The following is a 71,468-nucleotide window of genomic DNA, read 5'->3' on the forward strand; positions in this document are numbered from 1 at the left end:
TTCTACTATGCTCAGTCTGCTATTAAACCCATCCAATAAATTATTAGCTTCAGATTTTTTATTTTTCAGTTTAGAATGCCGAATTTATTCTTTCTTAAAGATTCCATTTGTGATAGACTGATACATTGACTATCGCCAGTGAATCATGTCTCCTAGTATCCATGCCCTTGTGTAGTTTTTTCTGCACTGACCCTGGGCCATGTGGCTTGCTTTGGCCAATGGGCTTCAGGAAGCATACATAATACAAACAAAAGGTTGATAAATGCTTGCATACTGAGGCTTGCCCTCTTGGACCAGCTGTCATGGAAGAAACCAAGGTTAACTTCCTTGAGATGGAGAAACCATGTGGAGAGAGATGAAGTCACATGAGCAACCCTAGGTGAGACTATCAGAAGAAACACTCAATAAACTAACAGAACGGTGAGAAACAATAGTTATTTTAATCCACCAAGGTTTGAGGGTGGTTTTATAATGCAGCAATGGAAACTATTTCTCTGTGTGTGAATTTAGATTCTCCAACCTTTTGTCCATTTTAGCAATTTTTTCATCTAATTTCTTTGATATAATTATAACAGTAATTTAAATATTGTCTATTAATTCCAATAACTGGGTCATCTCGTTTGACTGTTTTTAGTATTGATTATTGGTTATATTTTCCTTCTTCTGTGCATGTCCTGTAAAATTTTTTTCTATACCAGCAATTGTATTTAAAAGAACTGTATAAATATTATTTTACCTCAGAGAAAGGTTGTTAATTTTATTGTACCTCTGACTTCAAATGTTTTGAGAGTGAGATCAGTCTTATGTGTATTACAGGCCCTTCCTTCTAGCCAGGTGTTTGGGATCTGAGTACTGTGAGGCTATGAAGGATTTTTCTCTGCTTTGCAGCCCAGGCTTCTGCCCTCCATGTGTTCAGCAAACAGGTCATGTGGGAGAATTGGCACATGGGGGGAAAACTAGCTCTGCACTTGGAACTCCTAAGCGTTTTGATTTATCACGCCAGCTTATGAGATCATTAAAAGTTGCCCTGGTTTCTCTTTATCCCAGCAAAGCCCCTCTGCCTGTAGCCACCCCAATCCTCCATTCTCCTTTGCCCAGACTTGGTAAATGCTTCTCTGGGAAATAAGGGATGGGACAATTGATCTCTGCTCTCTTAGAAAGGGCTTATCCTTTCTAAAAATTAGTTCTTACAGATATTTTTGCACTTAGAGATCTTTGATGTCTTGAAAGAGATATGATTTTTAGTTCTTTTTCTTTGTCTTTCCTGGTTTTACAGTGGGAGCAAAGGGTGTGTGACCTTCTGGATCCAAAGTGGAGACAGACCTCCTTTATACAATCCACACATGAATTTTTACCTTGAGTTGTATGATTATTTGATTGATGGTTATCTCCACCATAAGACTAAGCCACATAAGGACAGGAACCTATCTATTTTTGCTTACCATGGTATCTTCAGTTCCAGGCAGGTGAGGCATTCCATTATATTTTTTGATTGAATAATGAATCTTCCTCGCTGGATAGCAAGAAACAATTACTCTATATTTTTGATGTTATTTTAACTGGTATTTAAACATTATTTTCTAGCTAAAGTTAAAAGAGCCATTAAGTCTCTAAGACCTGTTATGAAAAATAGTGTTCCCCCTTCCAGGCTTGCTTCTCACCAAAAGCACTACTTCTGTTTCTTTTAGCTGCTTGTTTTGGTATTTCCTCCATGTCTTTAAATAACATGCTTGTATTTCTTCTCCCTGAATTTTCATTTTTGGGCATTATCAATCAACTTCCTTCTGGGGAAGATGAGGATTGAATGCTCTTTCCTCACTACACCTGTATACCCTTCCCATCAATGCATCCTGGTATAGACATTCTTACACTCACAGATTTTCAACATCTTTAAAAGATATATAGCCCTTTAGATTCTTTGAAGAAGATCCTGCTGGATATATTACCCTGGCAAGGACACAGCATTGCTTATGTAGTATCCCAGCCGAAGATGTACAACCTACTGAATTTAGTCATGAGGAAACATCTGACAAATCCATACTGAAGAACATGCCAAAAATAACTGACCTGTACTCTTAAAAAATATAAATGTCATGAAAGACAAACAAAGACTAAGGAACTGTTTTAGATTAAAGGAGACTAAAGAGGCATGACAACTAAACACAGTTTGTGATTCTGGACTAAATTCTGTAATGAAAGGGGAAATGCTGTAAGGGTCTTTAATGGGACAAGTGACAAAAGTGGATTATATATTGTAGATTAGATAAAAATATTATATCAATGTGATATATTACATTATTATGTATATGGAGACATACACATATATAGGGAGAGAGAGGAAGAAAGAGAGAGAGAAAGAGAGATTGATTTAGAGAGAGATTCAATGGTGTAAGAATTAGGCCTAGAGATAAACATAGTTTCCTGCTTAACTCTTCAGCTCCTGTAATGATCCCAGAGGTGGGGACACCATTCTAACACTGTCTTCCCAGCTTTTCATTTGAGAGACTCAAATATAATAATCATTTCCTATTCATAGTTCTTATTCATATTGGCTATTTGCAAGTCCATATTCTCTATTCACTATGAGTCGGAATCGACTTGACGGCAGTGGGTTTGGTTTTTGGGTTTTTGGTATTCTCTAACCTCTCCTTGAGGTCATGTTGTCGCTGTTAGGTGCTTTCAAGTTGATTTTTGACTCATAGTGACCCAATATGACAGAGTAGAACTGCCTCATAGGGTTTTCTAGGCTGTAATTACGAGAGCAGATCACCAAGTCTTTTCTCCTGTAGGTTCAAACTGCCAACCCTTTGGTTAGCAGCCAAGCGCTTATCCATTGCACAACCAGGGCTCCTTGTTGATGTCATACAGACCAGTATTTGAATCCTAGGCACTGGGGAAATCACTTCACCTGCCTGAGCCTCATTTCTCCATCTATAAAGGAAAGGTGTTGACCATGTCTTTCTCTCAGGTTGGTTGTGAGGAATAGATGAGATAAAGCATACAGAGCACCTGGCATAGAGAAAGTCCTGTTTCCTCCCTGGCAAAATTTCCCTAACCTAGCTTTCTTCTCCTCAAGCGTGATTGGGTAGACCACAGTTTCTCAAACATTTTGGCCTCTGGACATCTTTACACTCTTAAAAATTACCAGGGACCCCCAAAAGCTTTTGTTTATGTAGGTTAGGGGTTGATAAACTTTTTTTGGGGGCCAGATAGTAAATATTTTAGATTTTACAAGCCATACAGTCTCTGTCATTGTGGCATGAAAGCAATCATAGACAATACATAAAGGAATGGGCACAGCTGTGTTCTAATTAAACTATGTTTACAAAACTAGGTGGTGGGCCAGATTTGGTCCCTGGACTGTAGTTTGCTGATTCCTGATGTGAGTTGTGTCTATTTATATTCACCATAGTGAAAATTACAAAGATGAAATATTGTAATTAAAAATGAAATATTATGTTACGATTAAAATATTACTGAAAAATAAGACAACAAAAAATGTTTTTAGTTCTTGTTGTGCTTCTACATAGGTGCAAGGAAAATTTTGGGATTTTAAAATAACATTTTATTAGATAATAATGAGGTTACAGGGGTTAATAACATAACCAAGAGAAGTAGTAAGAAGTTGGTAGAATTACCAAGAACAACTGAGTTAACCTCTCAAAATGAACATAGTTATATCTTAAATCTTCTAGATGCTAGACTCTAGAAGGACAAGAGTACATAAGAATCTTTCTTTAGCTGTCAGAGCAATGATGTCATCACACATGTAGTTTCTGGAAAACTCCATTGCACAATTGTGAGTGCATGAGATTGGAAAGCCAAATAACATCTTATTATAACTATGAAAATGGTTTTGACTTCACAGACCATGTGAAAGTGGACCTCCTGAGAACTGTTGGGGTCATTAGCAGGCAAACACAGGGATCATCCAGAGGTATTTTAATAGAGCTCAGAAGTCCACTGGTCAGACTCTGGGTAGCTTCATCCGCATTTTGTGGCTTTAGGCTTCAAAGCACTTAATATAACCATGGCTTTCGTTTTGGCTGGTACTTGGGCTTCACGCAACAGAATTTATTATTAGTGCAGTAAACATAGATCTTTTCCTTCTTGAAGCACTGATGGCGGCATTTACCATGAAGATTCCAACATTTTTGGGTGTGGCCTGACACAAAAGGGAAAGAAGAACAGAGCCAGTGTTAGCACTAAGAATTGGTAGGTCCCGGATTTGAAAGGTTTTGTAAAAGGATTGAAACATACATGATAGAGGGTCCCCAGTTTTCCTTGCCTTTGACCCTGGCCTTACTCTCTTCATCCCTTTTTTTTTTTTAACTGTGGTAAAATACACAAAACATAAAATTTACCATTTTAACAGTTTCAAGTGTGTGACTGACTCAGTGGCATTAAGTACATTCACAATGTACAATCATCATCATCATCGGGTTCCAGAACTTTCTTGTCACCCCAAACAGAAACCCCACACCCATTAAGTAGTCACTCAGTCACTTACACTTCCCCTGGGTGGTGCACATGGTTAAGTGCTTGGCTACTAGCTGAAAGGTTGGTGGTTCAAACCCACCCAGAGGCTGCTCAGAAGACAAGCCTGGCGATTTTCTTCTGAAAGATTACACATGGGGTCACAAGGAATCACCATGAGCTGGAATCAACTTAAGGGCAACTAGCAACAACAACCCACTCTCCCTTCCCTCAGGGAATGACAACCACCATTCTGTCCTCTGGCCTTGTGGGTTTGCCCACTCTTGGTATTTCATACACATGGAAATGTATAACATATAGCCTTTTGAGTCTCTCCCCCCCACCCCCGGCCCTGCTTACCTTAGCGTAATGTTTTCATTGCTCATCCATGTTATTTTTGATGCCTCCCCTGCTCCTGAATCATGACTAACTGACAAACTACAAGCTTGCAACAACAGTTCTCAAAAGAACTGTTCTGTCAGTGTTTGGGATGAGATTGTATCAATGACACTGAGCAAGAGGCACAAAAAACTGCAACAGTTCCCAAGTGCTCCAAACCCAAGTTTTGTAGCGGTTAAAGACATATATATTAATGGAATGGAAGGAAGAGCCCATAAATTGATCCAGACCTATATTGTCAATTTATTTTTAACAAAGGTACCAAGGTGATCCAAAGGCGAAAGGAATGATGCCGGCATGTCCATGGGCCTTACCTCTCACTGTGCACAAAAATAAAACTTCTAGAAGAAAACATAGGAGAGAATCTTTCTGACCTTGGGCTAGGCAAAAAAATAAATTTTGTTTCATTTAACTTTTTTTCTTAATTGTGGTAAGTATATATATAACAAAACATGTGCTTTTTCAACAAAGGATTTTTTAGACTGGATATGAAAAGCATGGACCACAAAAGAAAAAAATTCATACACTGAGCTTCTTCAAAACCAGAAGGTCTTGCCATGGAAAGGCGCAGTTAAGTAAATCAAAAGGCAATGTACAGACTGGAAGAAAATATTTGCAAAACATACGTATCATAAAGAACTTTTATCCAGAAGGTATAAAAAAGCTTACAACTCAACAAATCATCTGATTAAAAGTGGGCACTCCACCAAAGAAGATATATACCTGGCAAATAACCCAACGAAAAAACCCAGTGCCATTGTCATAGCTACCCCATAGGACAGAGTAGAACTGCCCATTAGAGTTTCCAAGGAGCGCCTGGCGGATTTGAACTGCAAATAAGCACATGAAATTATGCTCTACATCATTAGTCATTAAGTAAAAGGTGAGCTCTCTGTGTTGGGCCCAGGTTGTTTACTTCTTTATACCAAGCTGAGGTCCCTTAGCCCAAAAAGCCTGAAGGTGTCAATCTCAAATTTTTACACAGCCAATTGTTCTAAAAATAGGCCAACGAAGTAGACTTTTAGCCACTTAGAGCCTGCCTGCTTTACTTATCCCACGAAACTGCACCCCACTTCTGCTAGCCCCAGCCCTAGACAAGATAAAATCCTATCATTGTAAGGACTCTAGGATACTGCTGTCCTTCGGAGCTCTCTGACCCAGAGACTCTCCCGATCTAGCTGTAAAAGGACATCCTGTAGGCACGCATGAGCCCCACTTTTCTCTCCTCTCGCCTGAGTTCCCTTGCCCCCTTCCCCTTCTAATAGCCTAGAAACAATGACCAACTTAGTAGCATTGGCTTTCTAGCATCTAGATTGCAGTTTTGAAATACCATTTTCCCAATAAAAGAAATCAGAGCTTCAAAAAGAAACGGCTAATTCAAGGTCTATAATATCTTGTCACACCAGATAGCAAGTGTGAAGAGTGCAACTGCTTTTGTTAATTGACACAAGGACAAAGTGCTGAGAAACCCTGTTTTCTCAAATCCTGACTGCAGAAACTTTGTTTCTGAAGTTTTATCAGCATGAGTGGAACAACACATTCTTCCCTAGAAAAACTGAGCCTTTAACACAGAAAAGAGGCCTTGATTTCAGAGCCAGTTCAAGGCTGCAGATAAGGAGTTTTTGGATACAAAATCCAACATTTATCTTAATTTTTTTTGGTGTGTGTGCTTTAGGTGAAAGTTTATAGCTCAAGTTAATTTCTCATACAAAAATTTATACACTTTGTTATGTGACATTAGTTGCAATCCCCATAATGTGACAGCACACTCCCCCTTTCCATCCTGGGTTCCTTGTGTCCATCCATCCAGTTCCTGTCCCTTCCTGGTTTCTCACCCTGCCTCCGGACAGGAGCCGCCCATTCGGTCTAGTGTATCTGACTGAACCAAGATGCACACCCTTCCCGAGTATTATTTTATGTTTTATAGTCCAGTCTAATGTTTGTCTAAACAGTGGGTTTCAGGAATGGTTTTAGTTCTGGGTTAACAGAGCATTTGGGGTGTCTTAATTTTGTAGTTGATGAGGAAAAGGGAACCTGAATCTGCTTGTTAGCCCAGGCCTGACGTCAATCCCTTGAACATGGGCTTACTTTGCCTTGAAGTCTCTCAAATACGGCTTCATTTACATTTTATGAAACCCCATTCTTTCCCATAATCCTGTAGTTGTCCTTAGATGCCTTCCAGTAGATTCCTACTCGAGATGACTCCATGTTTTACGGAGTAGAACTCCCCATGGAATTTTCTTGGCTGTAACCTTCAGGGAAGCAGATCACCAAGCCTGTCTTCCATGGTACCTCTGGGTGGGTTCGGCCCACCAGCCTTTTTAGCAGTCGAGTGCAAACTGTTTCCCCAACCCGTTGTTGTTGTTGTGTGCCATGGAGTTGACTCTGACTTGGTGGCACATAGAGTAGAACTGCCCCATAGGGTTTTCTAGGCTGCAGTCTTTACAAGAGCAGATCTCCAGGTCTTTTCTCCCTTAGAGCCACTGGGGGGTTCAAACCTCCAACTTTTGGTTAGCAGCTGAGTGCTTAACCAGTGCTCCCAATCCTGTAGTAACCCTTTGTTTTTTTCTTCATTTGGTGTGATGTCCCACGGTTCCTTCCCTGTGCATTGCCTTTGCTCCCTGAAGTTGATACATCTAACTTTGTCAGGCTGTAGGTGTGTTCCCTGTGGTCTTTATAAGACGGCTTTATCACTAGGAAGCTATCGAAGACTACCAAAAAAAAAACTCCAAATGAAACCTGTTGCTGTAGAGTGGATTCCAACTCACGGAGACCCCATGCGCTACAGAGTAGATCTGCTCCACAGGGTTTTCCCGTCTGTAATCTTTATGGAAGAAGTTCACCAGGGTTTTCTTCTGTGGCACTGCGGGTGGATTTGAACTGCCAACCTTTAGGTTAGTAGTCCAGCGTAAACCGTTTCACCACCCAGGGACCTTTCAAAGACTACCAGGATTATGTAAAATAAGGCTTAGGAGCCATATTAAAGGGGCTCCCACTTGTCAACAATGGGGCAATTTGAGTTTCAATAAGAATAAATAATTGTAATGAATGAAAACGCATCAAATATATTTAAACTCATGAATTTATAATGATATGGAAAACTAGTTTGTTACTTTTGGAGAGTAATGGGAAGTAAATTATTATCTTGCAAATTTGTAAATAAAAATAGCCAAGCATTTATTTTGTCTTTCCCATATGAACTGTGGAGCCCTGGTGACACAGTGGTTAAAAGCTTGGCTGCTAACCAAAATGATGGCAGTTTGAATCACCAGGGGCTCTTTGGAAACCCTATGGGGCAGTTCTATTTTGTCCTCTAGGGCTGCTACGAGTTGGAACTGACCCGAAGCCAATGGTTTTTTTTAATATGAACTGTACTGCTGAATAACCAAATAATAGACGACAAAGAGTGTCTTTTTTATGTAAGTGTTCCAGCTAGCCACGGGGAAAAACACACACACACACACACACAAACAAACAGACTATCAGCATTTTGTAATCCCCAAAGAATTAATTTGTTTGAGGAAATTCACTCACATCCTGACCCTGTGGAAGGGTAACACAAAAGACAATTCCACTCCTCGGCATATACCCCAAAGAATTAAAAGCAGAAACGCAGATATTTGTACACCAGTGTGCAAGGCAGCACTATTTGCAATAGCCCAAAGGCGGAAATAACCTAAATGTTCATCAGCAGATGAAGAGATAAACAAAAAGTGGTATATACATGCAACGGAATATTACTCCTCCATAAAGAGAAATGAAGTCCTGATGCATGCTGCAACACGGATGAAACTTTAAACATCATGCTGAGTGAAATAAGTCAGTCGCAAAAGGAAAAATATTGTATGGTATCACTTATATAAAATATCTACACTAGGCAAGTATACAGAGATTACTAGGCAAGTTTATAGTGGTTACTAGGAGAGACGTAGAAAGGAAGACCCAATGCTTATGGGACACAGAGCTTCTGTTAAAGGTGATGGAATGATTCGGGAATGGCTAAGGGTGATGGTTGAACAATGTGATGAACATAATTAATGTCACTGAACATGTGAAATTGTTGAAATGGCAAATGCTTTGTTACCTATATATTGACTTCCAGAACCATAAAGCCAAACCTGATGCTGTCGAGTGAATTCCAACTCATGTGTTACACAGTGGAACTGCTCCGTAGGGTTTTCTTGGCTGTAATTTTATGGAAGCAGTTCTCCAGGCCTTTCTTCTGTGAAGCTGCTGGGTGGGTTTGAACCACCAACCTTTAGGTTAGCAGCTGACTGCCACCCAGGAAACTGTATATTTATCACACACACATACAAATTCATGGGGTGGGCAGAAGCTTCTGTCAGATGGGGGGAAAGGGCAGGTAGTTAGTGCTGAGTTAGTGGAATGGGCAAGTCTGACCAGGGCCCTTCCCTGCTTAGACCTTTCCTTGGCATTCAAGGCCCATCAAAACCTTGGACTAGAATGCTTTGCCCCTAACCCACTCCTCCATTTTGTGCCAGGTCTCTGCAGGTGCCATGCTCTTTCCCACATCTGGGCCTTTGCATAAGCTCATCTCTCTGCCTGGGACACCCTTCCTAGTTCCACCTCTTTTTCCCCTTCTCATTTCCACTCATTTCTCAGGACTCAAGTGCCCCTCCAGGAGGATTCTCTGGACTCTCAGGCTGAGTTGGTCCCTCCTGGGTGCACCCCAGGCCCCTGGCTTCCCTTTATCACAGCTCAGGTCACCCTGTTTAACTGTTTCCCCGAGTAAACTCCCCCAGGGCCATGTCATTTATCTCTGTGGTCCCAGCTCCCAGCATGGGGCCTGACACAGAGCCAACAAAAGTAAATACGAGCTATTTTGTAAAAGGGCCATTATTGACCTCCCCTCTTTCCTAATTCTCCTGTCCCTCCCACCCCCCCGCCACTCTTCCTTAAACACTGGGCCACCTTTGCATGGTCCCTGGAACTGAGCAGGGAGAAGAGGGGGAGGGGATGGGCTGAGTGGGTAGCTCTGGACACTGCAGTTGGTATTTAAGATCTGGCACCTGCTGTTGGCAAAGGTGACTTCCGGGTGCCAGGTAGGTTCTCCTCTACATGACTCTGAATGGTGACCTCCCATTGCCTGGCAGCCCAACCCCCGCGCTTGGGATTCCCTGGCCAGACCATGGTCTCTACACCCTGCTCGTCCCTTGAAGACACCCAAGTTACCTGGAGTGAACTGGGACAAGAGCAGCAGCACAGCCAAAGTCAGCAGAAGAAGCCTCATGGCTGGAGGTGGCCCAAGGTGAAGACGCAAGTCGGATGTGAGGACAAAGCTAATGCGGTGAGCTCTGACCTCCGTGGCTCCTGCTCCCTCTGAGCAACCGAACACTCACCACCCGCACGTGCCTTCAGCTGCCCGCGAGTACAGCCCCCACCCCCTCAAGCCCACAGCATGCAGTCACACACCCCTGAGCTGACACGCCTCCCTTCAACCATTTAGGTCAGCCGGGAGAGGTCCTGCAAAGCCAGAAGAGTCTATTTAAAAACCCAAATCAGACTATACCATGACCCAGCTTAAAAGTTCTTCCACCCAGTTCTAAACTGCCTGGACCCAAGGGACCACAAGGTGTCTTCTCTGCTCCCTCACCAGGACCCCATGGACCCTATTCCAGAAACATCTTGGTGTGGTGAGATTCATTCAAGGGTCCGGGGGAGAATATTAAGTGTTTATAATAACCCGGGAACCCTGGTGGTACAGTGGTTAAGAGCTCGTCTGCTAACCAAAAGGTTGGCAGTTCAAATCCACCAGGCGCTCCTTGGAAACCCTATAGGGCAGTTCTGCTCAGTTCTATAAGGTTGCTTTGAGCCGGAAGTGACTCGATGGTGACGGGTTTTTGTTTTTTTTTTTTTGGTCATAATAACGAGAGCAAATATTTGTGCTTTGCGTATACAAACAGCAGCCTAAAGAGGGACTGTGGTCTGCAAGGGCCATATAGCGCATTGGGTGTTGGTATCAAGGGAAGAGGCCTCTGACCCAAGCGTGAATTAAATAATTCACTCATTCAATAAATACTGTTGAGTGGATTCCTCATGCCAGGCACTGTGATATGTGCTGGAGGTAGAGCAGTGAACAAAACAAACAGACCGACCAACCAACCGACCGACCCACCGATCCACCGACTGACCAAACAAACAGAGCTGGGGCTCAATGAGTGCAGCCCTGAGAACCCTCAGGTGTAAACCCAACTGGCTTGCCCTGTGTTGGTGGTGAAAACCTAGAGTTTGGCAGCTTTCCATTTTCTGTGCCCTTTCAGCATCCAGGGAACCATAGCATACAAGGATTTGGTTGATCTCTACAGCTTATCAGCTCCAACCCCTTTTATTGGTGAGACTGAGGCCCAGAGGGGGAGGTGACTGTCCCAAGGTCACACAGCAAGTGAGTGGGCACGAGTAAGCGCAAGTGAGGACAGCTAAGACAAAGAGATGAATATTTTAAGCTCTGTTCTCTCTCACTCTCAATGCTAGAAGCCTGTGAAACTGAGTCTTTTAGGCAGTAGGACTTCTCTTAGAAAGAAAAATCATCTGATAGATGCATTCTCCCTAACATCTGAATGGCCATCCTCTCTGCTCTACTCCTCAGGCCCCAAACAGGAAAACTGCACATGAAAACCAAACTAAACCAAACCCGTTGCCGTTGGGTCGAGTAGAACTGCCTCATAGGGTTTCCGAGGAGCTCCTGGTGGATTCGAACTGCTGACCTTTTGGTTGGCAGCTGTTGCTCTTAACCACTACACCAGCAGAGTTTCTGCACATGAAAAAAGGAGCTTAAATTTAAATTAGAACCATGATAATGGTGTATCTCTAGACCAGATAATGTAGGGCTTTGCAGGGTATAGTAAAGATTTTGGGTTTTTTTTTTCTAGGTGTGGTGTGGAGTCTTGGAGTCTTTTAAGTTGGTCTATAACAAGGACTGACATATAGTTTAAAAAATATCCCTCTACTTAGGGGGCACTGAGCTTCTGTTAAAAAAAAAAAAGGGATAGAAAATCTGGAAATGGATAGTGGTGATGGTGGCACTACATGATAAATGTCATTGATGTCACTGAATTGTGAAGAATGTCCACGTGGTGAGTGTTTTGTTACGTATACGTATACTCATCACAAAAAGTAGGAGCTCTGGTGGTGTGATGGTTAAGTACTTGGCCGCTAACCGAAAGGTAGGTAATTCGAACCCACCCAGTGGCTCTGTGAGAGAAGAGACTGGTGATCTGCGGCTATAAAGACTTTTTGCTTAGGAAACCTGTGGATCAATTCTACTCTGTCACACAGGGTCTCTATGAGTTGGAATCAATTCAACAGCCACAATAACCACATCATAAAAACTACCTCTCCGGATGTTGTGTGACTTCTCCATGCTGGTCCCTAAACTGTGAAGGGGGACAAAGGGAGGTGCGTCAGCTAGGGATGTGGGGCTCCACTCTGTGGGCTCGGGTGTGTTGGGATGGTGACTGAGGAGGATGAGGGAAGGCAGGATGTTCCAGAGGGGGCTGCACCCAAGGGCAGCTGAGGGCACGTGTAAGCAACACGTGTCTCAGTTGATTAGAGAGAGCCAGAGAGTCCAGAGCTCTTCTCTCCTCAGAACTGACACCACTCCTGGGCCACCTCAAGTCATGAAGCTCTTATTGCTAACTTTGGCTGCGCTGGTGCTCTTGTCGCAGGTCATTCCAGGTAACCTCGACCTCTTCAGGGGAATGGTAGGGAGTGGAAAGCCGGCTCTGGGCAGGGAACCCCAGGGTTGGGAGGCTGGGCCGGCAGGGGACAATGTGACACAATACTTATGTGGAAAGATAAGAGCCCCCGAACTTGCCCCACATTTACTAGCTCTCGTTCCAGCAAACCACTTGGCTGTTCTGAGTTTCCATGTACACATTTCTCAATTTGAAGTAATATATCAAGTCAAGGGATCAACGTTAAACAAAATGAAATTTTGGCGTGCAGCAGATGCAGCTTCTTTGTTTTCTGTAGCTCATCTGAACTTTGCCGGGAACTTCCACCCTGTTGGTGGGAAATTGAGGACTGGAAAGGGCACAGGGGCTGTTCCTAGATTGAGCAGTTAATTATAGTCATCTTTTCTGGTTCTAGAACAGTTAGATTAAGTCATTCTGCCTGGGGTAAATGTTTAGTCTTCAATGTTTCTCTCTTCTTTCTCCTGTCGACTCGATGGCAACTGGTATGGCTTGGTTCTTGGTCTCCTTCCCGGGACCGGGACCGCAGCTGGATTTAGGGGAATGTTGATATGTCGTTACTTAATTCATTCAGTAAACATTGTTGAGTGGATTCCATATGCCAGGCACTGTGATATGTGGTAAAGATATAGCAGTGAAAAAAAACAAATAAACAAACAAAATTCCGTTCCTCTTTGAACTTACATTCCACTGAGGAAGGCAATGAGCAGAGTAAGCAGGGAAGGGGACAGCAAGTGTCAGGGCAGGTGGGTTTGCGATTTTAAAAGGAACGCTCAGAGAAGGCAACGTTTGAACTAAGACTTGAAGGGAGCGAGAGGGTGCAGCAATGAGGGCAAAAGCATTCATTCATTAGGTGAACTCCTTGTAAAAGAGATGCTTCCCTTCATGCACTATCTGGTTACCCAAAGGTAGTTTATAGAGGAAAGGCAGGATGAACGCTTGACTCTGTATTTGCTTACCAGTTTTAAGATATTGCACTCGCTCTTTATCAGCTTCTGAGATGGAGTAATTTTTCCTAAATATTATTTCCTAAATATCATCTACCACCACCACCGCCAGCTGCTGTTGGATTGATTCCAGCTCATGGAGACCCCATGTGTGCCGGAGTAAAACTGTGCTCCATAGAGTTTTCAATGGCTGATCTTTCAGATTTAGATCACCAGACATTTCTTCCGAGGTGCCTCTAGGGTACTCAAACCTCCAACCTTGGCAGCCGAGCACATTAACTGTTCGCACCACCCAGGGGCTCATCCTAAATATTATATTTCCTAAAATATTGGACTTAATTTCAATTATTATTCTCAGTGAAGAACAATTGTCCAGTGGGAACCTCTTCAATTTGGCTTCTGAGTCTTCTGGATAGATCCCTGTCAGTGTTGGGTAGCTTCCTTGGTATCTGGCGCTACAGAAGGTTTTCAGGTTTATCTTGTACATTTCCTGCCCAATAGGAGGAACCTGCCATCTCTCCAAGAAGTCTCAGTGTCTTTTGTGTTAGTGAAAAATGGTATTTTTTTATTGGTTTTGAAAATATGCACAGCAAAACATACACTAATTCAACAATTTCTACACATACAGTTCAGTGACGTTGATTACGTTTTTCAAGTTGTGCATTGTCATTCTCCTTTTCTGAATTGTTCCTTTCCCATTAACATACACTCACTGCCCCCAAACTTATATCTGACCTTTCAACTTGGTGTTGTCAATTTGATCCCATATGGATAGTTCTTTAAAAGAACACAATGCTTAAGGCAAGCGTTCTTTACTAGTTAAGCTAACTTATTGTTTGATTTAAAGAACATGTCAGGGGATGTTTTTAGTTTAAGGTTTAAAGATGATCTCAGGGCAATAGGTTCAGGCATTCGTCTAGTCTCAGTGGCTCCAGAAAGTCTGGATTCCATGAGGATGTGAAATTCTGTTCCAGATTCCCCTCCCCCGCCCCCCGCCTTTGATCAAGATTCTGCCATAGGTTCTTTGATCAAAGTGTTCAGTAATGGTAGCTGGGCACCATTCAGTTCTTTTGGTTTCAAGGCAGTTGTTCATGGAGGCAATTAGCCACACGTTCTATTTCCTTCTCCTATTCCTGACTCTTCTGTTGCTCCAGATAAATAGAGAACAATTGTGCCTCGAATGGCCATTTGCAAGCTTTTAAGACACCAGACACTACGCAACAAACTTGAAGGTAGAAGAGAAGCACTAAAAATGAAATTAGGCCAATTAACTGGAATGTCTCCTGAAACCATGACCCTAAACCTCCAAACCAAGAAACCAAATCCCATGAGGTGTTTGGATGTGCACAATTAGCCTCAGCAGTGGGAAATGGTGTTTTAAGACTACAATGTAGGTGCTAGGGCTACCAGTTTCAACCGGTTTGTCATTGTTTTTAAGCCTTTTCAGTGAACAGAGCTAGAAAAAAAATCTATGTATTTATTATCTTCACACATATTTTAAAATAAAATGCCTATGAATTTGTACTGGCATTTCCAATTCAAATTTAGAACTCAAGGTTTAAACTTAATCTATGTCACATTATTATTTTTTCTTTATACACTGAGAATTCTGATTTTCAAGGTCACAGGGAATGATAGAATTAGAATGTCCCATAATTGTTCATTTGATTTATCCCACATTACATACATAGTAGTCTCTGTATAATAATACCAATTATTATATATTACTGAATAGTTAAAATTTCTGCATATGTTCTCACTATTTTTCTCCTATTTTATATTGCACTGTGTGGTGCACTGAATTACTTAACATGGCCCTTCGAGCCATGCATGGTCTTGTAACTACCACAAAATGATAGGGCGGGGCTATGCAAATAAGGTGTTTGTGGCTCCCCTTTCTCTGTTTGGCCCTCTGTTATTGTTGTTAGTTGCTGTTGACTTGATTCCGACCCATGGAGATCCCATGTGTTACCGAGTAGAGCTGCTCCATAGGGTTTTCTTGGCTGTAATCTTAATTTTAATCTTAATAGAAGCAGATCACCGGGCATTTTCTTCCATGGTACTGCTGGGTGGGTTTGATCCAATCAGCCTTTAGATTAAAGGTTGAATACAAACCTTTTGCACCACCCAGGGACCTTCGGCCCTCCTGAGTCTTCTCAAACCAGGACCCATTTCCCCTCAAGACTGACACTGATTCCCTTTTTTTCTCTTTGTATCAGGCAGCACCAAAAAATGCTGGAGTCTTCATGGCACCTGCCGTGATAAATGTATCAAGAACGAAATGGCCTATATTTTCTGCATGAATGGTAACCTGTGCTGTGTGAAGCCCAAGTACCAGCCAGATCTGCCCTGAGGCCAATTTAGTGCTTTGAAGCCTGAGATCCCAAAAATGAAGATAGCGCTGCCCTGAGTCTAACCCCCATGGTTTCCTGAGCTTTATTAAAACACCTTTGGCTGTCTCCTGTGTCTGTCTAATCTAATCAAGCTCAAGCAGAAGAGGTGTGGATAAGGAAATATATACAGGAGAGGAAAGGGGACCTACTATGTGTTAGGAGCTCTGTATTCTTTATTTCATCTATTCCTTCCAGCCAACCTGAAAGGTAGATATTGTCATCACTTTCATTTTAAGGATAGGGAAACTGAGGCTCAGACCGGTGAAGCGATTTACCCAATGCCATACACATAACTAACATGAAGAGGTGCTGTGATTAAATACTGTTCTGATGACTCAAATAGGTTTGCAAATAGCTTCTTGCCTTCTGGTCCATTGCTAATATAAATGGAAATGTTTATTATATTTATTTGAATCTCTTACATGTAAAGCTGGTGGGGGTGGAGGGTGGGGAGAAGCAGTGTTACAATGGAGATAGAAGCTGAAGAGTTAAGAAAGAAATTGTTTTCATTCCTGGGTCTAATTCTTACTCCATTGCTCTTCTCTAATACATTATTCTCATTTTTTATGTTTAGTTTAAATTTCCATTAAAGCCATACATCCACATGACAGCATGATAAATACTTTATTTTCAAATAACCCTTATGGACAAAGAAGTGCTTCTGTCCCTGGTATTGACCCCTTGCAACAGAAAACACGAACTGTTGGTATCCACATTAGTGCTCTTAGAAAAAGCATGGCTTGATATGAAGAAAGAAGAAAAAAAAAAGCATATATTAAAAACAAAAATAAAATACCTTGAAATGCATAAGGGAGCTGAACCCTAGAACAATCCTCCCGAGAGAGCTAGAGTTACTTGACATGCCCTAAATGTCCTTCCCCTTGTCCCAGGCTTTGTTCTGTCGTAGTGTGAAGGGGACACAGATACACACTCAATAGTACCCTGCAGTGTGTGGGGTTATTGAGGAAAAATAACCCAGGTCCCCCAAACTCTCCTTATCCCACAGGGCATTATGTTTAAGCTGGGCATACCAGACAGGTCACAAAAAGGCACATACTCCATAAGGGAGTTCCCTACCCCCTGCTATTCTTTACATATTAAGGAACAAGGGACACAAACTTTTGGACAACTATTCCCAGTTAGAATTTCAGGCCGTCAAAGGGGCCTTGGAAGGGGAACCTACAGAGCACACCGTGTATCAGTCTGCTCTTTCATTAAGCTCATTAGGCCTGCTGAGGCAGCTTCTCGGGAAGGTATCAAAAGCAGGGTGAAAATCTACTTCCAGGGCCATTTGGATTTGTTTTTCTTCATTTAGACACCAAATTCAATTAGTGTACTACTAATCTCAGTAAAGACTGTCATTTTATAATACAAATATCTCTGGGTCAGTCATAAGGCTAGTATCATTTATATGTTGTTTTTCCTTGAATTCTGTCGCCCACCACCTGACACACAGCAACAATCAATTGGTTTAAGGACATAAAATCTTTAATTACCATGGAAATGACATTCTGTGGGCTACAATAGCTTGAGGACACTAGGGATATTTGGAAAGCGTCAAAGTCAAATTCCAAGTATTTTAAAATTTTGCCTGAAGTCAGCCTTAACCCATTGCCTTCGAGTCAATTCTGACTCATAGCAACCCTATACGACAGAGTAGAACTGTCCCATAGAATTTCATTCCTCCTTAAAAAGAGAGGGAACTTTTAATCTCTTCCCTGTCATGCTTGCCTACCTACTGCCAGGATCACAGCAACCCTACAGGACACAGTAGAACTGCCCCATAGGGTTACTAAGGAGGGGCTGGTGGATTCCAACGGCTAAACTTTTGGTTAGCAGCTGAGCTCTTAACCACTGTGCCACCATGGCTCCGGATCCAGAAGCATTAATGCCTTGATGATGAGTGAGTTAATGGGTTAAGCAGGCCGTTGTGAACTATTCCTGGCATGTTACCACCGTTTATAACACAGTTTCCACAGTTAAATAACTGATCTACAACTTGAATCCTAAAAATACTGAAATAACTTTATAAATTTTATAAATGCTCTTATAAATGCTCAACTAAACTGATGTCCGAGTCGATTCCGACTCATAGCGACCCTATAGGACAGAGTAGAATTGCCCCACAGTTTCCAAAGAGCTGATGTGGTATGTGTTTATTTAAGAGAATTTCCACTCTATTTATTAGTACCCAAAAAAACTCACTGATGTCAAGTCGAATTCCTACTCATAGTGACTATACGGGACAGAGTAGAACTCCACATAGTTCTAAGAATCAAATTTGAATAAGAGCCTTATATGCTTACAGTAAAATACAGGAGTCACCTGCTTCCCTTTCTTTATTTCTTGCTTTCCAAAGGAAATCACTTTCACGTCTTTTGGCTGTTGCTTTGGATTTACTTCCATGTCTGCAGGCTTGCAGTACCACTTCTTAATTTTGCAGTTTTAGGTATTATCCACTGAATTCCCACTATGGAAGAGGTATTTCATCTCCTTTGAGTATGTTCAGAATCGTTAGGTATTTTGTCAATTTTATGTTCCTGGAGACCTCCCTCCCTGGGCATTTGGACCTGCTCCACTCTGAACTGGTTGCCACCACACCCAGTGACCTCTTTGGACGTCTGTTCACATCATCCTGGGGGTTCGCTTTGATTTTCTCTTGAGATAGATGTCTTGTTTCCTGGACCCTGGGTCTTCTTTCTTGATTTACTCCTTTATTCTGTGAGAGCACCCCCTGGTAACTTCCTGAAAATGTACTATTCTCGCACTTGATTAGTACGTTGGTAAGTTATATCATTCCATATTGGAAATGATTTTTCCTCAAAAATTTTGAAGGCTTAATTTCATTGTCTTTCAACTTCTCATGTCGCTGTGGAGAAATACGAAGCCCGTCTGACTCTCGTCTCTTTGTATGTGATCTATTCTTTCTCTCTGAAAGCTGTTGAGACTTTCTCTTTGTCTCTAGGGTTCTGAACCTTCATGAAGATGTGCCTAAAATGTACCAGTACCAGTTGTCATGAAACTGTGCTCCATAGGGCTTTCAATGGCTGGTTTTTCAGAAGCAGATTGCCAGGCCTTTCTTCTGAGGTGCTTCTGGGTAGACTTGAACTGTCAATCTTTTGGTTTGCAACTGAGCACATAATTGTTTGCACCACCTATGTATAAAATAATCATGTAGGATTATTTTATCAATCTGGAAACTCATGTCCTTCAGTTCTAGGATTTTTTTTTATTGACTCACTTCTTTTATAATTTCTTGACCTTTGTTTTTTCCGTTTTCTATTTCTGGAATTCTTATTATTCAAAAGTTGGACTCCCTGACTGATTTTCTCATATTTTTCTCTGCTGTTTTTATCTCTTTGACTTTTTACTCTAATTTCTAAAGCTCTCTTTTTTATTTTTAATTCCCAAGTTTTTTTTTTCTCAGTCCTAGATTTTTCTTTTTAAAATAGCATTTTGTTCTTGTTTCATAGTTTTAGGGGCCTCTCTAATTCTTCCTAGGATTTTAATGATCTTTTTAGAGGATATTACTTCCTGCACAATCTGTTTCCTTCCAACTGCTTTTTTCTCTTTGCTCTTTTTATGTTAGAAGCTTTCTTCATCTGGTTAGTGGTCCTGGGTTGTATAGTTGTATTTTGGAGAGATCCACCACTGGCTGGCTTATTTTATCAGAGGGCACACAGTGTCTGTGTCTTCAGGTTTTTTCTCTTGGACTGGTCATATTTCTAAGGAGGAAGCCTCCACAATCTCTCTCAGAATGTGTAAGTCTGCCTGTTGCCGTCCTCAAGAGGAGGATGGAAAAGAAAGCTGTATCTTAACGTTAAATGTGTAAAACAAGTTATTTCTCCTGTGTTCAATATGAGGTCCCTGGGTGGTGCAAGTGGTTTGCAATTGGCTGCTAACCTGAAGACTGGTGATTTTAATCCACCCAGTGGGGCTGTGGAACAAAAGCCTGACAATCTGCTTCTGTAGTTTACAACCAAGAAAACCCTATGGAGCAGCTCTACCCTATAACACATGGGGTCACCATGAGTCTGAATCAATCCCATGGGCAACAGGTTTGGGTTTGCTCTCAATTGGTGTCACGTCCCTACATACCTGTTTCCTGCCTACTATGCATGCCTTCCCCATGAGGGCTGTACCCCTAATTCTCTGTTCAGCTGTGCAGGAAGTATAACTTTGTTCTTCTACAACAATCAGTGTCTCTCATGAACCTTCATTCCTCCAGGTAGTGGCAACCTGATCTCCATCAAATCTGGATCTCTTCCCCTGGAGTGTTTCTAAATTTCTCAAGGATAACAATTTGCCATGTTGTTATACATAGACATCTGACCTGTCCCTGTTGGTAGCCACTGAAACAGCCTCATTTCTTTACTGTCATGTGGACTTTTGTTGCTGGTCCATGCGCTTCTCAGCTGCATTAGCCCTCGTTTTCATTTTTTTTTTTTTAAACTATAGTGCCCTATCAAATCTCTCTTTCCTTAACTAATTTCTGTGACTACTTCTGGACATGATAAAGTCTCCTGCTCCTGTGTTATGCTGGGTGGCAGTTTCAGGCCTGTCTTAAAGACACATCTCGCAGCTATTACGCCACTCTCCTGCTGTAGTTGCACAATGGAATGCGGGGGTGGGGCGGAGAATGTACTTCTATGAAAGGAGGAACAAGCCTTCTCTGCTCTCAGATCTCTTGAAATCTTGGGGTTCTATCATCCACCACTTAGCACCAGCCCTGAAGGGTGGGGCTGGGAGTCCCTCTTTGCTTCCTTTCTGATTCTCCTCTCTGCCCTCCAACATGGGATATGAGGCTTCCCAAAGCTGAGTTATGACTGATCAGAAATTCTTTATGCCAGAGTTCTGTCAGCCCAGGCTCTTTAAACTTAATGTATTTTTTTTTTTCCCTGCTTCAACATTTCTTCCCAGAATGCCTACTGACTGCTTGAAGTCATAAGGTAAAAGGAAGTGGTGGGGATGGGGTGTGAAAGGCCACTCCAGTTACTGTGTTAGAGTCTTTAATCCAGTGAAGTCAGGACTTGTACCTGTTTGGTTAGTACAACAGTAATAATAACTTTTAACTTAAAAGATACACACGTACATGTGTTCACAAATTTTTTTCATCTAATTCCAAGGTCTTTTATTTAAAGACAAGGCTTCTAATTTGAGATCTAAAATGCATCAGAGAGTAAGGCAGCTTTTGCTGCATAGAAACCACCCCAAAGTTCAGTGGCTTACAATAACAAGCATTTATTTTTATTGAGGTAGAGCCGTAAGCTGTTAAGGCTAACAGCATAATCTTTTGGGCATCCTTGGGTAGATATGGTTGCCAGTTTTGGAGGACGGTTCCTTTAAAATTTCTGCAGGGATTCAAGGGATTTAGAGTGAGCTTAAACTTGTTAGTTTTTTTAAAAAAAAAAAAATTGGGGCCTTTACCAAGCTATGCAATGAGAATGGTCTGTCTTATCAGGAAACAGCTTTTAGGACCAGAAAGGGCAAATGAAACGACAGTGAAGTGAAGATTTGGAAATGGTGCTCAAGAGCCAGGTGAGACTGAAGAGAAAAACGAGGATAATGCTTATCCTTAATGTCAACACCAATACCAACATTCATATCAGACTCTGTGCCAAATACTTTACATACTTCACGCAACTGGCCGTAGATACTATTGTTGTCGTTATCAACATTATTATCATCATCGGTGGATGCTGTTGGTGCTCTGTCCAGACCGTTGTGTGGGTGGGGGCACCCACCCCCAACTGCTGGAAGTGTTGCTGCTAGGGCTCGCAGCTTTCCCCTTCTCGAGGGCTGCTAGAGTGGCAGAGAGCCGCTGAGAGAGCAGTCCTGGTTGAAAGCTGTCCTGCACTGAAGAAGGGAGGGGTGCACTCTCTCTTCAGGGGAGGCTTCAAGACCTTGCTTATGTATTTCCTGATCCTGGTTTCAAGTTGTTCCTGATTTTCCCAATGATCCTGATCCCAAGTTGTACCCTGTTACTTCTTTAATAAACCACATAACTGTGAGTATGGTCTGTGAGTTTTGTGTGGTTATTGCAATGAGTTGTAGAACCCAGCAGAGAAATAGAGAGTGCTGAGGGGGGAATGACTGGTGTTAGAAATGGTGAGGAAGTTGGACAGTGGAGATATGTCTGACCTCCACCTCACTGGAACCAGCTTATGCTGATCTGGATTCTTACCCCTCATGAAGTTAGACGATTCCTTATGCTACATTACACTCCCTCAAGAAATTATATGCATTCCAATTCCTGTTTCAGACTCTGCTTCTAGGGAAACTTGACCTAAACAAACCACTTTATAGATGGGGAAAACAGAGTTTCAGAGAAGTTAAGTGATTTATTTAAAGTCACCCAATTAATAGATAATAGACCTAGGATACAACCCCGATATGTCTAACTTAGCATCTATGCTCTTAACCACGACAGTATCCTGCCTTAGGCACAATGATCTTTCTTTGATTTCTAGTTATTCATATGGATTCAAAGTGAAAGACCACATACATTACCCCTCAGTCTTTGAACCCAAGTATATCTATTTTAAAGTAGTCCTGGTGACACAAAGGTTAAGCGCTTGGCTGCTAACCGTAAGGTTAGCAGTTCGAACTAACCAGCCACTCTGCAGGAGAAAGATATGACAGTCTGCTTCTGTAAAGATTCACAGCCTTGGAAACCCTATGGGACAGTTCCACTCTGTTCTATAGGGTTGCTATGAGTTGGAATCACCTCGATGGCAATCGATTTTGTTTGGTTTATATCCTATTTTGGAGGGAGTCTTGTAAAGATAAGCTACTGGGCTTTATCCTTTTTTTTTTTTTTCCACTTTATCCTTCTTAAAACACTTATTTTGGAGTGTTTGATTGAGACCAGTCTTCCTGCTTTAAGAAGAAGAAAGTAAGGGTGTGATCATTAATGTTGTGTGTCAACTTGGCTGGGCCATGATTCTCAGTGGTTTGACAGTTATGATGTAGTTTGGTGGTCATATAATGATGTAATCACTTCCATGATGAGATCTGATATAATGTGATCACCTCCATGATGGGATCTGCTGTAAGTTGCCAGTCAGTTGAAAGGGAGTTTCCTCGGGGGTGTGGCCTGCATCCAATATAGGTGGACTTTCTGGCAAAGCTCGTGGGCTTTTGCTCACTCTGGATCCCGCACCTGGCTCCTGTTCATCTGACCTCTGGGTCTTGGGACTTGAGCTAACAGCTTACCTGCCATTCATGGGATATGTCAGCCTCTGCAGTTTGTGTTGCTGTGATGCTGGAAGCTATGTAGTGACCAGATTGAATTATGTCCCCCCAAAAAAGTGTGTATCAATTTGCCTGGGCCGTGATTCCCGGTATTGTGGGATTTCCCTATATGTTGTAAATCCTGCCTCTATGATGTTAATGAAGGAGGATGGGTGGCAGTTGTGTTAGTGAGGCAGGACTCAATATACAAGATTGGATTGTGTTTTAAGGCAATCTCTTGAGATATAAAAGAGAAATGAGCAGAGAGATGAGAGACCTCATACAACAAAGAAAGCAGTGCTGGGAGCCGAGCGTATCCTTTGGATGCAGAGTCCCTGCACGGAGAAGCTCCTAGTCTGGGGGAAGACTGATGAGAAGGCCAACAGAGAGAGAAAGCCTTCCTCTGGAGCTGACACCGTGAATTTGGACTTTTAGCCTACTTTACTGTGAGAAAATAAACTTCTCCTTGTTAAAGCTATCCACTTGTGGTATTTCTGTTATAGCAGCACTAAATAACTAAGACAGGCACCCATGGTGGACAAATTTCAGCTGAGCTTCCAGACTAAGACAGACTAGGAAAAAAGACCGGGCGTTCTACTTCTGAAAAGAATTAGCTAGTGAAAATCTTATGAATAGCAGTGGAACATTGTCTGATTTAGTGCTAGAAGATGAGCCTCTCAGGTTGGAAGGTACTCAAAAGACAACTGGGGAAGAGCTGCCTCCTCAAAGTAGGATCAACCTTAATGACGTGGATGGAGTCAAGCTTTTGTGACCTTCATTTGTTGATGTGACATGACTCAAAATGAGAAGAAACTGGTGCAAACATCCATTAATAATCAGAACATGGAATGTACCAAGTATGAATTTAGGAAAATTGGAAATCATCAAAAATGAAATGGAACGCATAAACATCAATAGCATTAGTGAGCTGACATGGACTGGTATTGGCCGTTTTGAATCGGACAATTATATGGTCTACTATGCTGGAAATGACAAATTGAAGAGGAATGGTGTTGCATTCATTGTTAAAAAGAACTTTCCAAGATCTATCCTGATATACAACATTGTCAGTGATAGGATAATACTCATACACCTACAGGGAAGACCAGTTAGCATTACTATTATTCAATTTGCACAGCAACCACTAAGGCCAAAGATGAAGAAATTGAAGAATTTTTACCAATTTCTGCAGTCTGAAATTGATCGAACATGCAATCAGGATGCACTGATAATTACTGGTGATTAGAATGCAAAAGTTGGAAACAAAGAAGGATCGGTAGTTGGAAAATATGGCCTTGGTGATAGAAACGATGCCGGAGACCGCATGACAGAATTTTGCAAGACCGATGACTTATTCATTGCAAATACCTTTTTTCACCAACATAAACGGTGACTATACATGTAGACCTTGCCAGATGGAATACACAGGAATCAAATAGGCTACATCTGTGGTTGGAGATGATAGAAAAGCTCAATATTATCAGTCAGAACAAGGCCAGGGGGCGACTGCGGAATGGGCCATCAATTGCTGATAAGGAATTTCAAGTTGAAACTGAAGAAAATTACAACAAGTTTAAGAGATCTGGGTTATTTTGGATAGGGGAGAAGTTACAGAAGGACTTTCTAGGAGGGATGAAGACGTAATCTGTTGTTGGAGAGAGCAGTGGCTGGTTCCTGGGAAAGAAGATGATGAAACGAAGCACTGAGGAAGAGAGAAACTTCTGGAAAGGTTAAGCAATGGTAAAGATAAGAAGCCAGTGAAGAGATCTTGGGAGGCCCAAGGAGAGGGAGGAACAAGGATAAATGTGGAAACATGCTCTGATAAAAAGATGAGTCTTCCTTATTATCTTTTGCCAGAGTGCAAACAGAGTTACATAGCGCGCATTCCAGACACAGAGGAGAGGTCTGTCCTCGAGCCTAGATTCTGTGTAAACACCATGGATTTTAGACTTGAAACTCAAACTTTTGAAATTGTCAGGCTGGATTTGCAAAAGCACAGTGAGCAGAGAGGTCTCTGAGCCACTGACAATCCTAATGTCCCTGTTGTTGAAGTTGACTACGTGCAAAGGACAAGGAAGGAGAGCCAGGAGAGCTCCGGGGAGGGAAAAGGCCAACAGAGTCCAGGGCTCCAAGAGCCTTTAGGGAGGTGAGAATTCATAGCAAATAAGAATAGCCAACAATTACCAGGGCCTCCTGAACACCACGCACTATTCTATGTGCCTTACAAATATTACCTCATCTGATTTTCACAGCAAACCCCTGAGGTTAGTATTATTATTTCCATATTAAAAAAAAAAAAAAACTAAAAAAACATGGTGACCCCATGTGTTTCAGAGTAGAACTGTGCTCCATAGGGTTTTCACGAGCTGTAACTTCTCAGAAGATTGCCAGGCCTTTTTTCTAAGATGCCACTGGGTGGGTTCCTGATGTTCAATGGAGTACCCTGCACATAAAAACCAGCCTTTCAGTTAGCTGTCAAGGGCTTAACCATTTGCACCACTCAGGCTCCATTTCCATATTAAAAAAAAAAACATATTTCCATATTAGAGATGACAAAATTGAGGTTTAAAAAAAAACATTAATTGGCTTGTTCAAAGTCACATGGCTAATAAGCAGCAAAGTGGGAATTTGAACCCAGATTCATCTGGCTGCAAATCTTATGTTCTTTCTATTACCCTACACTGTCCTCGGTGATAGATGGTCAAACAGCATCCCAACAGACCTGAAGAAAGAGACAGCGTATCCATTGCCGTTGCTAATTACATGTAGCATCAGGAGTCAAGAGTTGGAATGTCATAGAAAGCCAGAAAATCTCCAAGGCTTATTTGGGCTGGTAGCAGTAGCCAGTAACTGTGTGGCAGTAGGTAATTCTTCTTTATTACTGAGTAGTATCCTATTACATTGATAAAACTCAATTGCTCTGTTTACTATTTGATGGATATTTAGGGCGTTTTCTCTTGTGATGGATAAAGCTGCTACAAAAATTCACTTATAAGTTTTGATGTGGGCGTATAGCTTCCTTTATCTTGGATAAGTACCTAGGGGTGGAATTGCTGGAGCATATGGTAAGTGTAGGTTTAACTTTATATGAAATTGTTTTCCAAAAAGGTGATACCATTACAATCATATTTTTTTCTTTTTTTATTACACTCATACTTAATATTTGCTACCTGTTCATATTTCTTTGTGTACACTGTCTTAGGCTGGGTTCTCTAGAGAAGCAAAACCAGTGAAGTGTATATACATGATGGATTGATACAGTGGCTGCAACAATGGGCTCAAGCATAACAACGATTGTGAGGATGGCGCAGAACCAGGCAGTGTTTTGTTCAGAACCGACCCGACGGAACCTAACAACAACAACAACAACAACAACAACACACACACACCCCAAACCAAAAAAAAAACAAAAAACCCACTGCCTTCAAGTCGATTCCAACTCATAGCAACCCTATAGAATAGAGCAGAGCTGCCGCATAGAGTTTCCAAGGAGCGCCTGGTGGATTTGAACTGCCAACCTCTTGGTTAGCAGCCATAGCACTTAACCACTGAGCCACCAGGGTTTTCTCATACACACACACACATATACGTAAACCAAATGAAACCCGGTGCCATTGAGTTGATTTTTACTCATAACAATCCTACAGGACAGAGTAGAGCTGCCCCATAGGGTTTCCAAGGAGTGGCTGGTGGATTTGAACTGCCGACCTTTTGGTAAGGAGCCAAGCTTTTTAACTACTGCGCCACCAGGACCTTATATGTAACCACCACAGTCCACCTCTTGTCACCGTGGCACTTGTACACATTTCCTTAAACCATACATAACATCTAAACAAAGACAATTGTCCTAGTTATCTAGTACTCCTATAACAGAAATACCACAAATAGATGGCTTTAACAAACAGAAATTTATTCTCTCACAGTTTAGGAGGTTAGAAGTACAAATTCAGGGCGTCAGCTCCAGGGGAAGGCTTTCTCTCTCTGTCAGCTCTGGGGGAAGTATCTACCCCTGGTCTAAGAGCTTCTCAGAGCACAGAACTCTGGTCCAGAGGACGTGTTCTACTTCTGGCTCTTCGTACTTGGTGGTAATGAGGCCTCTCTCCTCTCTGCTCGATTATGTCTTTTATATCTCAAAAGAGAGTGACTGAAGATACAACTTAATCCCGTAGACTGAGTCCTGCCTCATTAACAGAACTGGCTCTAATCCTGCCTCATTAACATCATAGAGGTTAGGATTTATAACACATAGGATAATCACATCAGATTACAAAATGGTGGAGAAACACACAGTACTGGAAACCATGGCCTAGCCAAACTGACACACATTTTTGGAAGACACAATTCAATCCATAACAATTATAAAGTCATACATGCATGTACCGTGATACAACTAACACACGTACAATTGAAAAAGCACTAGCCTCGTTTACATCTTCTATTTTATAAGTCAGGAAAACAAAAATATTTGATGTATACATACAGGGAAGGAAGAAATACTCATAACAATTACAATTATCATTTCTGCAACTGGTCATGTGGTCATGGCTGGTATTTAGAACTATCTTCTTCTACCATCCTTTCCATATTCCCTTTGCCCTCAGCAAGCACTTTAGCTGGTCGTGGTTCTCTGCCTGTGGGGCTAGCCAAGCTTTCATTCCTGAAGGGTCTGGGCCATTAGTAGCTATGTCAGAATTGGGTTGCTGTAGTTTTTCATTGTCTTTAATAATAGAGCATGGTAGTACTAAGATATCTCCGATGTTCCAGACTTACTCTTCTTTACCTCCATTATGTAATATCTATCCAATTTCCTCTTGGTAATCAGGATCAATCACAGCAGCCAATATGGTAACTACCTTCTTTGCCTGTTGATCCAGAGGCATAAAACCAACCAACCAAACAAACAAACAAAAACAAACCCATTGCCATCGAGCCTATTTCAACTCATAGCGGCCCTATAGGACAGAGTAGAACAGCTCCATAGGGTTTCCAAGGAGCAGCTGGTGGATTTGAACTGTCACCTTGTTGGTTTGTAGCTGAGTTCTTAACCACTGTGCCACCAGGGCTCCATCCAGAGGCATAAGGGGCTCAAAGTGGCCAGGTGGCATTCTTAGCTTCCAGTTCAATGGAATCAGTGATGTGTCTCCAGGTGGAAACATTCTTCCCTTTGGAACTAAGACCTCTCTCTAGGCCCACAGAGCATAGGGTTGTGGGGACAGGAAGCAAAAATTCTGTGAGTGGGTCACTAGGGGTAATAGTGAGTGGTGCCACTCCCATTTCCACACCTTCATTCCTAGACCCATGAATCCTTGCTATGGGAGAAAAAGCACCACATACTGGATGCTGGTTTAGAGCATATACAACCTCCTGGAGAATATTGCCCCAATCTTGTATTTTTTTTGTATGGTATTGGCACTTAGCTGGTGGCATAACTGTGTCTTTAGAAGGCCATTCCATGGTTCTATCAAGCCAGCTGCTTCAGGATGATGGGGAGCATAGTAAGACCAGTGAATTCCATGAGCACGGGCCCAATGTTGCACTTCATTTGCTGTGAAGGGAGTCCCTTGATCTGAGGTGATGCCATGACAGTAGATAAGGCATTCTGTAAGTCCATGGATGGTACTTTTGGTAGAAGCACTGGGTTCAGGGAAGGCAAATCCATATCCAGGGTGTCTATTCCAGTAAGAACAAAACACTGTCACCAGGCTCCTGGATGGTCACCTCCAGGAATGGTGCCATATTGGGGACTCAGCATTGGTCTTTGCTTCTGGCAGATTGGGCACTCAGCAGTGGCTGTAGCCAAGTTGACCTTGGTGAGTGGAAGTCTATATTGCTGAGCCCATGCATAACCTCCATCCTGGTCACCATGGCCACTTTATTCATGAGTCCACTGGGCAAAGGTGGAAGTAGCTGAGGGAAGAGGATGACTGGTTTCCACAGAACGTGTATCCTATCCACTTTACTGTTAGAATCCTCCTCTGCTGAAGTCACCCTTTGGTGAGCATTCATATGAGACACAAGTATCTTCACTTCTTTGGCCCGTTCAGAGAGGTCTATCCAAATACCTCTTCCCCATACCTTCTTGTCACCAATTTTCCAATCATGATCCTTCCAAGTCCCTGACCATCCAGCCAAGCCATTGGCCAGAGCCCGTGAATCAGTATATAATCACACATCTGGCCATTTCTGCTTCCAATCAAAGTGAACAGCCAGGTGCACTGCTTGAAGTTCTGCCCTTTGGAAGGATTTCCCTTCACTACTGCCCTTCAGGGATGTCCCAGAAAGGGATTGTAGTGCTGCCAATGTCCACTTTTGAGCGGTGCCAGCATATTGTGCAGAACCATCTGTAAACTAGGCAAGAGTTTTCCCTTTGTCAGTCAACTGATCATAAGGAATTCCCCATAAGGCCATAGGTGCAGACTGGGAGAGGGGAGGTAATGTGACAGAGTGAAGACTATGGGTATTTGGGCCACTTTTTCATGCAACTTGCTTGTGCCTTCAGGTCGGGCCTGATCTTGTATATAACACTTTTTGTGCATGTCTGACTTCATGGCTCTGTGGGTCAGATAACATCCTGTTCATGATGGGCATCTCCGGCTGCATGGTGACTTGGTGGCCCATGGATAAGCACTTGCTCAGTCTCTACTAAGGCCCAGTAACAAGCCAAAAGCTGTTTCTCAAAAGAAGAGTAGTTATCTGTACAGAAAGGCAGGGCTTGCTCGAAAGTCCTAAGGGCCTGTGCTGTGATTCACCTACAGGGGCCCGCCAAAGACTCCAAACAGCATCTCTATCTGCCACTGACACTTCAAGCACCATTGGATCAGCCAGATCACATGGCCCAAGTGGCAGAGTGGCTTTCATGGCAGCATGAACCTGTTGCAGAGCCTTCTCTTGTTCTCAGTCCCACTCAAAATTAGAAGCCTTTCGAGTCACTTGATTAATAGGCCAGACTAGCACACCCAAATGAGAGGTATATTGCACCCAAAATCCAAAGAGGCACCGTGTCTTCTTTTTAGTTGTAGGGGAGGCCAGATGAAATAGCTTATTCTTCACTTTAGAGGGAATATCTTGACATGCCCCATACTACTGGACCCTTAGAAATTTCACAGAATATGGAAGGTACTTGAATTTGTTTTGGATTAATTTCCCACCCCCTAGCATGCAAATGAAAATCCTGGTGGCAGAGTGGTTAAATGCTATGGGTGCTAACCAAAGGGTCAGCAGTTCAAATCCACCAAGTGCTCCTTGGAAACTCTATGGGGCAGTTCTACTCTGTCTTATAGGGTCGCTATGAGTCAGAATTGGCTCGGCGGCACTGGGTTTGGTTTGGTTTTGAGCATGCAAATGTTTTGCCAGTAAGTCCAGAGTCATCAACACATCCTCCTTACTAGGTCCAATTAGCAAAACGTCATCAATGTAATGGACCAATGTGACGCCTCGTGGAAGGGAAAGGTGGTCAAGTTCCCTAAAGTCTAGATTATGACATAGGGCTAGAGAGTTGATATACCTCTGAGGTAGAACAATGAAGGTGTATTGCTGGTCTTACCAGCTGAAAGCAAATTGCTTCTGGTGGTCCTTTGAAGCAGGTATGGAGAAAAAGGCATTAGCCAAATCAATAGCTGCACACCAGGTACCAGGAGATGTATTGATTTGCTCAAGCAGTGAAACTACTTCTGGAACAGGGCTGCAATTGGAGTCACTGCCTGGTTAAGTTTTTGATAATCCATTCCCATTATTCCAGATCCATCTGTTTTTTGCACAGGCCAATTAGGTGAGTTGAATGGGGATGTGGTGAGAATCACCACCCTTGCATACTTCAAGTCCTTGAAGATGGTAATAATCTCTGTAATCCCTCCAGGAATGTGGTATTGCTTTTATTTTACTATTTTACTAGATAGGGGCTGTTATAATGGCTTCCATTTGGCCTTTCCTACCATAATAGTCCTTACCCCACTTGTCAGGGACCCAATGTGGGGGTTCTGCCAGCAGCCAAGTGTATTTATTCCAATTACACATTCTAGAACTGGGAAAATCACTACAAGATGGGCTTGAGGACACACTGGACCAATTGTGAGATGAACCTGAACTAAGACTCCATTAATAACCTGACTTCCGTACAAGCCCTCTCTGACTGGTGGGCCACACTCACAGTTTGGGTCTCCTGGAACTAGCGTCAGTTCAGAGCCAATATCCATGAATCCCCAAAAGGTCTGATTATTTCCTTTTCCCCAATGAACAGTCACTCTTGTAAAAGGCTGTAGATTCCTTTGGGGAAGGCTGGGAGAAAGATTAACAGTATACATTTTTGGCGGTGTAATAGGGTCCTGTCTCAAGGGGACCCAGCCTCCCCTTCATTCAAGGGATTGTGGTTCTGTAAACTTGCTCAAGTCTGGGAATTTATTGAGGGACCATGACTCTCTATTCTTGTGATTTGAGTTAGACTGCTGTTCACTTGACCTAGAACTCTCCTGCTTGTACAGATCAAGTAAATATTTAGTAGATTTTCCATCTATTTCACTCCCAGGGACACCATGACTAAGTAGCCAATGCCATAGGTCCATACAAGCCAGGCTATTCGGATTACTGCTTTGACTCCGCTGTCCATTACAGTAACCACACCCACTTTGCTTTGTCAATTGACTGCTACCACTTGGCCCTACCACCACGGGGTCCAATTAGCCCATTGTAATTAGGTATCTTAATTCAGTTAGGGCAGTTGCCACTGTCAAATCTGACTTACAGTAGTCTTCAAGGGTGCTGGGGCTCCCTTCACAAATTTGTTCTGCACCATTGTGATAAAAGTTGTGTCCTCTGAGCACCTCATGTGCGGGTCTATGGGTCTAACCTAACAAATCCACTCTAACATGCCAATTTCCCTAAGCCTTTGGAAACCTTCTTCTATAGTATACCAAGGCAGGTCTGCTACTTCAGTTTGATTTGGTGTAGGACACTGTGTAATCCATGCTTCAGTGAGTCAAGCAAATATGCTAGTAGATCCTTTCCTAACCTCTTGAGCTGAAACACTGAATGAAGAATCTGTGCTTAGTTGGCTCATATCAATAAACTCAGAATGATCCAACTTTATGTTCCTTGCACCATTACCCCACACACTTAATAGCCATTCCCACACATATTCACCAGGTTTCTGTTTGTACATATTAGAAAACTCAAGCAGTTCTTTTGAAGTGTAGCATACCTCCTCCTGGGTCACACTGTGTACTTCACCTTTTGGAGCTTGTTGGAACTTAAGTCTAGTATAGGTCTAGGATAAAAAAATGGGTTGTGGGGGTGGTTCTTGGTTACATTCAGCTATGTCTTATAAGTAATCTGCCTCAGGCAATGCCTCAGGCAATGCTCCATACACCATTCCAGGCTCTTCAGACAGAGTTGGGTTAATCTCATCAGGTCGGGGTGGAAGAGACAATGAGTTTCCTGGGGAGTAATTTTTCAGATGGGAGTAAGAGTAAAAGGGCTGGTTCTGTTGAGCAAGAGTGATCCAATGGAATTTAGGGACTCAGTGTCCCCAGCTTCCTGAATATCTGCCCATATGTCCCCATTCCAAGTTTCAGGGTCTCATTTCTTCCCAATCAATACCCTTACTTTAACTTCAGACATCATTCGAAGTTGGGAATTCAATTGGCATTGTAAGTCAGCCACTTTTACGATAAGGCTCTGGGTTTGGTTTTCTGCAATATCAGCTCCATTACTACAGCAAACAAGGCTTTCTTTCAGGGCACAAGCGGCAACTTTCAAGTCTTTTATGCGGTGCTTGAGCTGTGACTCTGAAGCTCTGAGATCTTCTCTTTCTTTCACCACTTTCTCTAGCAAAAGTAGGACAAACTAACCAGCTTCCTTATACTTCTCATTCTGACAAAATTGTAGAAAAGTATCAAACATGCAGTCATCCAGAGCCTCGCCTCTCACCAATACTTGATTTATTGGTGGTGATATTTTGTGTATTTCTATTGCCATCTCACACCAAAGATTAGCAGTGCCCTCTTTACTACTGGAAGCAGAGCAGTCAACATCTTTAAGGCTGACCTGACTTGAGAACCAGTTTAGAAAACTCATCCTTACAATTTCATTTCTGTAGAACTCCTGGTACCAAAAGTCTTAGGCTGGGTTCTCTAGACAACCAAAACCAGTGAAGCATGTGTGTGTGTGTGTGTGTGTGTGTGTATATATATATATGAAACCCTGGTGGCCCAGTGGTTAAGAGCTATGGCTGCTAATCAAAAGGTCAGCAGTTCAAATCCACCAGGAGCTCTTTGGGAACCCTATGCGACAGTTCTACTCTGTCCTATAGCGTTGCTATGAGTTGGAATCAACTTGACAGCAATAGTTTTGTTTTTGGTTAAGACCTCAGCTGTGAACCAAAATGTCAGCAGCTCGAATCCACCAGCTGCTCCTTGGAAACCCTATGGGACAGTTCTACTCTACCCTTTAGGGTTGCTAAGAGTCAAAATCGACTTGATTGCAATTCTTATGCATAGTGACCTTATAGTACAGAGTAGAACTGCCCCCATAGGGTTTCAAAGGAGCAGTTGGAAGATTCAAACTACGAACCTTTTTGTTAGCAGTCAAACGTTTAACCACTGAGCCACCAGCGCTCTCTCTCTCTGTATATACATATATATAAAGAGAGAGAGATTTATCTCAAGAAAATGTTTCACAGGGTCATAGAGGTTGGAAAATTCCAAGACTGTGGATCAGGTGTCAGACTGGAGGCTTCTTGTGACTCACATAGCTGAAGGGGCTGACCAACCCAAGATTGACAGGTCAGATGGCAGGCTGTTGGCTCACAGGCTGTGGAGGATGAAAAATCCAAGTCGGTAGGTAGGCTGCTAGCTCAAGTTCCAAGAACCAGAGATTGGATGGTGATGAGTTGAATGCAGGGTCCAGAGCAAGAACCTTGCCGAAACATCCATTTATATACTGGAGGCAGGCCACACCCCCAAAGAAACTCTATTTCATCTGATTGCTGCTCATAGCAGATCTCATAATGATGTTGATTACATCATTATATAACTGCCAAATTACATCATAACTGGCAAACCACTAAGAATCATGACACAGCCAAGTTGACAAGTAACCATACCATCCCATACAATTCGTTCTGTTGACTATGTTGCTACATAATGCTCCACAATGCGTGTCCACCACATTTGACCTTTCAACTCTCTCAGTGATGGAATTCAGGTTGTCTTCAATTGCTTGCCACCAGGAACAATGCTTTAATGTATATCTTTGCACATAACCCTTCAGAGACATATGTGGGGATTTCTTTGGGATAGGCATCCAGGAGTGGAATTTTCTGCATCGGAGCAAATCCTTAAACTTAATCAAATCATATGCCACTAGATTCCTCCCCAGAACGGCTGCACCCATCTCAGAGGAAGGTCCAGATTTTGCAGGTCCTGACACTTTTACAATTTTGGAGCCTTCTTTAAGAAGGAGAACTCAAAATTACCAATTCAAATTTTTATTTTGAACGTTATTTAGAATGAGATGAGAAATCACAATAGATTACTGGAGACCTGGAAATTCAGGTCCTTTATTCTGAGATCTCTTTATCTAACTTATCTGAAATGCTTGCTAATATTTCCTGACTACAACCTGGTTTCCTCTTCCTTATCTAGAATGTTCTAGGGCTCCCAGCACTCACAGGCACCCAAGAAGGGGAGCCTGAGCTTTCATGAATTTCACAGTCAATCCCCTTTGATCTCCACTCCCGCCAGTAGAGCATGAGTATTCCTCTGTCCTCATTTTCCTGACGTTATAGAAAGCTGACATTATTTGACTTTCTAATGTTTGCCAGTCTAGTTCCAGACTGCCCCCTGGTTTTGTATGGCCCATAAGCTAAGAATGGATTTCACATTTTTAAATAGTTGGGGAAAAAAACAAAAACAAAAACCAAAAGAAGAACAATATTTAGTGACATGTGAAAATACTAAGAGATTCAAATTTCTGTGTCTATAAATAAAGTTTTATTGGAACACAGCCCAGTCCATTTGTTTAGATGTTGCCTGTGGCTGCTTTTGTGCTACAATGGCAGAGTTGAGTAGTTCTGATAGAGGCTGTGTAGCCTACAAAGCTTAAAATAGTTACTATCTGGGCCTTTATAGAAAAAGTTTGATGACTCCTGGTTTAGAGCATTAATTTTTCTAGGAGACAACAGTCTTATTTCAAGAAAGAAGATAGTCCTTCTGTTAATATGGCTTTATACCAATGAACATGAAGATGACATTTTACTCTGTTATACATGAGGTCTTCATGAGCTGCTGACTCTATGGCCGTCATAACAACAGTATGGCTTTATTTCTGCTCATTTTGAAATGATAGACTCTGTCATTTGTTTATCTGGCCTTATGTATTAGTCAGCTATTACTATGTAACATTCCAACCCAAAACTCAGTGGCTTAAAGTAGCAATCCTTTATTACCACTCACGTGTTAGCGGGTAAGCTGGAGTTTGGCTACTCTAGGCTGGTCATGGCTAGATGGCTCTGCCTGGGACTGCAGTGGCTGGAGCAGCTCTGTTTCTCACTGCAGATCTGTGAGTCACCTGGGGTGGCCTTGCTCCATGTGTCTTTCATCTTCCTTGGACCAGTGGTGTGGTGTGGGCAGAAGCACGAAAGGGCAAGTGAAAACATGCATCGCCTCTTAAGGCACAGGCTCAGAACTGGCACAGTGTCACTTATGCTCATATATTATTGGCCAGAGCAAGCCACATGGCAAAGACCAAAGTGAAGGGGCAGTGAGGTACACTTCTTCTAGGATGATGCCTTGGCAAATACGTGGATTCAGGTAGGGTTGAAGAATTGGGGTCAACAATGCAATCGCCTTATGAAAGATACGTTAGTAGTAGTAAGTGACTTTTCATTTGCCATCTAGGAGGGATGCTGCTTGTTCCCTTTAAAAGTGGCTTGTTAAAAGTAAGGGCTGTGGCTTTCCTGCTAACCTCACCCCATGAATCCTGACATTCTAGTTTCCAGGGGTGATGGCCAGGCATTTCCCTCTGCTTCTACAATGAACTGCCACCATGTGGGATATCTTAAGAGTGATTTTGTTCTTTATTCCTGGAAAGAACGCAAGGAATATATAATAAGCAGTACTCTTTTTCCATCTTATTTGCCCTTTTTTCCCCCTCATTAATCAGAAATGAATTAATAGTAGAAACATTTTTCTTCCATTGGCTCCCCAGCTGTGTTATAAAACTCTTCAAAGGCAAGACTGTGTATTCTCTTTGTTAACCTCCCTTCCCCTTCCTCCAGCTTCCTTTGTAAGTGCAGGAGAGGGTGGGGTAACTGCCAGCTATTCGATGTGGGGGTTGATTACTTGCCTGTCTGTCTGACCTCAAATGACTGTTCCCTTTCTGGTTCACTGATTGTGGCTCTGCCATGTTCTTTGGGGCAATAAATACTAGAGTCTGGCCTGCCCAGAATGGAGGTCTCTGCCTGTGCCTCCAGCCTAGAAGCCTTCTATCCCTGAAGACCTATCATTTATGAAGCTCCTTCTCCTGGTTTTGACTGTTTCCCTAGTCCTGGCCCAGGTCACCTCAGGTAACCAGGATCTCTCCCAAGGGGTATGGGTCAGGGAACCTGATGCATGTTCAGGGAACTCTGGGGGCTCTGACAGCTTGGGCCAGGAGAATGGCCTCGCAGATTTCACTGAGGCCTTTGGTTGGTTTCTCTAGCCAAAGGGAAGTTTGGGTTCTCTGATACCATCTGACCTCTCCAGTGCCCACTATTTGACTCTGACCTTATCTCTCTGGTCAATTCTGGAGAAGGTGATCATGATGCCCTAGAAAAAGGGTTGGGGGAAAGAAACTTTGGCATGGGGTATAGAGGAAACAGGGGCTTTTCCAAAAGCATTCCTTGGGGGGATTTTTTTTTTCTTTTTTTATTGTACTTTAGATGAAGGTTTACAGAGCAAACTCGCTTCTCATTAAACAATTAGTACGCATATTATTTTGTGACATTGCTTACCAACCCCATGACATGTCAACACTCTCCCTTCTTGACCTTGGGTTCCCAATCACCAGCTTTCCTGTCCCCTCCTGCCTTCTAGTCCTTGTCCCTGGGCTGGTGTGTCTCTTTAGTCTCGTTTTATGGGCCTGTGTAGTCTTTGACTGAAGGGTGAACCTCAGGAGTGACTTCATTACTGAGCTAAAAGTGTATCCGTGGGCCATATTCTTGGGGTTTCTCCAGTCTGTCAACCCAGTAAGTCTAGCCTCTTTTTGTGAGTTATACCTTTGTTCTAAATTTTTCTCCAGCTCTGTCTGGGGTGCTGTATCGTGATCCCTGTCAGAACAGTCAGTGGTGGTAGCTGGGCACCATCTAGTTGTGCTGGTGGAGGTTGTGATAGTTGTGGTCCATTAGTCCTTTGGACTAATTTTCCCTTGTGTCTTTGGTTTTCTTCTTTCTCCCTTCCCCGACGGGGTGAGATAAGTGGAGTATCGCCTTAGATAGCTGCTCACAAGCTTTTAAGACCCAGACGCTACTCACCAAAGTAGAAAGTAGAACATTTTCTTTATAAAATGTGTTATACTAATTGAGCTAGATGCTCCCCGAGACCATGGTCCCCACAGCCCTCATCCCAGTAATTCAGTCCCTCAGGGAGTCTGGATGTGTCTATGGAGCTTCCATGACCTTGCCTGGGACAAGTTATGCTGGCTTCCCCAGTATTGTGCACTGTCTTACCCTTCACCAAAGTTACCACTTATCTACTGTCCATTTAGTGTTTTCCCAACCCCACCCCTCCCCTTGGAGGGGGTGTTAATTTTGGTTTATTGTTGTCTCCATGAAAATAGCTCCTAAAGTTCTGATTATTTCAGGATTCTGATTCCGTGCTCACACGCAACCTTGAATTAAGAATTGGGCTACCTTGGGTTGTAGCTTCCTGAGAGCAGCTGTTCCTAATTCCTTGGCTGGTTAAGACCAGTGAAGGATGCCTGGATGTTGTAGAAAAGGGAGTGTGACATCCTTGGGAGTTTCATAGAGGCCCTAGAAGACTTGCAGATGTCCAGATGGGTAGATTTCAGCTTCCTATCCCCTGTCATTGATATTGTCTGAGAAGACACCAAGGGGCAAGGGGAAAAGGTGTCTAATTGATACTGGGCACATAACTTATAGTATAAAAAAAAAATAGAGGAGATAAAACCCTGGGGGATCCTGTCTTACCTGCCTCAAGGGATCTGGCCAGATAGGGGAAGAAGACTCCCAGTAAGTCCCAGGTCATTGAGTGGGGAGGACTTTGGGGGTCGTGACTGGAGGGTCAAGGTGGAAGAGAAAGGATAGTGGTCCATAATCCACCCTAATCCTGGAAGATACCTTGTGAGGACTTCTTCCCCCACAGATCTCTTTATCTCCTCTACCACTCTATTTTTGAATGGGCTTTGGCCTATCACTTCTGCAGCCCACTGCTTTATTTCAAGACTGACTCTTCTCCCTCCTTCCCTTTTGCTTGCAGTCATGAAGTGTTGGCGTAAGCAGGGCAGGTGCAGAACAACGTGTAAAAATGGTGAAGTATTCCACATATTATGCAACGTTGAGACTAAGTGCTGTGTGGAGCAAAAGTATGTGCCTTTCAGACTTGAAGCCTCAAACACAACTTGAAGCCCGGGGTGAACTTCTGCAGACTTGATGACTGTCTTCCAACCCTGAGTCCCAACACCATTTGATGCCACAGTTCTATTAAATAATTCTCGGCTGTGCCCTATTTCTCTTATGCAGTTTCATCTAGTTAGGCTTGTTGTGCTGTTGAGTCAATTTTCAACTCGTAGTGACCCTGTGTGACACAGTAGAACTGCCCATAAAGTTTTCTTGGCTGTAATCTTTATGGAAGTAGCTGGAGCCACTGGGTGGGTTCAAACAGCCAAACTTTCAGTTAGCAGGCGAGTGCTTAGCCATTGAGCCACAAGTGCTCATTACAGAGAAGTGAATAAGGAAGGAAGGAAGGCGTGTGTGTGTGTGTGTTTGCATGTGTGTTAGTCAGGGAGAACAGGATATACCAGTTAGATCCTCCTTCTCTTCCCAATCTTTAGGGCCTGTTTCTAAGCTCTTTTTTCTCTGTATTCTTTCCCACTAGATGCTTTAAACACCATCTATACGTGGATCATCCCCAAATTAATATCTCCATCCCCAAGCTTCCTCTAACCTCTAGGCTGGTGTATCTGCCGTGTTAAATGCTATTTCCTTTTGGATGCCTAATGTACCCAGAATGGAACCTCACTTCACCAAGCCTTGTTACTGCTCCATTCGTTCCCTTCTCAGTAAATGATAGTGCCATGTATCTAGTTGCTCCCAACCTAGAAGCCATCCTTGATTTCTCACTTGGCCTCACTCCTTCATTCAATCTATCAGTAAGTCATACGGCTCCACCTTCACAGTATGTCTCAAAACCATCCACTTCTTTCCATCTAGTTCGAGCCACAGTCATATCTCATCTGAAATTCTACAGTAGTTTCCTAATAGCTTTCTCATTTAATTCTCTAATTATATCTTTATACCGCAGTCAAAAAGTCAATTATATCCCGTCACTGCTTGGTGACAATGGCTTCCTGTTTCACTAAGAATAAAACCCAGGCTCCTTGCTATGTCCTGTGAGTTCCTGCCCTTCCTGGCCTCACTTACCCCTCGGGTGCCCTTCTTCCTCCTTACACTCAGTCACTCTGACCTCTGTTGCTTGATCTTTCCTGCCTTAGGGGCTTGCCACATGCCATTCCTTCTGCCTAAGAAGGCTTTTCCCCTGATCTTTGTATGGTTGTTTTTGTCCCATCCTCCAGGCCTTAATTTAAATGTCACCTTTGATTATCATACTTAAAAAGGCCCTTCATATCACTTTGCTAATCTCTTTCTTGGAGTCCCTTAGTGGCACAAATGGTTAAGTGCTCGACTACTAGCCAGAAGATTAGTGGTTCAAACCCACCCAGAGGCACCTCAGAAGACAGGCTTGGCGATCTGCTCCTGAAAGGTCATATTCTTTAAAATCCTATGGAGCAGTTCTACTCTGCGCACACGGGGTTACTGTGAGTTGGAATTGACTATATGGCAACTAACAACAACAACTTCTTTCTTAGCATTTTTCAAAAATCAGTGATTATTTTCTTCACTTATTTGTTACTTACCCTTCTGCCCAGGAGAATTTGGATTTCAAGACAGCAGGGTCTTGTCTGTCATGCTCACTGTTCCATCCTTGGTGCCTGGCACACAGTAGGAAGTCAATAAATATTTGCTACATATATGGATATTTAAACTCTAAGAGCATCACCTTCCCACTCAAACAGGACTCGCTTGCAAAGTTCTCATGCTTCACTATGTCTGAGACTCAAGACTGAATGGCCTCCTCTTCACATTCCGTCTCGAGAAAGCCATCAAGCCCACTTGATTTTTCCTTGCCAATGTCTTTGTACAGACACTACTTTTCCTCGCTGTTTCCAGGGCTACTCTCTCAGCTCAATTCCTCATTAACAACCTCCTTACCGTTTTCTCATACTCCAGGCCTTCTATCGTGAGTTTTGCTGCTGATCCTTTAGTCTCCCTACCAGGTCAGATTGTCCCACATTCTGACACCCAATCTTATAAGGGTTGCTACATTATTGAATGTGTCAACATCCCCTCAACATATATGATGATGAAATACCTTAATTTATTTTGTGTGTCATGGCTAGGATTCCTCAGAGACCAACCTAAACAGAAAAGGTAATTCTTGGAAAGATAACATGCAGCTCATAGAATTGACTGAAAGACTAGACAATTGGGTTTGAAAGAACCAAGAGAGACTGGGAAGCAGAAATAACCTGCCAGAATCCCACCACCAGCATTGTCTCCCTGGTGCTTGATACCATCATAGAACTTGAACTCTTGGCATTGCAGCTGTCACCATGTGAGTACTTTCTCCACCATCCCTGTGTTGGATTTTTTCCTTTAAGATTCGAAGTCCTTTGTTGGAGCACCCAATTGACTGAGCCTGGATCATTCAGCTGCCTGCTAACTTCCAAGATGGTACTAGAGGATATTCACATTAGTGCTTTCTGTAGTGGGAAATGGGCTCTCCTTTCTATCAAGACTCAAAGAATGGAGCACCCTAGGGCATGCCATATAAAAAAGCACTCGTTCTCAGGGTCATGCTAGTGCCTTCTTGAATGTTTTGATCTAGGCACCTCCCTGGCTTCACCCTAGCCCTGGCCCTGCCAACTGATCCTGCACTTCTTCTTTGTAGCACCCACCACACCTCTATTATGTTTGCTCAAAGTCTGCATTTCATGATAAACTGTAATCTCCATGAAGACAGAGGCCGTGGTCGATTTATTTTCTGTATCCCACAGAATCAGGCAAAATTGGATATCCAACCAGTTTACTGATTTAATGAGAATTTTTCACTATGAGTTGGAATCGACTTGACTGCAGTGCGCTTTGGTTTTTTAGAATATATTTTTTGCTTAAAATAGACCACAGAAATGTCTCACAAGAAAACTTCTTTCAGGACCAGGTTCATGCTGGGATACTATAAAACCCATTGCTCCTGAGTTGATTCCAATTCATGACGGCCCCATGTGGTAACAGAGTAGAACTTCTCCAAAGGTGTTTAGCTGTGAGCTTTGTGGAAGCAAATTGCCAGGCCTTTCATCTGTGGATCAGCTGGTTGGTTTCAAACCGCCAACGTTTAGGTTACTAGCTGAGCACAACCGTTTGCAGCACCCAGGGGTCTGTGGAACAGTATAAATGTTCGATAATCAACAACCTCAGAATGCTACTAAAATGCATATTGAGATTATAAGGCAAGGCACTTAACAGGAATGAGTGACGGTCACATCATCCACTGCTGTGATGGTCATTGGTCTGTGCTCCCAATATTAATGAGCAGATCGAAAAGTATACTTTTGTGAGTCAGGCGGTGTCTTTGTTCGCTGTCTAGAGTTAGTGAGGATGGCGTGCCTTGCCTTAAAACCAAGATTGTTGTGTATTAATGAGATTTGCGACATAAATGTATTTACTGTTTTTTAAATGGATATTGTAGCAGAATGATGTATACAGGATTTAATGTAGCAATTACCAGATTATTTTTTTTGTTTCCATTCTGCTTGAGTAGGCATCAGCAAAAAAAGTGAAAAGATCATTTTTTCTGCCTGTTATTGGAAGAGAAGCCAGAGCTTTGTGCTCTGAACCCTGGCCTCCCTTTTCCCCTGGGGAGTTAAAAACCTTGTGTGTGTGTGTGTTTCAGGAGCTACCCTGAAGAAAACACTTCCCTCTCCCTTGTTCTTTGTTAGGGAGGCCTAGGCACAAGGAGGGCAGTTAGATTGGATTGTCTTAAGAGAAGTGGAGTGAGGATTTTTTGCTTCAAGGGTAAGAGAGAGGCGTGTCCTGGCATCGGGGAGGTGTTGAATCCTCTCCAGAACTACGGGAGGAGCTGGGGATTTGATTCCAGTGGTGTTTGATAAAGCACCCCAAGGTGGCAGGTAGTTGGATGGAGTTGCCTGCATGGAAGGCAACCACTACGGAGGCACCGCCATGGCCCTGGTCCTGGGATAAGCAGCACAGGCCTCCACGGCTGGGCCTGTAGTTGGTGGAGCCAGCCATGGTGAGGATCATTTTTTCGGCTTCCCAGAGCTGCCCAGTGAGCAGCAGCAAGAGTTCCTCAGCAACACCTGAGTGTGAAGAGCAAGGGAAATGAAGCTAATCGGCACGGAATAAGGACCAGGTCCATCCTGGGTTCCCAAACCGTGGCTTTCTACTAGGATCAGTGGAGGAAGGCAGGAAATGCCAATAATAATTGACATGGAACATCTCACTGCCTTGGACAAGTGCTATCTTGGAACTGGATTTCAAAAAATAAATACACTTCTCCTGAGGCTTGAGTGTGGCGGAGCATTCGTAGCTGGTAAAACCAGTCGTCAGAGAGTCGAGTCCAACTCATGGTGACCCCATGTGTGTGTAGAGGAGAGCTGCTCTACAGGGTTTTCAAGGCTGGGATCTTTTGGAAGTAGATTGCCAGGCCTTTCTCCTGTGACACCTCTGAGTGAGTTCAAACATCCAACCAGTTGGTTGGTAGTTAAACGCTTAACCACTCGCACCACCCAGGGACTCATAACTGGTGTGTGATTATTAATATTTTAAAGAGTTTTAGAAGAAAATGATCACTAGCATCCATTTTTTTTTATGAAACACTACTTGAAAGAGGACACTGTTGGGGATATGCTAGTGCAGAGAATTTCTCTAGAATTCAGCTCCTTTATAACAGCCCCCCAAGCTTTTACACAGCCTTGGCCCTTATATTATCTGTTTCTGAACCTCAGGCCCTCACCTGGACACTTTCCTACCTCTGGGAAAGTGAGAAGATGACATGGATGAATGGAAGTGAAAGATATCTATAAAAGGCCATAATTTTATGGCTCTCATTTCTTTTACCTTCTGGTCATATTATTAACCTCATAGGTCAGTGGAAAAATAAACCGACTAGCTGCTGTGGAGTCCATTCCGACTCAGAGCGACCTCATGTGTGTCACAATAGAACCGCGCTCCGTAGGGTTTTTAATGGCTGGTGTTTTGGAAGTAGATCTACAGGCCTTGCTTCTGAGGTGCCTCTGGGGGGACTCAAACCTCCAATCTTTTGGTTAGCAGCCGAGCCGAGTATGTTACTATTTGCACAACCCAGGGGCTCTAGGAGGAACAAAGAAATGAGATAAGGTAAAAGTTCCAGGCCTATGTGGACCCTATCCAGGGAACCTGATAACTGGTTGTTCCCTCCCACACTCCACTGTGGAATTCAGGCTGCAGAGAGTGGGCGGCCCTTTAAGAACCCGAAAATGCAACTGTACAGATTTGAGGGAGTGGGTAGTGTCCAGTCTTAGAGAACTGCCCAGGCCAGGCTGTACCCATGTGGGAGGAATTGTAAAGGCTGGATTAAGGTCCGTTTTGGTCTTGGTGGGTCCCAGGAGTTACCATGTAGCAACTGAGGTCAAGTCAGCTCTCTGGACAACCTTGCCTCATGTCGTATCTCCTGACTTCTTCCCCCCGGCCTGCTGGCCAAGGTGGCAGCCCTGCTCCCCACTCCCCCTTCAGCTGTTTCTCTTAGCCTTGGCCCAGATCTCCCAGCGTAACAGAGGAATCACTGTGCAACTGTCATGTTCCAGAGTCATAGAAGGTAGGGGCTTGAGGGGAACAAAGAACCGAGTGGGCAGATCTCTAGGCCATGACATTTGATGACTTGAGAACAGATATACATGCATGTGTGTATTTAAAACACACACACATGCACCAATGCCGTGCCTACATACAAACTACATACGAGTATAAATATACTACACAGATATATTCAAGTATTCACATTTGTAAATACATGCAAGATGACAATAATAACAATAATTAAAAACCAATGATAATAATAGCCAAAACCCATTGCCTTCGAGTTGATTCCGACTCATAGTGACCCTATGGGACAGAGTAGACTGCCCCACAGAGTTTCCACAGGAGCGCCTGGTGGATTCGAACTGCTGACCTTTTTGGTTAGCAGCCGTAGAGTTTAACCACTATACCACCAGGGTTTCCAGACGAGGTGGCAGAGTGGTTAAGGTGATGGACTGCTAATCCATTGTGCTCTGCATGCGTGGGTTTGAATCCTATCCTTGTTGTTCCTTCCTTTCCCTACCTTATCGTGGGGGTGAGAATGATAATAATAGTTAATAATTATTTAGCATTTACCATGTGTCAGGCACTTTATTAGGTAATTTGCATAAGTTATCCCATTTAATTGAATTAAATGGGATTTGTATTTCATCATAGGAGGCTCAGAAAATTTAACTTACTGAAGGTCAACAGCTAGCAATTGTCAGCCAAGACTCAAATCCAAATGTGTGTAAAAGCAAAACTCATTCCCTGAGCCTAGTCTGTAAAAGGTGTTTAATGAATCCTCCTTTGTCTCCTTTCTTTTTTTTTTTTTTTTTTTAATAACTTTTATTAAGCTTCAAGTGAACGTTTACAAATCCAATCAGTCTGTCACATATAAGTTTACATACATCTCACTCCCTACTCCCACTTACTCTCCCCGTCTAGAGTCAGCCCTTTCAGTCTCTCCTTTCTTGACAATTTTGCCGGCTTCCCTCTCTCTCTATCCTCCCATCCCCCCTCCAGACAAGAGTTGCCAACACAATCTCATGTGTACACCTGATATAATTAGCTCACTCTTCATCAGCGTCTCTCTCCCACCCGCTGACCAGTCCCTTTCATGTCTGATGAGTTGTCTTCAGGGATGGTTCCTGTCCTGTGTCAACAGAAGGTCTGGAGAGCATGACCGCCGGGATTCCTCCAGTCTCAGTCAGACCATTAAGTTTGGTCTTCTTATGAGAATTTGGGGTCTGCATCCCACTGCTCTCCTGCTCCCTCAGGGGTCCTCTGCTGAGCTCCCTGTCAGGGCAGTCATCGATTGTGGCCGGGCACCAACTAGTTCTTCTGGTCTCAGGATGATGTAGGTCTCTGGTTCATGTGGCCCTTTCTGTCTCTTGGGCTCTTAGTTGTCATGTGGGCTTGGTGTTCTTCATTTTCCTTTGCTCCAGGTGGGTTGAGACCAATTGCTGCATCTTAGATGGCTGCTTGTTAGCATTTAAGACCCCAGACGCCACATTTCAAAGTGGGATGCAGAATGATTTCATAATAGAATTATTTTGCCAATTGACTTAGAAGTCCCCGCAAACCATGTTCCCCAGACCCCCGCGCTTGCTCCGCTGAGCTTTGAAGCATTCATTTTATCCCGGAAACTTCTTTGCTTTTGGTCCAGTCCAATTGAGCTGACCTTCCATGTATTGAGTGTTGTCTTTCCCTTCACCTAAAGCAGTTCTTATCTACTGATTAATCAATAAAAAAACCCTCTCCCACCCTCCCTCCCTCCCCCCCTCGTAACCACAAAAGTATGTGTTCTTCTCAGGTTTACTATTTCTCAAGATCTTATAATAGTGGTCTTATACAGTATTTGTCCTTTTGCCTCTGACTCATTTCGCTCAGCATAATGCCTTCCAGGTTCCTCCATGTTATGAAATGTTTCAGAGATTCGTCACTGTTCTTTATCGATGCGTAGTATTCCATTGTGTGAATATACCACAATTTATTTACCCATTCATCCGTTGATGGACACCTTGGTTGCTTCCAACTTTTTGCTATTGTAAACAGAGCTGCAATAAACATGGGTGTGCATATATCTGTTTGTATGAAGGCTCTTGTATCTCTAGGGTATATTCCGAGGAGTGGGATTTCTGGGTTGTATGGTAGTTCTATTTCTAACTGTTTAAGATAACGCCAGATAGATTTCCAAAGTGGTTGTACCATTTTACATTCCCACCAGCAGTGTATGAGAGTTCCAATCTCTCCGCAGCCTCTCCAACATTTATTATTTTGTGTTTTTTGGATTAATGCCAGCCTTGCTGGTGTGAGATGGAATCTCATCGTAGTTTTAATTTGCATTTCTCTAATGGCTAATGATCGAGAGCATTTTCTCATGTATCTGTTGGCTGCCTGAATATCTTCTTTAGAGAAATGTGTGTTCATATCCTTTGCCCACTTCTTGATTGGGTTGTTTGTCTTTTTGTGGTTGAGTTTTGACAGAATCATGTAGATTTTAGAGATCAGGCGCTGGTCGGAGATGTCATAGCTGAAAATTCTTTCCCAATCTGTAGGTGGTCTTTTTACTCTTTTGGTGAAGTCTTTAGATGAGCATAGGTGTTTGATTTTTAGGAGCTCCCAGTTATCGGGTTTTTCTTCATCATTTTTGGTAATGTTTTGTATTCTGTTTATACCTTGTATTAGGGCTCCTAGGGTTGTCCCAATTTTTTCTTCCATGATCTTTATCGTTTTAGTCTTTATGTTTAGGTCTTTGATCCACTTGGAGTTAGTTTTTGTGCATGGTGTGAGGTATGGGTCCTGTTTCATTTTTTTGCAAATGGATATCCAGTTATGCCAGCACCATTTGTTAAAAAGGCTGTCTTTTCCCCAGTTAATTGACACTGGTCCTTTGTCAAATATCAGCTGCTCATACGTGGATGGATCTATGTCTGGGTTCTCAATTCTGTTCCATTGGTCTATGTGTCTGTTGTTGTACCAATACCAGGCTGTTTTGACTACTGTGGCTGTATAATAGGTTCTGAAGTCAGGTAAGGTGAGGCCTCCCACTTTCTTCTTCTTTTTCAGTAGTGCTTTGCTTATCCGGGGCTTTTTTCCCTTCCATATGAAATTGGTGATTTGTTTCTCTATCCCCTTAAAATATGACATTGGAATTTGGATCGGAAGTGCGTTAAATGTATAGATGGCTTTTGGTAGAATAGACATTTTTACTATGTTAAGTCTTCCTATCCATGAGCAAGGTATGTTTTTCCACTTAAGTATGTCCTTTTGAATTTCTTGTAGTAGAGCTTTGTAGTTTTCTTTGTATAGGTCTTTTACATCCTTGGTAAGATTTATTCCTAAGTATCTTATCTTCTTGGGGGCTACCGTGAATGGTATTGATTTGGTTATTTCCTCTTCGGTGTTCTTTTTGTTGATGTAGAGGAATCCAAGTGATTTTTGTATGTTTATTTTATAACCTGAGACTCTGCCAAACTCTTCTATTAGTTTCAGTAGTTTTCTGGAGGATTCCTTAGGGTTTTCTGTGTATATAATCATGTCATCTGCAAATAGTGATAACTTTACTTCTTCCTTGCCAATCCGGATACCTTTTATTTCTTTGTCTAGCCTGATTGCCCTGGCTAAGACTTCCAACACGATGTTGAATAAGAGCGGTGATAAAGGGCATCCTTGTCTGGTTCCCGTTCTCAAGGGAAATGCTTTCAGGTTCTCTCCATTTAGAGTGATATTGGCTGTTGGCTTTGCATAGATGCCCTTTATTATGTTGAGGAATTTTCCTTCAATTCCTATTTTGGTAAGAGTTTTTATCATAAATGGGTGTTGGACTTTGTCAAATGCCTTTTCTGCATCAATTGATAAGATCATGTGGTTTTTGTCTTTTGTTTTATTTATGTGATGGATTACATTAATGGTTTTTCTGATATTAAACCAGCCTTGCATACCTGGTATAAATCCCACTTGATCAGGGTGAATTATTTTTTTGATGTGTTGTTGGATTCTATTGGCTAGAATTTTGTTGAGGATTTTTGCATCAATGTTCATGAGGGATATAGGTCTATAATTTTCTTTTTTTGTAATGTCTTTACCTGGTTTTGGTATCAGGGAGATGGTGGCTTCATAGAATGAGTTGGGTAGTATTCCGTCATTTTCTATGCTTTGGAATACCTTTAGTAGTAGTGGTGTTAACTCTTCTGTGAAAATTTGGTAGAACTCTGCAGTGAAGCCGTCCGGGCCAGGACTTTTTTTTGTTGGGAGTTTTTTGATTACCGTTTCAATCTCTTTTTTTGTTATGGGTCTATTTAGTTGTTCTGCTTCTGAATGTGTTAGTTTAGGTAGGTAGTGTTTTTCAAGGAATTCATCCATTTCTTCTAGGTTTTCAAATTTGTTAGAGTACAATTTTTCATAATAATCTGAAATGATTCTTTTAATTTCATTTGGTTCTGTTGTGATGTGGTCCTTCTCATTTCTTATTCGGGTTATTTGTTTCCTTTCCTGTATTTCTTTAGTCAGTCTAGCCAATGGTTTATCAATTTTGTTAATTTTTTCAAAGAACCAGCTTTTGGCTTTGTTAATTCTTTCAATTGTTTTTCTGTTCTCTAATTCATTTAGTTCAGCTCTAATTTTTATTATTTGTTTTCTTCTGGTGCCTGATGGATTCTTTTGTTGCTCACTTTCTATTTGTTCAAGTTGTAGGGACAGTTCTCTGATTTTGGCTCTTTCTTCTTTTTGTATGTGTGCATTTATTGATATAAATTGACCTCTGAGCACTGCTTTTGCTGTGTCCCAGAGGTTTTGATAGGAAGTATTTTCATTCTCGTTGCTGTCTATGAATTTCCTTATTCCCTCCTTAATGTCTTCTATAACCCAGTCTTTTTTCAGGAGGGTATTGTTCATTTTCCAAGTATTTGATTTCTTTTCCCTCGTTCTTCTGTTATTGATCTCTAGTTTTATTGCCTTGTGGTCTGAGAAGATGCTTTGTAATATTTCGATGTTTTGGACTCTGCAAAGGTTTGTTTTATGACCTAATATGTGGTCTATTCTAGAGAATGTTCCATGTGCGCTAGAAAAAAAAGTATATTTTGCAGCAGTTGGGTGGAGAGTTCTGTATAAGTCAATGAGGTCAAGTTGGTTGATTGTTGTAATTAGATCTTCCGTGTCTCTGTTGAGCTTCTTACTGGATGTCCTGTCCTTCTCCGAAAGGGGTGTGTTGAAGTCTCCTACTATAATTGTGGAGGTATCTATCTCGCTTTTCAGTTCTGTTAAAATTTGATTTATATATCTTGCAGCCCTGTCATTGGGTGCGTAAATATTTAATATGGTTATGTCTTCCTGATCAATTGTCCCTTTTATCATTATATAGTGTCCTTCTTTATCCTTTGTGGTGGATTTAAGTCTAAAGTCTATTTTGTCAGAAATTAATATTGCTACTCCTCTTCTTTTTTGCTTATTGTTTGCTTGATATACTTTTTTCCATCCTTTGAGTTTTAGTTTGTTTGTGTCTCTAAGTCTAAGGTGTGTCTCTTGTAGGCAGCATATAGATGGATCGTGTTTCTTTATCCAGTCTGTGACTCTCTGTCTCTTTATTGGTGCATTTAGTCCATTTACATTCAGGGTAATTATAGATAAATAAGTTTTTAGTGCTGTCATTTTGATGCCTTTTTATGTGTGTTGTTGACAATTTCATTTTTCCACATACTTTTTTGTGCTGAGGCGTTTTTCTTAGTAAATTGTGAGATCCTCACTTTCATAGTGTTTGACTTTATGTTAGTTGAGTCGTTACGTTTTTCTTGGTTTTTGTCTTGAGTTATAGAGTTGTTATACCTTTTTGTGGTTACCTCATTATATACCCCTATTTTTCTAAGTAAAAACCTAACTTGTATTGTTCTATATCGCCTTGTATCACTCTCCATATGGCAGTTCAATGCCTCCTGTATTTAGTCCCTCTTTTTGATTATTGTGATCTTTTACCTATTGACTTCCATGATTCCCTGTTATGTGTATTTTTTTTTAATTAATCTTAATTTGTTTGTTTTTGTGATTTCCCTATTTGAGTTGATATCAGGACGTTCTGTTTTGTGACCTTGTGTTGTGCTGATATCTGATATTATTGGTTCTCTGACCAAACAATATCCTTTAGTATTTCTTGTAGCTTTGGTTTGGTTTTTGCAAATTCTCTAAACTTGTGTTTGTCTGTAAATATCTTAATTTCGCCTTCATATTTCAGAGAGAGTTTTGCTGGATATATGATCCTTGGTTGGCAGTTCTTCTCCTTCAGTGTTCTGTATATGTCGTCCCATTCCCTTCTTGCCTGCATGGTTTCTGCTGAGTAGTCAGAACATATTCTTATTGATTCTCCCTTGAAGGAAACCTTTCTTTTCTCCCTGGCTGCTTTTAAAATTTTCTGTTTATCTTTGGTTTTGGTGAGTTTGATGATAATATGTCTTGGTGTTTTTCTTTTTGGATCAATCTTAAATGGGGTTCGATGAGCATCTTGGATAGATATCCTTTCGTCTTTCATGATGTCAGGGAAGTTTTCTGTCAGAAGTTCTTCAACTATTTTCTCTGTGTTTTCTGTCCCCCCTCCCTGTTCTGGGACTCCAATCACCCGCAGGTTATCCTTCTTGATAGAGTCCCACATAATTCTTAGGGTTTCTTCATTTTTTTTTAATTCTTTTATCTGATTTTTTTTCAGCTATGTTGGTGTTGATTCCCTGGTCCTCCAGATGTCCCAGTCTGCATTCTAATTGCTCGAGTCTGCTCCTCTGACTTCCTAGTGTGTTGTCTAATTCTGTTATTTTATTGTTAATCTTTTGGATTTCTACATGTTGTCTCTCTATGGATTCTTGCAACTTATTAATTTTTCCAGTATGTTCTTGAATAATCTTTTTGAGTTCTTCAACAGTTTTATCAGTGTGTTCCTTGGCTTTTTCTGCAGATATCCTAATTTCATTTGTGATATCATTAAGCATTCTGTAAATTAGTTTTTTATATTCTGTATCTGATAATTCCAAAATTGTATCTTCATTTGGGAAAGATTTTGATTCTTTTGTTTGGGGAGTTGGAGAAGCTGTCACGGTCTGCTTCTTTAAGTGGTTTGATATGGATTGTTGTCTCCGAGCCATCACTGGGAAACTAGTTTTTCCAGAAAATCCGCTAAAAAAAAACTGCAGTCAGATCCCTATCAGAGTTCTCCCTCTGGCTCAGGCTATTCAGATGTTAATGAAGCCGCCTGGGGAGGGTGGGGGAGGGAACAGAGAGATAGGAGAGTAGCACCTCAGAATATAGCCAGAGTTGCTTGTCTTGCTTGGAAAGACTATTATATCTGAGATTCCCGCGGGCGCGTCGCCTATGTGTGCTGTCTGTGTGGAGATTGCCCCCGGGGGGTCTGGCCCGCTGGAGTCACGGTCAGATCCTCCGCTTCCAGCCCCACGCCCAGCGTCAAGGCTCCCCTACTGGGACGGTGCACTCTCGACTCCAAAATCAGTCGCTGCCTCCCGGGGACTTCTCGTCCCTCCAGCCGCGTGGCCGTGCCGCCCCCGTGAACCAGGTGGGCCCCCTCCCGGGGTTAGTTCAGATGGGTGGAGTAGCTCCCCGTGCTTGTGCCGCGACCGAGTGTCCCGGCTGGAACGCTGTTCTCCCCGCTCCAATACCAGTCGCTGCCTCCCGGGAACTTCTCCTACCGGCTGCGTCCCACGCCGCCCGCGCGACCCGGATGGTCACCTTCCCGGGGTTAGTTCAGGGGGTGGAGCAACTCTCCGTGTTTATGGCGTACCTGCGTGCAGTCCAAATCCCTGTGGGACGGTTCCCCGGCTCGGGTGCTGCTCTTTCTGCTCCAAGATCAGTCACTGCCTCCCGGGGACTTCTCCTAACGGCTGCGTCCCACGCCGCCCGTGGAACCGGCTAGTCCCCCTCCCGGGGTTAGTTCAGGGGGGTGGAGCAGGTCTCTGTGCTTGTGCCGTACCTGACTGGTATGCTGGCTCCAGGCTCTGGAAACAATCGCTGCTTCCCCGTATTAGTTCGTTCTCCGTCTCTAAATCTGTGTTTGTTGTTCAGGGTTCGTAGATTGTTATGTATGTGATCGATTCACTTGTTTTTCCGTGTCTTTGTTGTAAGAGGGATCCGAGGTAGCGTCTGCCTAGTCCGCCATCTTGGCTCCGCCTCCCCTTTGTCTCCTTTCATAATCTCTTGTTTAAGTTCTGTCCAAGGCCCAGCCCTTATCCGGCTCCTTCAGAAGCTTGGCTGTAGGAACACAATCCACGAGAACCTTGCTCTCTCCACACTCTAAAAGGACTTGGGTTGCCTCCCCATTAGATCACCTCTTATAGCTTTACTCAGTGTGTTGTTGTTGTTGTTGTTAATTGCCGTTGAGTTGATTCTGACTTAGGGTGACACCACGTGTGCAGAGTATAGCTGCTCCATAGGGTTTTCGAGGCTGTGACCTTTCGGAAGCAGATCACTGGGCCTTTATTTTGAAGTGCTTCTGGGTGGGTGTGAACTGCCAACCTTTTGACTAACAGTTGAGTACTCAATGCGTACTCAATATACACGTTATTTATTTGCTCTATAAATATTTATTAAGCACCTGCAATGTGCCACGTATGTCAGAAATTGCTAGCTCTCCCCCAGTATTTGTCTTCCTCCTCTTCTTAGTAATATAACCCCTGAATTTTAGCTGTCCATGGTTGCCCAGAATTAAAAAACAAAGTTTTCAGCCTACCTGGTAGCTAGATATAACCATCTGAATGAGCTCTGGCCAATGGAGTGTGTGGAAGCCATGTGAGCAACTTCTGAGCAGTGTTCCTAAAGGCAAAGCTGTGCCCTTCATTTCCTCCTTTACCTGCTTCTTGATGGCTGGAATGGGGACTGGATGATGGCAACTGGATCATCAAATGGAGATGCCTGCTGAGGACAGCAGAGCATCAAGCCAGAAGGAACCTTGTTTCCTAGTGATTGTGAAGTTGTTTCACTGAACCGCTTGCTTAAACTTTTACGTGAGAAAGAAATCCATGTCTGCATTTTGAAATCATTTTTGTTTGGGAGAATATCTGTTAAAATTGCTGAATTAATATTCTAATATTAGGGTTGTAGCCAAGTTCTTGGGTTCATGGATCTGACATTCCAATGGTAGAGACAATGATTAAACCCGGAAAATAATTCTTAAAAGATCAGATAAACCTATGAAGGTCATAAAACAAGTTACTATGATAGAATGACAGAGATTGGAGCACCATTATCTAGGGTGACCAGGGAAAGTCTCCCCAAGGAGGTGACATTTGAGATGAGATGGAACGATGAGAAAGAACTAGCCGTGGGATAGCTGAAGGCTGAGCTTCACAGAGAGAACAAATGGTAAGTGCGAAGGCCCTGAAGTGGGAAGTTGGGAAGTTCAAGGTTCAGGAAGACATATACATGTGTGTTCTTCTGTTTCAAAGCTGAGGATAAGTGTTTTTTAAAATATAAATATTTTTAAAAATGCTTGCCTTGAGCATTATACTCTTTTAAGAACTATGTGGGATCCAAGTGAAAACAGCAACTCGAAAGATTGGATAGGAAACTTAGGGGCAGTGAGTTTATATTAAAGGAGGAGGAGAAACAATTCAGAAAAGGAGGATGAAAATGGTTGCATGGCTCGAAGACCGTAATCAGTGTCACTGAGTTATACACATAGGAACCGTTGAATTGGTGTGTTTTGCTGTGTACATTCTCAACAACAGCAACAACAAAATAAAATATGTTTCTCGATATGTATTTGTATATTGATCAATGAATTCCTTTGTAGGTGTCTAAGGGTATTTAATTTGCCTGTCTCCAGTAGGGAAAGGAGCCCTTGTGGTACAGTGCTTAAGGGTTGGCTGCTAACCAAAAGGTTGGCTGTTAGAACCCACCAGCCACTCCATGGGAGAAAGATGTAGCAGATAACTCACGGCTGGTTCTTCCGCAAAGATTTATAGCCTTGAAAACTGTATGGGGCAGTTCTACTCTGTCCTATAGGGCCACTATCAGTCAGAGTCAACTCAACGGCAATGGGGTTTTTTTTTGTTTGTTTGTTTTGTTTCTTTCCAGGAAAGAAAGGCACTATAAGCATGGGTGCTGATCAGTTTCCCACACTCCCATCCTGTGCTTTGCTGAGACATCTGCTACACACTGTCCTTTGGCCTGGCTGACCTCATATAAGTCTCTCCCTGCTATAGTTCACTGCCCACAGCCCGGCCAATAAAAGCAAGGCTCACTCCTGCTGCCGAGAACACTATCCCCATCCCCTGCAGCACAGCCAGCTCCTTCTCCAGGGACCTGCCTGCCATGAAGCTTCTTTTTCTGTTTCTTGCCATCCTTCTGGCCATGGAACCAGTGGTGTCAGGTAACTTGGGCCTCTCTCAAGTGGCTAGGATCCTGGTCATGGGCTTCTCCCTTTCCCTCTTCCCACACTGTGGGCAGAATCTGAAGCTTTTCCTCGTTTCATGCAGCTCTGAGAGGTTTTCTCAGAATCTTCTTATATCCGCGTCTCTCCCTGATTCTTTATTGCCAAGGTGGTAGAATAACAGATGCTTTGGGCATTTGGATGAAAGGGCAGGAAAGGCATTCAGGTGGGAGCTTGGCAGAGGCCTTAGGAGTAAAGGATTGGGTGCAGGTTGGGGCCTTTGGAAGGTTAGATGGAAGGCTGGGGGTGAATTGTGATGGGAGAAAAAGACCTTGGGGTTAAAGTGGTAGAGGGACGATAGATTAGGGTGAGTTGGAGGGGAGGGGTTGGGCTTTCCTGATGGTTTCGGGTGGGCTGGACAGGGGGAAGGATTTGAGTTAAGTGGGGGTGGTGTTGGGGATTAAGCTGGGGCTTGAGTTGAGGCTGAGTGTCAGAACTCTATGGTGCAGTGTTTGGAGTTTAGTTTAGTGAGGGGCTACTGCTGGGAACTGAGGCTTGCAATTTGATTAGATTTGGGTTTAACTTGGGGCTGGAGTGGGGGATTGAGTTGAGTAAAGCTGGGAGTTATAATTAAGATCTGGGGTTTGAATTAGGTAAATATGCGGTCAAGGAAGATTTAAGATTAGGTTGTGGCTAGAGGTGGGGCTTGTTGGGCTTAAGTTAGACAGGGCTGGGCTATGGATGAGGATCTGGGTCTGTTGGAATGTGAGTGAATCCTCACTCCCTCCCCCTCCAGGTGCCCAATATTACAGGTGTTCGTTGACCTTTCCCATCATCCGCAAGCTTCATTAGGTGGGAACTACATTGGCGTCAATTGTCCCCAAAATTAGGAGTAGGGGGTTGGGGGAAAGGAAGACAGGAAGACAGACGGGTGGGATATATGTAAACCTCCCTGAAAACCTTGGGATCCCAGTTGCAACAGTTGTCTTAATTCTGTCCCCTCTCCATGTCTCTTCTTTCCTTTTCTGGAACTGGTTCCAGCCTTTCTTACTCAACCCACTGGCTTTCCTCCCTGGCCCTCCTGCTCCTCCTGTACCTTCTCTTGCCTCTCCACCCGAGGGATACTAACATCTGCTTAATGGTTGTTCCTATACTCAAAAGAGAGCTGTTGGATGGAAGGACACTGCAGATTGGTGTGCAAAAATGATGAAGACAGCATCTCACGCTGCCCAAGTCGTAAACGGTGCTGTGTCCCTAGTCGTTACTTAACAATCGAACCAGTAGTAATTGATGATGAACTGACCACCCGAACCACTACTCAGAAGCCCCAAAAAGGAAAAAACAGGAATAAAAAGAAAAATAATCGTGGATAGAAATGATTTTGCTTCAGGTTTCATAGTTCCCATATTCCATTAAAATTCGCAAATCTGTTTCCTGTGTCTGTCAATCATGAGAAAGGATACCCCAAACGGACTGCGGGTTGGGGGATGGCAGGGTGAAGTTTAAGAGGTGGCAGCAGGAAGTCACCAGGGCTGGGTCACATCAATGGGGTGATGACTACAGCCTTGAAGATAGTTTCTCCTCTCCCAGCCTAAGGGCCCCAGCAGAAGCTATTGGGTCATAGGTACACTGAGGAGGGCATGTGGGAAACCAAGAGATTTGAAGGCACAACAAACACCTGGAGTGTTGGAGAATCCTTAGGCTAGGAGAGTTGATGCATATTGGGGGTGAATGGGCTGGGGGTGGACAGGGGCTGAGTAAAGCCCAAATCCTTGGGTGTCTAGGGGAGTCAACTGAGATGCCTTTTGATGCCCCAAGGATCAGAATTTTCCAAGTATCAAAAAAGACAGAACACATACACTTACCCTTTTATATATTAATTTATTTTTTACATTCTTTCAGGGGGTCATTTATTCATTCCTTCACTTCAGCTCTGCCACTACCATAGTCAGACTCTATACAAATAAACCTCTGAGAACTTCAGCTTTCACATCTGTAAAATCGGAATAAAAAACAAATTTTTTTTTCTAATAGAATCGATCTCAGGATTATGGTAAGAATGAAACGAGAGAGTGCAGATCACACTGCCCAGAACATAGCAAGCCCCCAATAAATGTTAGTTGCTGAGACTGTTTATTGATTTATTCACACATTTACGAAATATGGGCTGTGTGCCATCGAACTGTGTTAGGCTCAGAGGGAGATGGAAGCCTGTCTCATTTGGATTGGCAATTTAGCTTGGTAGAAGACTAACCCATAGGTGACATTTAGAATCCAGATATGGAACTTAGAGGACCTGAGCGTCTTCCCCTGAGTGGCACAAGCGGTTTGTGCTCAACTACTACCGTGCATGCACCCCTAGGCAGGAGGAGGGCCAAGGGGCAGCTGTTTGCAGGGGCTGTGGGCAGAGCTTGTATATTCGCTTGGAGTGTTTACCTCCGTGCATGTGAGGCTCCTCACGGTGTGGGACAGAGCAGGGGACAGGCCTTTGAGAAGGGTGGTGGGCTGCAGGCTGGGCCAGTTCTACTGGTGCTGCAGTATTCCCACGGGGAAAACTGAGGAATTCAAGAATTATACAATCAAACCTGACCTTTCACATCATTATGAAGGAATATTTCATAATGGGTGATAGAACAGAGTTATCCCTTTTGCTAGCTTGATTTATAGCTTTAAAATATTCAAACGTGTGGCAGGGGGCTTCCACTGTATTCTTGCCCCAGGGATGTACCTCAGTTTGGATCCTACTGTGGCAGACAATCCATTTCCAAGGCCACTCCTGAGGCAGGAACTGCATAAACTGTGCCTTACAGCCTTGATGCCTCTCTTGTGAGCTTTTTGTGCCCTGAAGCCTGGATGAAACGATCCAAAATACTCCCTCCCTGGCCTCTCTGCCTTCAGATTTCCTCTGCTTTAGTCTCTACTTTCAGAGGGACTCTTCCCAGGAGATTCATTTGACCATGTTGCCCTCCTGCTTATATATCATCCATGGCTCCTTGCTTTCCAGGGTTCTGGGCATTCAAGGCCTTCACATGATGGTCCAGCTTCATCTCCCATGACTGTCCCTCACAGACCTTCACTTCAGCCATACCAGTCCTCTCACTGTACTGCCTTGCCTATGACATTGCCTTTGTTCATGTCTGCCTTGTCCCCCTCTGCCTTGTCCCCATCACCATGATGAACTTCTCATCCTTCAAAGCCCAGTTGATGTCACCACCCACGACAGCCTTCATATAAACTCTGTCCCACTATTTCTTAATAATTGCAGTAATAATGGCTTTAATGATAGTTCTCATTGACAAAGCACTTGCTTTGTGTCAGGCACTGTGCTTGGTGCTTCTAGGTGCAAAATCATCCCATTCGTATAACAATCCACTTATTATTCCTATTTTACTGATGAGGAAACTGAGGTTCAGAGAGGTGATATAATTAGCCAAGGTCACATGGCATTAAGATACAGCAGGGATTCAAACTGAGTTCTGGTTGGTGTCACAGACTATCACTCTTAAGAAATTATGGCACCTAAGAGTTTGGCTGCTAACCAAAAAGTTGGCAGTTCGAATCCACCATCCTCTCCTTGGACACCCTGTGGGACAGTTCTACTCTGTTCTATAGGCAGCTACGAGTCGGAATTGACTTGACGGCAGTGGGTTTTTGGTTTTGGTATCATGTTATAGCGTAATTATTTGAGCAATTGAACCCTCCTCCCCAACTCCTCAAACACACACGTATTAGATGGAAATCCTTAGGGATGGAGACTATGACTTATTTACATCTCTATGCCTAGTGCTTGGCATGGATTTGATATAGTGTTTATTGATTGAAAGACTAGTTGATGATGAATTCACGTGTGAAAGCATGAGTGGATTTGGTGGGGGACATGAATGGCTGTGTGGATAGGCTGATGCCAGATTCCAGGAATCGGGGGTGGGATGCCTTCTGGGATAAAGAGATCAGAGGACCAGTGTATCAGGTGTATTAAAAACAAAAAACAAAAAACCATTGCTGTTGAGTCGATTCCAACTCATAGCAACCTATAGGACAGAGTGGAACTGCCCCATAGAGTTTCCAAAGATTGCCTGGTGAATTCAAACTGCTGAGCTTTTTGGTAAGCAGCTGTAGCTCTTAACCACTACACCACCAGGGTTTCCTCAGGTGTATTAGCTCTGGTTAATGGTGGTAGAAGGAGCCCTGGTGGTGCAATGGTTAAGCATGGGGCTACTAACCGATTTGAACCCACCAGCAGCTCCAGGGGAGAAAAGACCTGGCGATACGCTGCCATAAAGATTATAGCCTAGGAAACCCTATGTGCGGTTCTACTATGTCACATGGGGTTGCAATGAATTGAAATCAGCTCAATGGCACCTAACAACAACAACAACAACAACAACAAACGGTGTCAGAAAGGATGCAGAACATCTAGTGGGCCTTCCTCATGTTGGTTCTTATTATTAACCTGTTAGTTGCTCTTAGAACACACAGATTTCACTGTGTGGAAGAGGGGCTGGGGAGAGTCTAAGGATCTCACCCTCAATGCCTGGGGCCTGGCATCAACCTCTCCACATACAGTTACGTGTGCCTCCAACAAATTCATTTATTTGGACATTAATTTATCGTCCACAAGTTATTATTTATTCATTCAGTGAGCAACATTTATTAAGACCCTTCTCTGTTCTTAACACTGCATGTACAGAGACAACGGTGGGTGTGGGGGGGGGGTGTTGACAGAATGCTGGTATAAAGAAAGACTGTAGCACTCACCACTGAGCCACAGAAAGTTTTTAGAAGACATTTTCTCCATCCTCTCCCCAGACACTGTGTTGGAATTTCTGGATGTAGAAGCTGGACATGTGTAATTTTGAAAATTCCATTAGGTTATTCCTTTGGGAGATAAGGCCTACCCCCTTCCCCAATTCCCCTGCCACACTTCCTTTATTCCTGACAGTCCTTCAACTGTGAGAATATCTGACCCAGGCAACCTTGTGCTATCTACCCATTTCACAGATAGGGAAATTGAGACCCGAGGAACAAAAGTGATCTAAGATCACACAGTGGGTTTGAGGCAATATTGGGATTAACAAGCTGGTCTTCTGTGGCTTCTGGTGAGAGGGCTGAGGGAGCATGGAAGGTAACAATAAGTAGATGTGGGTGATACAGTGTGCGGCAGTGCAGAGCAAAAAGGGGCAGACAGCCGGGGGCGGGGGGGGGGTGTGAGGAGCGGCAAAGCCCCTGACAAAAGCTTTGGGATCAGTTTGGACACCTTGAAGCCCCGATCTGGCTCTGCAATGGCCTCTCTCCAGGGGGAGTTGTAAAAGCATTTGTGATCCCAAAGCTGGGAAAACTGGGCACCTTTCCTGCACCTTTACTGGGATTGACAAGCAGGCCTGCTAATGTAGCTGAAACTCAATTCATCCTCAGCTCTGTACACCAATACCCAGGATCTCAGGTACATCTGATACTGAGGTATTCATTTTCTATTTTTGTCCACACTCCAAAGGGGGTGAAAACATTTCCTCTTTACCGCTCCTCACCCTTGCTTAGGGAAGGTATGTTCTCTGTTGAAAAAAAAAAGAAAAGAAAGGAAAAACAAGTAGGATTCTTTATTCAATGCAAGGACTTTTATCACGGTGTGTGTGTGGATGCACTTTAGGCTTTCCATTGAGTCCATTTGGACATAGGGGACCCTTATGTGACTAGTGTCAAGTTCAAGGCCTGGTGAAGTTTGGGTGATGATGACCATTTGTGGAATGAGTGAGAGGCTCTTGAATGCCAGGTTCGGAAGTTTGGGCTTGTTGCTGCAGACAATAGAAAGCCATGGCTCTAGTTGTTCTTATCCAGGGAGCTGCAAACCTCTCCCAGCCAAGGCCTATCATGTAGTACATGGGCCAGTAGAAAGATACGGGCTTGGAGTCATACTGAGTGGAGTCTGAGTCCTAGCTCTGCCTCTTAGTTTGCCAGAACACTGCTTCTTTCTGAGCCTCAGTTTCCTAATGCAAGAAAAAGAAATAAAGATATCTACTTCAAAAAGTTGTATTAAAAACTGAATGAGCTGATGTGTATCAAGTGACTCATAGTGTATGTTTAGCAAATGTCCCTTTAACCACTAACATTCATAATCTAATTGTCTTTAATAATTCTTCTACATAAGTTGAGAACCACATTAGAAGTTGTTCTAATTTTTGCTTGAACCGTCAAACATAATTTAGAAAACTTAAGAGGGGAAGGAAAGTATATTGTATTTATTATGTTTTTACTCTTTCTTTTGGTCTTTTTTTACCTCCTGATGTTCCAAGATCCCTTCTTTCATCGTTTCCTTTCTGTTTTGAGAATTTCTGTTAGCCATTCTTTTAGGGTGGGTCAGCTAGTGACAAATACTCTGAATTTTCCTTCATCTGAGAATGTCTGGATTTCCTCTACATTCCCAACGGACATTGTCACTGAATGTAGAATTCTGCGTGGATAGTTCTTTTCTTTCTGTTCCCACACATTTGGGGAGGTAGAAGGGTGTCTTATTCCACCAGGTCGGGGGAGCTGAGCTCCCCACATGATCTCTATTGACTCTTCAGGATGGTGAGGGGCTTATTACCACTCAGCAGTAATAAATGTCCCAGCTCACGCCTGGGCTTCTCTGACACCACCTTAGGAGATGAGAAGGGACTGTGGTACCTCATTACAGCCTCAAGAGGGTAAAGTCTAGACTCTCTAATTAGCCTTTGCTGGTGGGGGTTTGGGAAGGGACTGAGCTATTTCGCTGGAGCAGAGTGATTATTGCCTAAAATTTTCTGTCTTGCTATGCTGCCCTTTCTTTGGTACTTGGGCTAGAGAAAGCAGACTTTTCTTGGAATTTTTAACTTCTGCATCCATTTGGAAAACCCTGGTGGTGTAGTGGTTAAGTGCTACAGCTGCTAACCAAAAGATTGTCAGTTCTAATCCACGAGGTGCTCCTTGGAAACCCTATGGGGCAGTTCTACTCTACCCTATAGGGTTGCTATGAGTTGGGATTGACTCGAAGGCAAAGGGTTTGGTCTTGGTTTTGGCATCCATTTGTGTTTTCATTTTTGCATCCATCCATCCAAGGCTGCCAGCTTTGGATGGCACCAGTCTGGGATGTATGGGGCAAAAAGAAAACCCAGGGAACTCACAGCTGTGCCATTCCTCATCCCTGAGACCCATGGCTGATTTGCCTTCTTCTCTTCACCTTTCAGAGTCTTCTTATATTTGTTTTACCTACAAAACCCAGAGTTTTTAACTGCACTTATCAGGACAAATAAAAGAAAGTACACCTACCCCATTTCTTCTGAAAGTAGAAGTTGCCATCTGCCTTTAGGATTTTCCTAGGTTCCCCTACTCTTATGACCAGATCTATGCCACTGCTGAGTGGAGATTAACTATATGTATCTTTTTGACCAGGCAGACGTTACCCCCTTCCATGCATGGGTAACAAGGGAGTGTGCAGAACCTCTTGCAAAAAGGATGAACAACCCTACCTCTATTGCAAAAATTATCAACCATGCTGCCTCCAGTCCTACATGAGAATAAGCCTGGTTGGCGGAGAGGAAAACAGCGACTGGGCCCGAGGGAACCGCTGGCCGTAAATAGCTGGAGTGCTGTTGATCACCATCCTCAACCCCTCTGGGAGCTCAGACCTGCTGTCAATCTCCTTCATTAAAATTCATGCACCTGCCCCTCTTGTCTGTCTTTCATTCACTGGGGATCATGGGGAGCAGAGACCAGGTTTTTCATGGAGAGATATCTGTTCCATTCTGGATGTAACCCCGTGAGAGAGAAGGCCGGAAAACTGGAGTGACACTTAGAGTGAGTATAGACAAGCCAGTGAAGATGGGGAGAGAATAGACTTGAGCCCAGTGAGGGGGAGTTGAAGGGTTTGGGCAGGCACGTGATGTTGTGCAGTGTAGGACTCAGAGGGAGATTAGAACCAGTAAGTAGGATGCATGGAGTAGTGGGTAGAGGTCTTGTGGAAAAATTTTGCTTAGTTCATGAAAGAGCCTCATAACCAATAGAGCTGTTGTAAAGTGGAATAAGCTGCCCTATCAAGGTTTCAGGTTGGGAAGCTGCAGGTCTTTTTGGTGGTCATTGTAAAATGAATTTGAATGTTGGACGCCGCTGGCCTTGATGATCTTTAAGATCCTTTGTTGTTGTTGTTAGATGCCATCAAGTTGGCTCTGACTCATAGCAACCCTATGTATAACAGGTCCTTTAATTCCTAATAATCTAGGAGTCTTGTGCTCCCAGTTACAAGCAACACTAACTTTTAAATATAAAATTGTCACTTTACTTTTTATGCCTCACCCACACTAATATCTAATTTTTCTATCCATATTTAGTTGCAAATTTTGTTAAAAGCAGAGTAACCACACTTGCCAATTATATTTCTTTACTTCTCTGCCTCTCCTTAACTTGTTGTAACTTGCCTTTGTGCTTTTCATTCTATTGAACTGGCTCTGGCCAAGACTGCCAGTAGACCTCCTTTTTCAAAGTCTCATGGATGTTGCTCAACTTTTATCTCCCTCTGCTTCTCTGTAGTATTTCCATCATAGTTCATTCCCTCCTTGAAAGCCTGAACTTCCATGGCTTCTGTGACTTTGTTCTTTCTTTGTTTTCCTCCTAAATCTGAGCTTCTCCTTCTGTGTTGTTTGGGGTTCCTCTTCTGTCAGTTGCATCATTACATTCTTTTGGGTTTCTCTTCTCTTTTGAGAATAAAGACTCTCCACATTCCTAGGAAAAAGCTGACAATTCTGTAGCCATGATAACAAGTAAATACCTATTCCCTCTCCCTTGCCAAGTGTTTTCAAGGAAAATTGCCTAGTCTTGAACCTTGGTATTCAGTGTAGAGAAAAAAAATCACCACTGAGAATTTACAACTTCAAACTGGTTCTCAGATAATCTTGTACCCTGAATTCACGGTACCTGAGTGGTCTGAAAAAATGTCAAACTGATAATTTAGTTTAAAGTTATCCCAGACTAATAGTGCCAAAGACATCTGACAGAACCAAATGAAGGATTTACTGTGATAAAATTTCAAGAAAAATTCACAGATGAAAGTCCCAAATCACAAAACACACAAGGAAATAAGGCACCATAAATTAAGGCTAGCAGAAACCACACACCAGAAATTTAGACTTTCAAAGACTTCAAATATTAGAATTATCAATAACAATAGGCACGTTTGAAAATATAAGTTCATGAGACCTAAATGTCTCATCACAAACTGGGTATATTCCAATCCCCTGAATAATTAAATTGACCCTTTGGAAAATCTGTTCCAATGTTCAATGGAAATGGTATGTTCAAAACTGTGGACTAAGAAGGTCTGGAAAGCATAAATAAAATGCAGAAGTAGGTTGATCAGATGTCTGTGGTACCCACTCCTCTCCCTTACTGCCCCTCCTTCATCATACACTAATGGTGTCATGAGGAATTCTTATGGTTGGTTAATAAAGGAAGAAAAAACAAGGCCAGGTTTGTGGAGTGGTCTGTAGGATATACTAGCACCAGTCAGAAGTGGATAGTTGCTGCATTATAGCCTGATTTAGAGGTGGCCCTGAAAGACAGTGATGACAGGAAATCCTTCCAGTGGAAGGAGGGATGGCCTAAGTTATGGATCTGTAGTAATTCATGGGCAGTGGTAATGGGTTGTCTGGTTGGTCAGGGCCTAGGAAAGAGCAAGATTAAAGATTTGTTACTTGAGAAGGGGGCAGGACGTGAAGACATTTTTATTCTATCGGGGCACACATACAAAGCTCTCAATAATCAAGTGGACAAAATAAGCCATCATTTCACCCACAGTTGAGGGGCTGCCCCTACCCTTAGATGTCCATGTGTGATCAGGGCTTGGTCTAGGACATGATGGGCCCATGGAGCTAGCCTTTCAACTGGCTTCTATTCCAAACTTGAAGCACCTGGGGCAAAAAGAAGTCTTCATAGCTCATATCTTGGCTAGCCAGTCTCCAAGAGTGAGAGATAAATAAGGTTTCAGGGCCAAAGTTAGTAGTAAAATGAGTGCTTTTGCCTGAAGTGTCTGCTGTTCTATAAAGAAAGCTTTCAGTACCCGTTATGAATTGAATTGTGTTCCTCCAAAAGAAATGTAGAAGTCCTAACCCCTGTACCTGTGAAGATAACTTTCTTTGGAAATAGGTTTTCACTACATTAATGAGGTCATACCAGAGCAGGATGGGTCCTAAACCTAATCAGTTCATAATAGTGTCTTATAAAAAGAGCAAAATAGACACTGACACACACACAGGGGTAAGAGACTATGCAAGATCCATCTACAAGCCAAGAAACAACAAGGGAGGACCAGGGATACAAATATGGAAAGAGACAAAGATCTTCTCCCAGAGCCAACAGAGAAAGAGGCTAGCCCTACTGATGCCTTGAATTCAGAATTCTAGCTTCCAGAACTTCAGAAGATAAATTCATATTCTTTACAGCCACCCACTGGTGGTATTTTTTTGTTATGGCAGTCCGGGATAACTAAGGCAGTGTCCTAGTAGCTATCGTCATTAATTCAAGGATTTAGAATTCTGATTTTGACCACTTATGCTGCCATAAAAAGGTAAGACTAACACAGAAATGCCTCTGGTATTCCACAACGCTCATAGAGAAGACTGAAAGACACATGCAAAGAACAATGTCGGAATACTTAACTACGTTAATAAGGTTGTGCATAGGTCACTAGCAAACAAGGGACACTAAAAATGGGTTAAAACTTGTCATGGAAATAATTTGAGATTTCAAGAAAAGCACTGAAGAGTTCATCATTGGAAATAGTGGAAAAATTTGGACTTCTGAGTACAGCTGATTTTATTTAGAATCACACATTGATGGGGGTTGGGGATGGGCCACCATGATACTTTCAGAGCTTTGTGAATCTTTAGGACTTAGTTCAGCACTATGAGGACAGGAATGAGTGACAGCAGAGAAGAGCTCGTGTGGTTTGATGGACCTCTGGGAGAGAGCTCTGAGTTCCCAGTTCCAGGTCGGAATCGTCATCTTTTTAATTCTTGGTGCTTAATTCAAAGTAGGCTTGAGTGAAAGGTATTGTTGTTTCACTCACATCCTCAATGTTTGTTGACTCAAAATAGGGCATGAAAGTTGGTGTTGTTTTAAGAATTGGCACTTGCGATCCCAAGTCTTTCTTCCTAGGAATGCAGCAGACTTCACGGTTTTTACACGTGGCTTCCTTCACTTCACCATGGCTGCAGTTTTTCCTGCAGTGCCCTCCTTTGCTCAAGCATTTTTTTCGGCCAGCATACTCTGAATAATAAAAGGAAAGACCACTGATTTTAGATTATGAGGCTCGCAATTACACTAGCTTGACTGAATATTTAGCATCTCATAAGAACACCGTGAGTCATAATTAAACTATGGCTGCAAGACCCCCATTTCAGACCTGGGAAATACCATGTTTCTAAAACATCTATCCCTGGTCTCCCACCTGCCCATTTTTTACTTTTGTGAAAAGGAACTTTCTAGTCTTGAGGAATTGGATCTAGTTATAATGATGCTAGGGGAACCCTGGTGACGCAATGGGTAAGCGCTCAGCTGCTAACCGAAAGGTCAGTGGTTTGAGCCCACCAGCTGCTCAGGGGAGAAAGATGTCTCAGTCTGCTTCCTTAAAGATCTACAGCCTTGGAAATCCTATGGGGGCAGTTCTATTTTGTCCTATAGGGTCACTATGAATCAGGCCCAGAGATCTGCTTCTGAAAGTTCCCAGCCTTGAAAACCCTATGGAACACAGTTCTACTCTGCACACATGGAGTCGCCATGAGTTGGAGCTGACTTGAAGGCAACTGGTAATGACTGGTAAGGCTAGTGTAGGTATTCCTACGTGATAGGCTTTGCTTGCTTGTGTATTAGACCTGTGCTTCTTAAATTTTTTTTTTAAATTGTACTTTAGATGAAGGTTTACGGAACAAATTAGTTTCTCATTAAACAGTTAATACACATATTGTTTTAAGACATTGGTTAACAACCCCACGACATGTCAATGCTCTCCCTTCTCAACCTTGGGTTCCCTATTACCAGCTTTCCTGCCCCCTCCTGCCTTCCAGTCCTTGCCCTTGGGCTGTTGTGACCCTTTGGTCTCATTTTGTTTTATGGGCCTATCTAATCTTTGGATGATGGGTGAGCCTCGGGAGCGACTTCATTACCAAGCTAAAAGAGTGTCTGGGGGCCACACTCTCAGGGTTTCTCCAGTATCTGTCAGGCCAGTAAATCTGGTCTTTTTTTGTGAATTAGAATTTTGTTCTACATTTTTCTCCAGCTCTGTCCTAGACCCTCTATTGTGATCCCTGTCAGAGCAATCAGTGGTAGTAGCCAGGCACCATGTAGCTGTATTGGACACAGACTGGTGGAGGCCGTGGTAGGTGTGGTCCGTTAGTCCTCTGGACTAATCATTCCCTTGTATCTTTAGTTTTCTTCATTCTCTCTTGCTCCTAAAGTGGTGAGACCAGTGGAGTATCTTAGAGGGCCGCTCACAGGCTTTTAAGACCCCAGACGCTACTCACCAAAGTGTTTCTTAAATTTTAATGTGTATACACAGTATGTAGAAGCCTTGTTAAAATGCAGATTCTGATTGAGTGGGTGGGATAGGGCCTGAGTTTCTGTTTTTCTAACAAATTCCCAATGATGCCAATACTGCTAGTCCATGGACTACACTTTATGTTGCAAGGTATCAGGCCATAAAAAACCTCAATAGATTGCAGACGCTCAATATTGTACATCCTACATTGTACACATCATAAAAATCCCACTATCCCAGCGGAATTTTTGAGAAACTTTTCTCTCCTTAAAATTTAGTTTTCCAATCAAATGCAATGAAATAAGAATAAAAAATTCCATCTATTTGAAAATTTATAATATGGTATAATATAAATATAATAATGTGGTAAAAATAAATCTCAGATTAAAAAGTTGTAACAAAACCAGAAGTAGTGAAGTCATAAGTAACAAAATCAGACTTCTGCAAAGGCTGATTAAGAAAAAAAGAGAAAACTAGTAAAAATAAAATCCACAGTGAAATGATAAAATGAAAACCAAAAAACCAAAACCAAACCCAGTGCCGTCGAGTCGATTCCAAATCATAGCGACCCTATAGGACAGAGTAGAACTGCCCCATAGTTTCCAAGGAGTGCCTGGTGGATTCAAACCGCCGACCCTTTGGTTAGCAGCCGTAGCACTCATCAACTACACCACCAGGGTTTCCAAAATAGAAACAGATACAGTATATTAAAAATAACAGATGAAACTGTGAACAACTATACACTAGACAAAATGGGTAAATTCTAAAAACATTCCACGATGGTACAGGAAGAAAACACAAACTTGAATAAATCAATAAGCCTTAAGAATTGAAATAGTAGTGAAAGATCTCTTCTCAAAGCCTCAGCTCTAGGTCATTTTAAAGGTGAGTTCTGTTTAATTTCAAAGAAGCAGTAAGTACTATCTTACATAAAATGTTCCAGAAAATAGAAAAAAAAGAAGAAAAGTTGCCTGGCTCATTTTATAAGGCTAGTGTAATCTTAATTCTAAAACTGGAAAGTTATGGGTCCATTTTCTTTATAAATACAGATGGAAAAATAAATACCCTATATATAGTATTGGTCAACAGAATTCAATAGTGTATTAAAATACATGATGATCAAGTAAGCTTTAACTCAAATACAAAAAAAAAAAAATTATTCAACATTAGCAAATCTATCAATAAATTCATTACCTTTATAGAACTAAGGGGAAACCCTGGTGGCGAAGTGGTTAAGTGCTATGGCTGCAAACCAAGAGGTCGGCAGTTCGAATCCACCAGGTGCACCTTGGAAACTCTATGGAGCAGTTCTTCTCTGTCCTATAGGGTCACTATGAGTTGAAATCAAATCGAGGCAGTGGGTTTGGTTTTTTGTTTTTATAGAATTAAGGAGATAAATACTAGGATTATCTTATTTGATGTAGAAAAAAGATTTGATAGTGTTCATTACTTATTTATAATGAAAAATCTAGGTAAAGTAAGAATAGGAGGGAATTTCCTTGATCTGGTAAATGTTAGGTATCAAATTCTAGAGCTAGCATTATCTAATAGAGAAACTGTACTTCTCACTGAGATCAGGAAAACCAAGGTGTTCTCTATTATTATTATTTAAAACAATAGTGGAGGGTCTCCCCAATGATAAAAGAAAACAAAAAGAGTATAAGGATTAGAAGGAAAGAGATAAAAATCTCATTCATTCTAGCAGCCATACGTACTGTCATGGATTGAATTATGTCCCCTCAAAAAATGTGTGCATCCGTTTGGCTGGGCCATGATTCCTGGTATTGTGTGATTTTCCTATTTGTTGTAAATCCTGCCTCTATGATGTTAATGAGGGAGGATGGGCGGCAGTTGTGTTAGTGAGGCAGGACTCAGCTTACAGGATTGGATTGTGTCTTGTGGCAATCTCTTGAGATATAAAAGAAGCGAGCAGAGGGACCTCATGCTGCCAAAAGGAAGCACTGGGAGCAGAGCACGTCCTTTGGACCCGGGGTTCCTGCGCAGAGAAACTCCTAGTCTGGGGGAAGATTGAAGAGAAAGACCTTTCTCTAGAGCTGGCAGAGACAGAAAGCCTTCCCCTGGAACTGACACCTTGAATTTGGACTTTTAGCCTACTTTACTGTGAGAAAATAAACTTCTCTTTGTTAAAGCCATCCACTTTTGGTATTTCTGTCACAGCAGCACTAGATAACTAAGACACAATACCAAGAAAAATTAAAAAAACTAACAAACTGTTACAATTAATAAGAGAGTTCAGGAGTTATGTCAGATGGAATATCGATTTACTTGAATCAATAGTACTTCTTTATACCAAAATAACTAACTAGAAAATATAATAAAATATATAGCATAGCTACAAATCATCTTGTTTGAAACTAACAATACCCAAGACTTCTATTTGGTATATTTTAAAACTGTAAAAGAGAGTATGCTCTTTCGTGGGATGACTTTATTATAAAGATTCACTTCCTATAAATTAATCCATAAATTTAATGCAATTCCAACCAAAATCCCAGTGGGATTTTTGCGAGACTCGATTATCTTACTTTAAAATTTATGATTAGTAGCTAAGGTTACTTTAAAAAAAAAAAAAAAGGACAAAAATTTGCCCTATACTATGGTTTAGAGCTATGGCTGCTAACCAAAAGGTCAGCAGTTTGAATCCACCAGGTGCTCCTTGGAAACTCTATGGGGCAGTTCTGCTCTGTCCTATAGGGTCGCTATGAGTCAGAATCGACTCGATGGCAACGAGTTTTTATACTACATGACATATTATACTATTAACACTAATGTATTATGGAAACCCTGGTGGGGTAGTGGTTAAGAGCTATGGCTGCTAACCAAAAGATTGTCAGTTCAAATCCACCAGGCGCTTCTTGGAAACTATGGGGCAGTTTTACTCTGTCCTATAGGGTTGCTCAGTTGGACTCGATTGGTTTTGGTTTTTGGTAACATATTATAAAGTCATGGTAATCCAAAAAATATGAGATTGTCCCAAGAACAGAATAGAGAACTTGGAAATAGACCTTTGCTTAAATGGGGAACTTAATATGCATTAACAAAGACACCATGAATCGAGGAGAAAGCATAGATTAGTTAGCATGTAAAAACCTATTTCTGTAGAGTCGATTCCCACTCATAGCGACCCTATAGGACAGAGTAGAACTGCCCCATAGAGCTTCCAAGGAGCACCTGGTGGATTCTAACTGCCGACCCTTCGGTTAGCAGCTGTAGCTCTTAACTACTAAGCCACCAGGGTTTCCAGGTTTCTCACTCTATGAGAAAAATAAAAGTGATCTACACATTCCATTAGGTGACTTAAATGTGGAAGACAAAACTAAAGATTTAGTAGAAGATTATGTCAGAGAACCCTTTTGAGACACTAAGAGTGGGGAAGAGCTTCCTTAACAAAATCACCAACACAACGCACAAAGCAAAAAATTTCTGAATTTGATGTGAACAGAATTAAGTGTTTCTGTTCAATAAAGGAAAGTTCATATATAGGCCTTAAGTATACAAAGGTGGTGAATTTATTGATAGATTTTTTAACGTTGGATAACATCTGCATTTGGGTTAAACCCTACATGATCATCATGCATTTTAGTACACATTGAATTCAGTTGGCCAAAATTTTATTTAGGGTACTTTTGGAGCCCTGGTGGAGCAGTGGCTAAACATTTGGCTGCTAACTAAAAGGTCAGCAGTTGGAAACCACCAGTGGCTCCATGGAAGAAAGATGTGGCAGCCTGCTTCTGTAAAGATTTACTGCCTTGGAAACCTTATGGGGCAGTTCTACTCTGTCCTATAGGGCCACTACGAGTCAGAATCGACTTGATGGCAGTGGGTTTTCCACTTGTGTTTATGTAGAAACAGGACCTGTAACTTTCTGGTTTTAGAATCAAGATTACACTAGCCTCATAAAATGAGCCAGAAGATGAACACACTGGGGGATAACATACCAATGACTAAAAGCTGACAAGGTGACCAGATTGAAACTAAAGAACGCCTGCATATCAGCCACCCAGTAGAACATTGGCTAGAGGATATATAAATAAGCAACTAACAGAAAAGTCACTCATTTACCTATTCAACAGATGTTTGTTGAATGCCTACTGTGTACCAGGCACTGTTCAAGATGTGAGAGGATACATCCATTAACAAGACAGACCAAACTTCTGTCCTGAACAACTTTATACCTATCAGACTGGTAAAAATAATGCTGAGTTTCGGAGGGCTCATGGTGATGGAAGAAACTTCATGCGCTGCTGTTAAGGGAGTATGGAGATCTTACCATCCCAATAAAT

The 71,468-nt window shown here is 42.5% G+C and overlaps 4 protein-coding genes and 1 non-coding gene across 5 annotated transcripts in view; 3 read left to right on the plus strand and 2 right to left on the minus strand.

Moving 5' to 3' along the window:
• Nucleotides 1-3,894: 3,894 nt before the first annotated feature.
• Nucleotides 3,895-10,190, minus strand: DEFB123 (defensin beta 123). The gene is made up of 2 exons (XM_049869803.1): nucleotides 10,069-10,190; nucleotides 3,895-4,165 (listed from the first exon to the last, which is right to left on the minus strand). Exons 1-2 carry the CDS (start codon nucleotides 10,124-10,126, stop codon nucleotides 4,020-4,022), a joined length of 204 nt encoding a protein of 67 aa, XP_049725760.1. The 5' UTR covers nucleotides 10,127-10,190; the 3' UTR covers nucleotides 3,895-4,019.
• Nucleotides 10,191-36,660: 26,470 nt separating this feature from the next.
• On the plus strand, nucleotides 36,661-38,773 carry DEFB121 (defensin beta 121). Its single transcript, XM_049869137.1, has 2 exons — nucleotides 36,661-36,718; nucleotides 38,628-38,773. The coding sequence occupies exons 1-2, from the start codon at nucleotides 36,661-36,663 to the stop codon at nucleotides 38,771-38,773; spliced, it is 204 nt and encodes a 67-aa protein (XP_049725094.1).
• A 5,932-nt stretch (nucleotides 38,774-44,705) lies between these two features.
• TRNAS-GCU (transfer RNA serine (anticodon GCU)) lies at nucleotides 44,706-44,787 on the plus strand. Its single transcript has one exon. It is a non-coding gene; the product is annotated as a tRNA-Ser (tRNA).
• Nucleotides 44,788-54,565: 9,778 nt separating this feature from the next.
• LOC126067337 (beta-defensin 119-like) lies at nucleotides 54,566-62,215 on the plus strand. The gene is made up of 2 exons (XM_049869138.1): nucleotides 54,566-54,623; nucleotides 62,031-62,215. Exons 1-2 carry the CDS (start codon nucleotides 54,566-54,568, stop codon nucleotides 62,213-62,215), a joined length of 243 nt encoding a protein of 80 aa, XP_049725095.1.
• A 3,317-nt stretch (nucleotides 62,216-65,532) lies between these two features.
• DEFB118 (defensin beta 118) overlaps nucleotides 65,533-71,468 on the minus strand; it is a 7,581-nt gene continuing 1,645 nt past the window's right edge. The window contains 1 exon segment of the mRNA XM_049869139.1: nucleotides 65,533-65,897. Coding sequence (XP_049725096.1) covers nucleotides 65,533-65,897 — 365 coding nt within the window.

The sequence above is a fragment of the Elephas maximus genome, chromosome 25 (genome assembly GCF_024166365.1).
Source record: "Elephas maximus indicus isolate mEleMax1 chromosome 25, mEleMax1 primary haplotype, whole genome shotgun sequence".
Lineage (NCBI taxonomy): Eukaryota > Metazoa > Chordata > Mammalia > Proboscidea > Elephantidae > Elephas > Elephas maximus.

Excerpts from the sequence above, each read along its gene's own strand:
- DEFB123 (XM_049869803.1), bottom strand. The coding sequence starts at position 10,126 with ATGAGGCTTCTTCTGCTGACTTTGGCTGTGCTGCTGCTCTTGTCCCAG. Across the intron at positions 4,166-10,068 it reads CTTGTCCCAGTTCACTCCAG|GCCACACCCAAAAATGTTGG; the intron begins GTAACTTGGGTG and ends CTTTTGTGTCAG.
- LOC126067337 (XM_049869138.1), top strand. The coding sequence starts at position 54,566 with ATGAAGCTTCTTTTTCTGTTTCTTGCCATCCTTCTGGCCATGGAACCA. Across the intron at positions 54,624-62,030 it reads CATGGAACCAGTGGTGTCAG|GCAGACGTTACCCCCTTCCA; the intron begins GTAACTTGGGCC and ends CTTTTTGACCAG.
- DEFB121 (XM_049869137.1), top strand. The coding sequence starts at position 36,661 with ATGAAGCTCCTTCTCCTGGTTTTGACTGTTTCCCTAGTCCTGGCCCAG. Across the intron at positions 36,719-38,627 it reads CCTGGCCCAGGTCACCTCAG|TCATGAAGTGTTGGCGTAAG; the intron begins GTAACCAGGATC and ends TTTTGCTTGCAG.